Here is a 72089-nt window from a genome sequence, read left to right on the forward strand (position 1 = left end):
TCATCACCGAGAACAATTCCAGTATTGCATAGCATTCTCTAACCTAAGCAAAACTGCCAGAATGGAATGTCCATGGTTAGCTTTGACTAATCTGGATTCATTCCCCAAACCACCTGGGGAGGAAGACAATGAGACAAAACTCAGCTCAGGAAAGGTGCCCAGCATCTCTTAGGCTAATGATCAGTGTGTTTCCAGAGGGTGCTGTAAAAGGAGGGAGAGGGACTATACAGGCATTTCTAATTCTACATATTAGTATGTAATCACCAAGTTACAGAGGACTACACTTACATGTAATCATGCCTAAATAGATACACAATGAAATTCCAAGGGTATAATATGAATATTTTATTATACACTACCATTTTTAAATTTGTAAAGTGTAGTATTACCATTTACAACTCAAGTCATGTAAATACCATTTTTATTAACAGCATTTATATGATTGACACAGAGGTAGCTAAGAAAAACTCTCAGAAATATACTGTTTGATTCTCTTAACAAATGGGTAGTTTGGTAATAATGGCCATACTTATTCATAGTCCAGAATAGTGAAAAGTCTGTGATAATATATGTGTGGATGTGAGAGAGAAAAAGAGGAGGTGGGGAGAGAGAGGGAAGGAGGTAGAAAGGGAGATGGAGAGGGAAATAATATCACTTGAAGCATATACTGACTGAGAGAGAAAGAGGAAGAGAGAAAGAGAATATGAGAATGTAATAATGTTACTTGAAGCATATTCTGACCAAGCTATCAAGAGACTGCTCCTATTTAGAACTGGATAGTTCTGAGGTAATTAAAAGGCTCAATAAACCATCTTTGGCTTCTTTACTATAGAGGCAATTTGATAATGATGGCCAGAGCCATTTATTTATTTTAGGAAATACAAAGGGGGCAGTTTAAATTTTAAATCTACCACATACTTTATATACACACAGCTTCTCTGAGACAATCACACTCTGACACATGCTTTATCAGTTTCCATAGTATAAATATCTCAAGCTATCAACATGAGAGTAGGGATGGCATGTGGGGGCTCTGAAGGAGATATGCAGTAGCACACCACTCTACAGCGCTCTCAGCATGTAGACCATTGGTACCCAGCAGAGACAACAGCGAAATACAGCCAGGTGGTAGGAAGGACGAGCACTATTTATTTCCTTTGCTCTCAGTATAATTTAACTGCAATTTCATGTAATATTAAACAATGAATCCACAAAATTCCTGACATTTTCACAATCATCAGCATTTGTAAGTGGTATAAGCTGCCTTTATGACAACACCACTTGTGTACAGGTACATGCATACAAGTATATTTACATATGCATACATCTAGATCTACACTCACAAATATGTCCAGAAACATACATAATCCTATCAACCTATAAAGACGCTGGTGGTATTTAGTGTGGAAAGTATAACATAACAGTTATTAAACTAAGGGTTCAGATTCTTCCTCACATCCTTTCTGGGTTCCAACCCATAAATCAAGGGTCTCCTAGACTTCTGTTCCATTAACATACTCACACACGGTCTATAAACCCCAGATGTTCTTTACATGTATGGTAATGCTGGAGACACTTAAGTTTCATACTTCCCTATGAATACAAAGTAAAATTAATATAGCCATCATATTTAAAGTACAATTTTGAAACACATTTGGAAGACATTACACAATTTCTAAGGTTTTTTTTAACCATATTATTTATATGAATAATTTCCCTTCAATACAATCTTTCAAATGAAAGTTTTTATTTTCTTGAAAGCTTTCATGCATTCCAACAAAATGGAATTTTCTAGTACACTGTGGTATTCTTTGGCAGGCTCTAAGCTCATTTTTAAAACTGAACAACTGACTTGACAGGCATGCAAAAGCTAACCATTCAGGATGCTAAGAGAGCTTTCACCCTCGTGTGGATTCTCTGATGCTTAGTGAGGACTGACCTCTGGCTGAAGGTCTTCCCACACACATTACACTCGTAGGGTTTCTCCCCTGTGTGAGTTCTCTGGTGTTTGGTAAGAGCTGATTTCTCACAAAAGGTTTTCCCACACTCATTGCACTTATAAGGTTTCTCGCCTGTGTGAGTTCTCTGGTGTACGATCAGGTTTGACTTGACACAAAATGACTTCCCACATTCACTGCATACAAATGGTTTCTCTCCTGTGTGTGTTCTCTGATGGACTGTCAGGGCTGACCTGTGGCAGAAGGATTTCCTACAGGCGTTGCATTCATAGGGTTTCTCCCCAGTGTGTGTTCTTTGGTGTTCAGTAAGGTTTGACTTGACACAGAATGTTTTCCCGCACTGCTTACACTCATAGGGTTTCTCTCCCGTATGTGTCCGCTGATGGTTGGTAAGGTGTGGCTTCTGACAGAAGGCTTTCCCACATTCGGTACACTCATACGGTTTCTCTCCTGTGTGTGTTCTCTGATGTTGGGTAAGGTTCGATTTCTCCCAAAACATTTTACCACACTCACCACATTCAAACGTTTTTTCTCCCACGTGAGGTCTTCGAGACTGGGTGGGATGTGATTTTTTGCTAAAATTTTTCCTATTTTCATGGTATTCATAGGGTTTGCCCCCCATCTGTATTATCTGATGTTTACAGAGAGCTGGCTTTCCCCAGCTTCTGTCACTCACTCTATACTCTTGGGCAATCTTTCTTGTGTAAGCTTCCTGGTGAACGACAAAAGCTGATCGGTCACAGAAGAGTTTCTCATATTCATTACGCTCATAAGGACTGTTTCCTGAGAGAGCTCTCTGAGGTCCAAACTGTAAATCCACATAGAAGGACTTTCTACAAATACTGCATTCATGGGGCTCCATATGCAAATGAGTTTTCTGAGATACACTGAGCTTCAAACTGTCAACAAAAGTTCTTCCACATTCAGTGTATGTATAGAGAGTCTTGCCTCGCTGAGAGCTCTGACTTGTACAAAGGGCCACTTCCGCGTGGAAGCCTCGTCCTGCTTCATCGTACTCAAAAGGCTGATCAGATGGCCGACTGAGATCCCGACAAAGGCCGAGGACAGCCCCTTTCCCATCATAGTCACATGATTTTGTTCCTACAGGAATTCTCTCATGCCTACTGTCAGGGAGTGGTTTCTTATATATATTAAACTCATTAAGCTTTTTTCTGGAATAGCTCTTTTTGCTAATAATTATAGCTGAAATATTCTTTAAATTCATCTCACAGGAGTCACATACTTTGAGCAGAAGACTTCTTGAAGAAACAGAGTCAGTGTCTGGACTAGAAGATTTTCTTGTGTTACCACCACACTCTAGATTTGTGGTCTTGTTGGTGAGCACAAGTGGCCAAAAGGGTCCATCTTGATTTTCCCGGTCACTCTCTAACAGGCTGTCCACTTTCCACTTCCTTTCTATAAATGAGAAAAAGAATTGCCACACCTTATGAATCTTAATACTTGTTCTTTCTTTTTTGAAGAAAGGCTTTCATTAAGGGTGAGGAGGCACACAGCAGGCACACAGAAAATAAGGTCCTCCACAGAGCAGAAGAGGGACTTGGGAAGCTAAACTGCCTTAGCACATGTCTAATGGGTGTGAACTTTTTATAGTTCTTTTGTTTCAGATTCCATTTCCTGATACAAACTGAATCCAGTATGTTTCCTTTACCATCCTGGTTGGAAGAGAAACCCCAGACGTGGATTTACAGTGGAAGCAGCTGTGCACAGGGAACTGGTTATAATACTTAAAACATTAGAAACTTCAAAACTCAACACAAAAATACAAAATGAAATTCAATTCATAGGGAATTCATTTACTGATCCAGAAGTCACAATAGTCAAAATGATGAGCGAGCCCAGCAAACAATGAAAACCAGCAAAGTGGCAGTGGAGATCAGTAGGCAAGAGGTTTCAGAGGGTGAACTGCATTGGGTGGGAACAGGACAGGGGAAGAGCCTGACACCTTGCACCCAGCACTGGAAGAGGTCCCCACCACATGCCTGGCTTTTCTACACTGCGTATGATGAACTACTTAGAGTTCTGGAAACACCCACTTCTTCAGGTTCAAAAGGACAGTCTGGAAGCCTGGGATCTAGAGAATTTCTGCTTTTTCTTTTCTTTTTAAAGATGTATTTATTTGTATTTATTTTACGTGCATTGGTGTTCTGTCTGCATGTATGCCTGTGTGAGGGAGTCAGATTCCCTGGAACCGGAGTTACAGACAAGTTGTGAGCTGCCGGGAATTGAACCTGGGTGCTCTGGAAGCTCAGCCAGTGCTCTTAACTGCCGAGCCATCTTTCCAGCTCCTGAGGTTCTTTTCTTTGCCTTTATCTATAGGAGGAGCTTCCTGAAATGCTGTGGAAAAGCATACTAGAAAAGGTGAAATAAACTCCAAACTAGTAACCGGAGGTTAGCAGAGCTGTTATCCAAGGAACAAAAAAGCCCACAAAGGAGCAGAAGAATAGTTTTGAATACACAGAATATCAGAAATGTGACAAAGGAAGAAGTACATTGGGTTTACTCCCAGCTCACCTTCTATTCTGTTCCATATGTACCTTCCCTATCCTAGTTACTCCTGAGCCCTCAGTGTACATGTTTTCCTATACTGGGTATTTAAGTCCGTCTTTATTTCTAGGCTTTTTCTTTACACATAGGTTTTCTGCTTTAACATGTCGCTGTGTCTTTTATTCAAATGTAGGATCCCTGAACATCATATTCTGTATCTGTTACGGAGACTTTCAATATACTTTATCATAAAAACCCTGGCTATTCTTATCTATTGGTGCTCAGTGCAAGAATATGAATAGTCATATGCTTAATTTAAAAATTCTATAGCACTCTACTATCCCAGAGACCAACAATTAAGGTTATGATCCTAGCAGAAATAATTTAAAACAAAATAAGCAAACAAATACTTTAAATCAATTGAGTTACATTAAACATTTAAGTCAATATTCAGCATTCTCATTAAAAACATGTACATGGAGGGATTAAAAAAAGAAAGAAAGAAATCTTTCTCTAGTGATGTTTTCTGTTATCTATAGAGTAGTTTTCCTCAAGGAGCTTTCCAGCCTTTGATGACTTTGGTCACAGGACACTCCTGGCACACTGGGAGTGTCTTGCATTATTGAGTGCTGTAGACAGCGCACAGCAAGGATTAAAGTTGCAGGGCCATGAGGTTTTCCTTCAGGAAACATATAGATTAGATCAGGGGCTTTGGTATGAGGAACTTGTTTTACCCAAAAAACAATGTTAATGTAATAATCAATAAATGTGCTTCTGTGTGGCTGTTCGAGGTTCAGTTCATCAAGGCTGGACCTCCCTGTTGCCTCGGAGCCTGATTACATTCTGGAGTGACCCTCTTTCTGTGACTGACTCATGCAACTCAGAACACCAATAAGATAGAGCAAGCAAGCAATCTCAACACTTCACAGATCCAGTATTAATTATTTAAAAGAAAAGATGAAAAGACTCTGAAAGTTTAGACAAAGGAAAGACTAGAAACATAGTTCAAGCACTGAGATGCCTGCTGTTTTACATGATTTGACACAGCTGTAGTCATCTGAGGGGAGGGAAACTCAACTGGGAAATTCCTTCCATAAGATCCTACTGTAGGGCATTTTCTAATTAATGACATGGAAGGGCCCAGCACATCATGGGTAATGCCACCCTTGGACTGGTCATCCTGGGAACCATAAGAAAGCAGGCTCAACAAGCCAGGGGAGAGCAAGCCAGGAAGCAGCGCCCCTTCATGGCTTCTGCATCAGCTCCTGCCTTCAGGTTCCCATCTGGTTTGAGTTACTGCCTTGGCTTCCTTCAGAGTAAGCCAAATAAACCCTTTCCTCCCCGAGTTGCTTTTGATTGTGGTGTTTCATCCCAGTTAAAGAATCCCTAAGACAGAATTATGATGTTTAGTATAAATTCTAGAGAACAAAAAGAAATATAAACCAGGTAGAACAGAATCATGTAAAAGGCAGAAGACTTTACTGTATTTCTATGTACTAGTGAAAGAAAAAGTCGATGCTTCATGTGAAGAAGGGAGAAAAGGAAGGCAAACAGCACCCACGGGAATGAAGCGAGCACAGATATGTCTGCTTCTGAGTGAGGTCAGTGGGCAGTGCCCCTTACGACAGGTGCAGGGGGTTGAAAGGGAACCGGTGAGGTGAAGCCAGTGGGAGTGAACACTGTAGTGCAGGGGACCCACAGCTGCCCCGGCCACCCCAGACGCCACGGGGAGGAACTAATAAGATGAAAGGTTGGATTTACTTGGTTCCTTGGAGATGGATTTGGGGTTGTGTATAGTTCAGGTTATTCCTTCTACACCTCCTCTAATGGATGGATTTAGTAACTTTATGAAGATGTATCAGTCGGTGATTGCTCTGACATAAAACCACAGCCTAGAAAGGTGGCTGGAAAACTATGGCACAGGCCAATTCCTAACAATTGGAAGCATCTTTTTTATTTTTATTTTTATTTTTAAGGGAAACAGTAGACAAAGTAACAGAGATGTAGGAAGGACAAGGGGCTGTGAGGACCAAGAGGAAAAAGATGGAAGAGCAGCAGCAACTAAGGCTCTTCCATGTGACACTTCCTGTCTGGAGTTTTACAAAGAAATCTATCTCAGCTCTGGATTTCATCTATCCCCAGACCATGAGACCCTCTAAAATGATGCCTTCAAGTAGATACATTTAAGTTCCAGCCTCAGCAGGATTCCATTCCTGGATAACCCCAACCTTAAAGTGAATTCACAGGCTAGATTTAAACAGTTACCTCCAACGTCTCCTGTCTACAACAGAATCCATACTAATCCTTTCCAACGTTTGTTCTGTATTTTCTCTGTCTTAGTAAGTAGGTTCCTATCTTGTCTGGTTACCTGAGAAAAAGAATTCCAGTTATGTTTGCCTACTCCTTTACCCTTCATCCAACAGCAATCTCTGTGGCTCTATCTTCAAGATGTCTGTACAAACTCAGTGCTTCTCAGCATCTCTGAGGTCTTGGCACCAGCCTTTCTTCTGGAGTGTACAGTAGTCCCTTAGCTGGTACGCCCTCCTACCTCGTACCCACCCACTAAACACACCACAACCACAGCCTAGGACAGGTAAATCCTTTGAAGATGAAAATAAGTCTGACGGTTCAGTCTGGTCTACATTAACTCAAGACAGAGCTTCTTACATCCCTCGAGATGGAATTAGTCTATATTCCATGAAGCACAGGGATACTACTCATGCCACTGTCATGAGTCTTGCCCATCCTCCCTGCTTTCCAACTACACTGGTCTCTCTGCTATTGTTCAAGCAGAACAAACCTGTCCTGGAGGCCTGGCACCTCAAGTTCTCTGTCTAGAATACTTTCAGTCCATAGCTTATTCTTACTCCATTGAAGTATTACATACAGCACCGGCCGCATCTAAGTTCTCTCTGACCTCTTTGCTAACTAGTACACATCCTGCTTTAGTCTCCCTTCCTCTGTGTAAGCTGTCTTCATCATCTTACCACCACCTATCTCTGTGTGTGCGCACAGGTACGTATGCCCTCAAGCACAGAAGAAAATAAACAGCTGCACCTACATGCGGCTGCTGTTCACTGTAGTACATATTCTATACCTGTAGTAATTACTCTCTTAGTTACCCAGAACATGACTGTATCGCAGTAAATGTTCACCGTTACACATCTGGTAAGTGGGATAACAGAAGTACCTGGGGATATGTTAGCTAATGAAAGGTGCTCAAAGAAGACAGAGAGGAGGTGCATAATTCTTAAAGAGAAACTTGCCAAGAAAAAGTATCTAAAATGAAGCCAGCTGACTTTGAAATTATAGGTAAAAATAAATCGCCCCAAAATGTCAAAACAAAAGCAAAGGTGTCTCTGGATGAGAGACAGATGGAGGAGCCACTGAGACAAGCTGTGGGATGCTGTTCTTGGGTATTTCCAAAGGTCTGATGTAAAACAGGAATTTCTGAAAGACATTCCAAAGGTAACTGTTGTGGTTTGAATAGGAATGGGCCCCACAGGCTTATAGAGTTGAGTGCTGATCAAGAAGAGGCACTACTTGAGAGGGATGAAGAGGTGTGGCCTGGTTGGGTTTTAGAAGCTCAAGCCAGCCCCAGTAGCTCTGCTCTTCCTTCTGTCTGCTGATGCAAGTGTAGAACTCTCAGCTCCCTCTCCAGCACCATGTCTGCCTGTGGTCACTATGCTCTCAACCGTGATGATAATGGACTAAACAGCTGAACTGTAAGCCAGACCTAATTAAGTGTTCTCCTTTATAAGAGTGGCTGTGGTCATGGTGTCTCTCCAGAGTAATAAAACACTGACTAAGACAGTAACTTATCTTACCCCATGGCACAGATTACTTTCCCTTGCCAGGGAACTCACTACTGTACCTGGGTGACATTGGAATCCATTTTCTGGTATCCAGGGATCTTCTCCTTGCTCTATCTTGAAAATTACATCTGGCTTAGTAACACAATGCCCTGTTAAGACAAAATAGCACAGGACGGTGCTCAATAGCTTAGCTCTGTGAACTGAAAAAATGAATAGAAAGATACCAAAAAGAAAAAAGGTACAGGAAGGAAGAAGGAAGGAAGGGAGGGAAGGAGGGAGGGAGGGAGGGAGGGAAGGAAAGAAGGAAGGAAGGAAGGAAGGAAGGAGAGGAAGGAAGGTTGGTCTTCAACATTCTGCTGAGAGGTAAGAATACACCGTCAGATCAAAAAGTGATCAGTCCTCTCAGACCCTTGAATCTGAAGCCTCAAATTGGAAATAATAAGCATTGGCTCCCAGCCTTGGGAATGTATGTGACTGGCAGCTGACTGAGAAAATAAACCCCTTACCTACTGAGACAAAGTTGCTATAATTCTCCAGAATCACATCTCGGTAAAGCACCTTCTGGGCAGGGTCCAGCAAATACCACTCTTCCTTGGTAAAATCCACACATACATCCTTGAAAGATACTCGCTCCTGTAACAAAATATTCTTTTTCTGTATAAAGTTGTTAGATTGAGCAATATCAAGAAGACTTAGCAGAATGAGTTTCTTCGGAGTTACTGAAAAATAATGAAAGGGCAACCCCCCTTTTGCTACACTGTGTAGAATAAAATAAAATATCTTAGATTCTGCTAAGGGCCTGGAAGTCTTTTAGTTGCTGTGAATACTGCTGAGGCAGGCAAAAACACAGTTCCTATTCTCAAAAGTGCTTATGACCTGGTCAGGACAGTTATACGTGCATTTAGTAAGTGGATGTTTCAGGCCTGGCAGTAGACTTTACTTTTTATTAGGAAGTATACTTGAAATGGTTAATGGACAATACTGACAAACGAGAGACAGGCTCCCACTAGAAAAGCTCATGACTGACTGAAGTGCCTGCCCTGTGGTCTAACACATGCAGAACAGGATGAGCCCTTTCTGCTTGAGGAGATTATTTTCTGGAGACTTGTAAAATGTTTTTGGAAAGCACAGTGGTTTTATTAAACAGAGCAAATGGTTTCATGGTATGCAAACAAATAATGAACAAGAAATAAAATAAGCAATATAAGCAGACCCATGGATGACCCAGTTACTGAAATCATTAGCTATGAACTTCAAAATAAATTTTAGCCAATAATAGCCAAAATATAGTGAAGTTCAACAAAACAGGAAATTCAGAAAAACAAAAAAAAAAAACAAAAAGATGAGCGAATTCAACAGAGGGGTATGATGTGTGGTTACAGAAAAAGTGCTACTCTCCTCTAATGGTTTCTTACTTCTTTTTCTGGGTCTCTTTTCCCACTCACACAAGTGATTACACATTAGTACACAAAGCACTATTATTTGTGCCCCTATATTCTCTACAGCTGGTGCTTAAGAGATGATGATTTCCAAGATGACACGACACTCTACTTACATAGTGTATTCACCTCTGAATAGTGAGTACACTGCAAACAATCCCCATGGGAGGCCCAGGAATAGATCCCACAGGCCGCCACTTGGACGATGATGTCTTTTTGCTGTACAGAAGCATTTTAGTTTCATGAGGTCCCATTTGTCAATGGTTACTTGGCAGAACACTCTCACAAGCACCTGTTAGTTGAAGAGTATTACCCATTTCCTCTAATGGGTTCTGGGCATCAGGTCTTACATTGAGATCCTTCATCCATTTTGTATTTTGGACTTGTATTAGGAATGAGAAAGAAGGATGATGTTTCATTCTTTAACATGTAGCTATTCAGGTAGACCAGTTCCATTTGTGGAAGATACTGTCATCTCCAATGGTCACTTTAGCCTCTTTTTCAAAATCCACATGGCTGTAAAGTTTATGAAGTTTTCTGGGTCAATGTGTCTATTTTTAACACATCATTATATGGCTTTTATTACTACAACTCTATATTATAACTTAAAACCTGGGATAGTGATTCCCCCAGCTGTACTTTTTATTCTTTAGGGGAATGTGGGTTGTCCTGGGTCTTTTGTTCTTCCATATGAATTTTGAAATATTTTTTCAACCTCTGTGACTTGCATCAATTTACTTATTTATTTATTTATTTAGTTTTTTTTTTTAAGGGTTTCTCTATGGAACATCGCTGACTGTCCTGAAACTCACTTTGTAGACTAGGCTGGCCTCAACGCATACAGATCTGCCTACTTCTGCCCAGTGCTGAAATTAAATGCATGTGTCACCATGCCCAGCACACTGAAATGTTTAAGGCACTGCATTCAATCTGTAGATTGCTTTGATAGGATGGTCAGTTTCACAATATCAATCCTACCAGTACAGAAAAGTGGGAGGTTTTTTTCTGCCTTCCTGCGTCTCCATTAATTTCTTTCTTTCTTTCTTTCTTTTTTTTTTTTTTTAAGTTTTCACTGTACAGGTCTTTCAGTGACTTAGACTTATCCTTTAAAAAGTTTTTTGAAGCTACTGTGAATGGGATCACTTCTGTGCTTTCTTTCTTCATGGGATCATCAGCTGCACATAAGGTGGCGATTGCTTTTTTTTATGTTTGTGTCCTGCTACTTTGCTGATTTTGTCAGATTTAAGACATTTCTGGTGGACTCTTTACGTCTTTTATGTATAGAATTGTATTATCTGCAAATATTGGTAATTTTGAGTTTGTTCTTTCCTTTTGACTCTTCCTGCTTTCTTCCTGTTTGAGGTAAGACTTTAGGCACTATGGTGAACAGGAGTGGATAAAATGGATGTTGTCTTGAACCTGACATGAGCAGAAATGCTTCTAGCTTTTCACCATTTAGCATGATGGTGCCTGTGGCTCCCTGTATATTGTCTTTACATTAGAATATGTCCCTTGTATTCATAGATTTTCTTATCCAGGACTTTTATCATGAAAGGATGTTGGATTTTATCAAAGGCCTTTTCTGCACCTAATGAGATGAGCACATGGTTTCTATACTTGAAATTATTAATGTGGTAGATAATATTTATTGGTTTATGCATGTGGAATCATCCCTCTGTCATTGAGATGAAGCTGACTTGATCATGGTAGATGATCTTTTTGATATGTCTTGAACTTGGTTTGCAAGCTCCTTATTGAAAAAAATGTTTTGTGTCTATGTTCATCAGACTAGCCCTGTAATTCTCTTTGTTGGTGGGTCTTTGCCTGGTTTTGGTAACACGGCAATACTGAATCACAGAAAGAATTTTGGCAAGGCATGGTAGTGCACACCTTTAATCCCAGAACTTGAAGGCAGGGCAGGTGGGTCTCTATGAGTTTGCAGCCATCATGGTCTACAGAGTGAATTTCAGGATAGCAGGATGACAATGAAAACTTGTCTCAAAAAAATTCATCAATTTGTTTCAAAGAATGAACTCTTTATTCTCTGTACCTTTGTTTCTATTTTATCAATTCCAGCCCTGTTGTTTATTATCCCTTCTCTTCTACTGTTGTGGGATTCTATTTATTCATATTTTCCCAAGGTTTGTATGTGCATCATCAAGTTGTTTAGATCTCTCAGACATTGTGATGTAGGTCTGAGGAGCTCTAAACCTTCTTCTTGGGTTCCCTCCGCTGTGCTCCGCGAGCCTTACGATGTTGTCTTCATTTTCATTCAATTCGGGATTTTCTTTTTTTTTTTTTTTAATTTCTTCCTTGACTATATTATCATAAAATAGTACATTCAGTCTCTGTGAGTTTGTGTATTTTCCTTACTTTCTGTCCTAATTAGTTACTGTTGCTATGATAAAACATAATTGTAAAAAGCAAGTTGGCTTACACTTCCAAACCACAATCCACCGCTGAAGGAAGTGAAGACAGAAACTCTAGCATGGCTGAAACCTAGAGGCAGGAGCCAATGCGGAGGCCATGGAGGAGTGCTGCTTACTGGTTTTCCTCTCCATAGCATGCTCACCCTGCTTTCTTAGAGAACCCAGGACCACCAGGGATGGCACAATCCATGATGGGCTGGGCCCACCCCATCAATTATTAATTAAGAAAACTGCCTACAGCCACAGCTTGTGGAGGCATTTTCCCATCCGAGGGTCCCTCCTTCAGATGACTCTAGATTGTTTCAAGTCAACATAAACTGGACAGCACCTCTATTTCCGTTGATATCTAGCCCGTTTCACCGTACTCACACACAATGCAGGGGTTTTCCAATTTTCCTATAATTGTTAAATCTTGCTTTGTGTTTTAATATGTGGTTGACTTTGGGAAGAATTGTATGTTCTGCTGAGAAGAAAGTGTATTCAGTGTTTTGGTAGAACTGTTTTATAGATCCCTGATAGAAGCATTTGATAGACTATTTAACTCCAAGTTTGTTTAGTTTTTGTCCAGCTCATCCATCTACTGGTGAGAGCAGAGTTTTGAAGTCGCCCACTATTTCTGTATTAGGGGTAATCTGTGGTGCTAGACCTAATAATATTTCATTTATGAAGTTGGGTCCACTTGTGTTGGTGTGTGTGTTTAGAATTACAGTCTTATTAGCGGATTGTTCCTCTGATGGGTATGAAGCCTCATTAACCCTTCTAACTAGATTTGAAGTCTATTTTGTTAGATATTAGAACACCTGTGCTGCCTATTTCTTGGTTCTGCTTGCTAGGAACACCATCATCATCCTTTTACTCTAGGGTAAAATTTATTGTTGATGGTGAGGTGTGTTTCTTGTAGGTAGCAAAAATATCAGTACTGTTTTCTAAATCAAACTGCAAGTCTGTGTCTCTTGTTTGGAGAATGGAGACCCTAAGAGATATTCTTGAACAATGTGTATTCATGTCTGCCATTTTGTTGGAGGGTTTTTTAGACCTCTTTTCTTCTTTTTTGATTACCTGTTCTGAAACTGTTCCAGGTAGACTCTTGAGTGTATTTACCCTTGCCTTCAGACGGAAGTATTCTTCTAGTATCCTCTGTAGAGATGGCTTAGCAGACACAAAACCTTTTAATCTTTTACTCTGAGGAGTTATGTTTTCTTCCATTTTAATAGTTTCCTGGTCAACAGTTATTGGCCTTTCAGAACTTGAATACACCTTTCCAGGCCCTTCTCGTTTTAAATCTTTCTTCTGAATAATCAAGTGTTATATTGATGAACTTGCTTTCTAAGTGACTTTTCTCTCTTGTAACTTTTAATATTCTGCCATTGTTCTGTGGTTTTAATATGTTACAGGAAGTTTCTTTTCTGGTTAGGTCTATTGGAGTTCTATTTCTTGTGTCTAGATGACATTTTTTTTCTCTAGTTTTTGGAATTTTTCTATAATTTTATTGGAAATATTTTATGTCCTATCTGTGGTATTATCTTTTTATGCACATAATCTGAATGTTAGGTCTTTTACGGTTTAGGTACTTTCCAATACTCTCCAATTTTCTGTTCACATTTATTTTAAAATTTATCACTTTCCATGACTGAATGACCCACATTCTTTACCTGATGTCTACCCTTGATTCTATTTTCTACAGGATTCACTCTGCTGGTGAGCTTTCTGCTTGTGTTTTTATTTGGTTTACTGAGTTTGTCATTTCCAATATCATTTTAGATTGGGTTTTCTTCAGGTTTTCTATTTTCACGACTCAGACTCACTTCCTTATCAGCCATCTTTTTAGGTTTGTACTCCTCACATGTAACCATGACCTCACTGACTTGTTTGAATGTAACATTGTTTGAACAGATTTATCAATCTTTTGAATTGTTTGAAAAGACTCCTAAATCATTTTTATGGTATCCCCATGCTTTGCCTGGGCTTTGATAGTTTTTACATCAACTTGACACAAGTTGGAGTCACTTGAGAAGAAGAGACTTGCTGAGAAAATGTCACCATAAGATCAGGCCATAGGCAAGCTGATACTGCACATTGTGGATGATACCAGCCCTGGGCTGGTGGTGCTGAGTGCTATAAGAAAGCAGACTGAGCAAGCCATAAGGAGCAAACCAGGAAACACCACCACACCATGGCCTCTGCCTCAATTCCCACCTCCAGATTCCAAACTTGAGTTCCTGCCTTGGTTTCTTTTGATGATAATGGACTGTGGTGTAGAATTCTAAGAGAAATAAATCCTTTCCTGCTCAAGTTGCTTTTGGCCATGGTGTTTTCATCACAGCTACAAAAACCCTAACTAAGACAGTGCCCGCCTTTATGCTGTTTTGGTTTCTGTGCTGGCATATGTACATCTGGTTTGTTGGTTGGTTGAATTTTCTTTCATTTTCATTTTTTTTTTTAAACTTAAGTCACTTACATTCTTTCAGCAGTGGTGTTTCCAGTGTTCAGTAGCAACAAGTCCTAGCAGGGTTGAGATGCAATACCTTTGTAGGACTGGTATTTAGGGTGAAGTTCTAGCTCAAATCTTCCTCTGAGGGTTGGGTATTGCCTCCTGCATGGATCTGTGGCTTTGGCAGTGAGTTGTGGAACTCTCCATGTCTGTGGTTCTTACCCAGAATAAACTCTGGTCCCTCCCTGGGTCTGAAGCTTCTCTTGAAGCCACTTGGAGAAGTGTGGAACTTCGAACATGTCTGTTGGCAAAGTTAAATCCACTCTAGTTCCAAAGTTTCCCCTGAAGCCACTGAGAGATATGGAACTGGACAAGTGTCAAGTCAGTGCAGGTCTTGTCCCCACTCTGCATCTACAGCTTCAGTTGGAGCTGCTGGGAAGTGTAGAACTTCCTGGCCATTTGTGAGTGGGACCTGGAGTCAAATCTGATCTCCTGGGTCTGCACCTTCTCCTGGTCCTCTGGACCACCCCGAGCACTAACAATCCTAATGCTGGTTCAGGACTGGTCCACACTCTACATCTGCTGAGAGAAAATCTTTTCTTACACATCTGACAGAGAATTAGCATCTGGAACACACAAGAAACTGAAAAACTAAACATCGAGAAAAGAAATCACCCAATTAAAAGACGGGCATGGAACTGAACAGGGCCCACAAGAATATGAATAGAATCCTTAGCCACAGGGAGATAAAGATTCCACTGCGCCCCAATCAGAATGGTAATCAGGAATATGAAGATAAATGCTTAATTGGGTTTATGGAAAGGGGAACCCTTATACACTGTGGGCAGAGTATAAACTAAGCCAGCCACTTTAGATATGTCTGGTGATTCGGCCTGGGGAGCCTAAAAGTAGAACCCCACTGACCCAGCTATACCACTTGTGAACATACTCTAAAGGGATCCCAAGTCCTCCTGCAGAGATATTTACACATTATGGTTCACTGTTGTTCTATTCACAATAGGGAATATGTGGGACCCATTTAAATGACAACCAGCTGAGGAACAGACAATGAAAATCTGGTACTACACCCAATGGAGTTTTATTCAGCTGTAAATAAAAATAAAATCATGGCATTTGTAGAAAAATTGGTGAAACTGAAAAACATTACATTGTGTAAGGTAATGTAGGTCCACAATGTCAAACCCCAAATGCTCTCTCTCCTGTGTGGATCGTAGCTTCAGATTTGTGTGTGTATCCTTAAATTGATATGGTGATAGTCTTAGAAGTAAGGGAGGGGCCTTGGTAGAAGGGGAGGACATCAGGAGGGTAGGGATGGTAGAGCGCATATGAAATGGAAGAAAGAAATACTGGGTATGGGCGGTTTAAACAGGAACAGGGCCCTGGAGAGAAGCAGTGATGGAGAAGCACTGACCAAAACTAAAGATGCCTGGGAAAGCCGCACTGAAAACACTACTTTCCTTATAAGCGGATTTTATACCTCTGTCTTCTATTTTCATGCATTATTGGCGCAGGGTGGCACATGTTCTATGCCTCCCAAGTGGAGCTTGGAGGACAATTCTGTGGAATTTAATTCTCTTTCCACCTTTGCATGGGTCCTAGAGATTAAATCCAGGTCATTAGTTAGGCAGCAATCTCTGTTACACCCAAGAGTCACCGGCCAGCCCCATTATAAACCAATGTAAACAACATAATTTTTAAAAGTGTCAGAACCATGCATGGAAGGGCAATGCCCAAAAGCCATGGGTTCTAACATTGAAATCCCAATGTCAAGTGTGAGATGCAACTTCCTAAGAGCTGTTGCCCAGAATAGCTCCAGCAGTTCCCCAAGCTATCCAGATCAAGCCACTGCCCTTGGTTGTCCCACAGAACTAGATGGTAAGTCCTGATTGCTGAATACAGCATACACTTTGCTTCCAGAACACAGGATCCACACAGATTGACAAACTCCCTCCCTTCTGGCTAGCAGTTATAGTGCTAGAATTTGCTATGCAGGTAACTCTAGGGGAGAAAAGTCAGCAATGATCTTTCCCAGCTTTGACACTGCATACTACAATACTAACTTGCTAGGTAAGATCTGCCTTGCCGGGGGTCGGGGAATGAGCTGAGGTGGAACACAGAGTTGGACAAAGGCCAAAAGACTGATGATCCCTTGTAACTCTGACTGTATTGGGGGTTAGAAGCTGATGTCTTCTGGAAACATTAACACTTTCTTACTTATTCTGTGGCTGAAAACTGTTGGGTTTTGGCAATTAACACATGCTTTTTAACAACTGGGAATTAGGTAAAATATTTATTGCTAGAGTTCCTTTCTCTGGCAAGCCAGTCAGGAGCCCCTAGCTGGCCAGGGAGAAGGCCCAGAGCTCATTAACTCTTCGTGAACCAGGGAGGAAAGAAGTCACTCACACAGACAAGAAACACATAGGATGAAGTGGAAACTGGCTACACGCCCTTTTTTTATTGTGTAGTTCTCTATGTAAGAATTACCTCATAGATAAAAAAGTTACAAAGAAAGGAAAAGAATTAAAATCCTTTGTATAGGCAAATATGTGTGCATGTGCGTGCACGCGCACAGACACACACACACACACATTCATACACACACACATTCTCATCAGGGCTGAACATCTGTATCACCTACTTCACAAGTGTTCACACATACCTACCCATATACATATATACATTTGGTGGATGGGGCTGAGGCCCAAATGCCATACACATACGTTTGGATGAATGAATGGGGCAGAGCCAGCCAAGTCACAGCCTTATTTCTAGTCTCTGACCTTTTTATAGACAGAAGTTCTTAGAAAATTACCTCATATGTAATGTTTCATTCTGTATGCTCATTATAAGTTCAAAGAAACAGTTTTACACGTCCTTGCTTTATGATAGTGCACACCTATGGCTTCATCCTTGGATCTGACCTAGAATGAATGTTTTTCCTTGAACACAAATCTGTCCCAAGCCTATTTCTCTTTTTAGTGTAATTGTGAAAGCTCATTCTACTCCTTACTATACAGCCTTTATTTACTATTTTATAAAGAATGGGCACATTCTATTCTTGATTCTAACTTTATTATATCTTTCTGGCAAAAGCTGTCAGGGGCAGCCCTGCTTATACACTGAAGGCCTAGAATCAGCTATAGGCCTGACATAAATGCCGGCTAATACAAAGTCGTGGGTCTCTGTGGAAAAACACTGAAACAGATACTGTAAACAAGCAGCTTTGGTGAAAAGTTGCCAAGCCTAAGTCATCACAGACCTTGTACATAGGTAGTCTTGGTGGATAGTACCAACTTAGATAAGGACAAGTGAATCATAGGCAGAGTCATAGTGATCTGTCCCCTGAACCTTCACCCAGCTGACACGCTGTTCTGGAAGATATCTGTACTCCCCCCTGAACACCTATGATCCTGCGTCATCCCCTTCCCCACATCCTGCCTTTTTGTGTATATAACCCTGTGTGAAAAAGTAAAAATTACGGTTTGATCAGCCTATTGACAAGCCGTGGTTCTTTGCGTTTGCCTGTTCCCCCCCACCCCATTCTCTCTTAGGTGATCTCCCTGGACCCTGTTTAATGCCCTACATAAAAGTAAACAGGGACTTGGTAGAAGGAGGAAGTTCCAGTGAGATAAGGACAAGAGAACACAGGGGTACGAGTATGCATTAAGTTATTTGAGATAGTCCTCAGTTTTTTTAAAGATTTATTTATTTTATGTGAGTACACTGTAGCTGTCTTCAGACACACCAGAAGAGGGTGTCATATCTCATTACAGATGGCCATGAGTCACCATGTGATTGCTGGGAATTGAACTCAGGACCTCTGGAAGAGCAATCAGTGCTCTTAACTGCTGAGCCATCTCTCCAGCCCTATTCCTCAGTTTTTAATGCACTTCAATATCTAAGGAAAACAAAAACATCCCAAACTCACAATCAGTAGATGGAGCAAAATGAAATGATGAGGGCAGAAATGAAGAAACAATGGAAATTAAAGTAAGACCACAAACAAAGTCAATGAAATGAGATGAGCAAGCGTGATGGGTCCTTAGACAAACCAAGCAAAGAGGCTCACCCAAACGATTAAAGTCAGAGCGGAGAAGGACAACAGTCAGAAATGAAATGCAGAGGGTCGTTGCAGCATAATCTGAAAATCTATATTTCAATAAACTGGATCATGTACAAGAAATGAGAACATTTCCTGGGACTTTTAGTCTATGAAAATCAGCAAAAAGGACATGTCCAACTTAAATGTTCGCACAGTAATCAGTAAGATTGAAGCAGTAATAGTCTCCCACAAAGAAAATCCCAGACCCAAACTGATTTTTACTGCAGAATTCTACCAGATCATTAAAGGAAAACTAACACCAGTGTTCCTCAAACCATTCCATACATAGAAAGAGAAGAAGTTAATTCCGAACTCGTGAAGCTAATATTCTAATAACAAAAACAGGTAAAGACATGACAGAAATGAAACTGATAGGCTAATCTATACAGCAGAATGAGACTGTCCCACTAGGCCTAGCTTGAGCATAGGAGACCTCAAAGCATGGTTCCACAGTGACACACTTCCTCCAATAAGGCCACACCCCTAATAGTGCTACCTATTGGGCAAGCATTCAAACACGTGAGTTTTGGGGGCCATACTTATTCAAACCACCACAGGGACTCAAACCAGGAAGTGAGAGATCCACACAAGAGAACCTTGAAAACACAAGAGAAATGTAAGGCAGCAGAAGATGGGAAGACCTCTCATGCCTCTGGATAAACACCGTCACCATAGCAAAAGTGACTATACTACTAAAACTCATCTGGAGAGTAAGTGAAATGCCCATGAAAATTCAAATCATATACTTTGCAAAAACAGAAAAAAGAATCTAAATTCATATGGAAGCTCCAAAGAGCCACAACAGTCAAAGAAATTGTGAACAAAGGGACAATGCTGGAGCTATTACAGTTTCTGATTGCAAGTCCTCTCCAGAGCCATAGCAACAAAAACACCATAGTACTGACGTAATGGAACAGAACAGCAAACCAAGAATTAAAAAAAAAAAAAAAAAAAAAAAGCAGATAAACAGTTTCTGCTTTCATAGAATGAGGAGAAAAATAAAACCACATGGCTATCTATAGTCATGAGATTTTTGACAATGATGCCAAAAAACATATCCTTAGCAAAATCCGGCCTCTTTAACAAATACCACTTGGAAAACTGAATGTTCACAGGTAAAAGAACATCGTTTCCTACATTTTACTCTATGAAAATCAATTCAAAATAAACCAAAGACCTTAATACCTAAACTAAAACATAGCATTTCCAAAGTTAAAAGGCTCATCTATAGCAAAGAGAAAAAACAAGTAAAGAGATAGTATACAGAATAAGGAAAAATCTTTACTAGATATATATATGACAGAAGGATTTATATACAGAAAATAAAAGAACTCAAAAAAAAACCCAAACAATCCAATCAACAAACACATGAAAACAAATTAATTTTAAATATACAACTAAAAAGAGAGCTAATAATGTCCCAGCTATACCACTTCTGAGTATATACTGAAAGAGCTCTGTGTTGTTAGTTTTTTTTTCAAGTTGACACGAGCCAAGGTCATTTAGAAAAAGGGAACCTCAACTAAGAAAATGACCCCAGCAGACTGGCCTGATTAGTGACTGATGTAGGAGGGTGCAGTCTGCTGTGGGCTGTGCCACCCTTGGGCATGTGGATGTAAAAGAAAAGCACACTGCGCAAGCCATGGAGAGGAAGACAGTGAACAGTGCCCTCCACAGTCTCTGCTTTAGTTCCTGCATCCAGATTTCTGTGCTGCTCTGAGTTCCTGCCTTGAGTTCCTTCTATGAGGGACTACAACTGGAACATGCAAACAAACAAACCCTCTCCTCCCCAGACTGCTTTTGGTCATGGTCTTTATGATAACAATTAATTCATGCTCTAAGTCAAGAAACCACAGAAATATTCCCACATTTATGCTTACTGTAGCCCTATCCAAAATAGCCAAGTTGTAGTTTACAATCTAGGTGTCCATCAACAGACGAATACATGAAGAAAATGGCACATGCACAATGAGACTTTCTTCATCCTTAAAGAGTATGAGATTATGTTGTTTGCTGAAAAATGGATGAAGCATCCTATCACCATAATAATCCAGATTCTGAAGATAAATGCCACATTTTGTCTCATTAATGGATCTTAGATTTTCTTTAGATAATGTCTTTTGTTCCTTTGAGAATAACTTTAATTAGATGTACTCAACTCAGTGCACACAGTCCACTGGATACTGCCACTTCTACATATATGCCTTGAAAGCAGAAGAGAGCCTGGAGGTGGAAAGAGATTAGTAGAAGAGGTGGGAGAATGGAGAGGAAGCTATGGGGTGAACATTTTCAGAGTACAGCATCAATGTCAAAGGAATGACCCTTATAAAATTCAACACAGTATACAGTAAGTATACAGCAACAAACATGTTAAACAATAAAAGAGGATATTTAAAAGGGCTGGTGGTGTTGGATTGACATTGGTGACTCGCATGCATGAGCAAGGCCTTGGCTTCTGTCCCCAGAACCAAGAAGAAAAAGACCTAAGGAATCAAGTAACACTACGTGGTTGAGATGCTGAGAGTTGTTAATAGACTCCTGTGACTGAAGACAGAAGAACTGATGTGTGAGACTCTAGTGGGTTTGGTTTGAGACACATGACGGTGGAAGGGTGAGGTACCTATGCTCCTGCCCCTAGTGATTGTGCAGAAATCACTCAGGATGCCTGGCACCCTTAGCTGGGTGGCCAGAAAGGAGGAAAAAAAAAAAAAAATATATATATATATATATATATATATATATATATATATATATATATATATCCATATCCTAAGTGGGTTCTGCTCCAAATCAAACTTAACCAGACCTCAATAGTATGAAAATAAAGAGAAACCACATATAAGAGAGGTAACAAGGGATCTGATTAATAGAGTTGTGTAACATTTAATATATGTAAGAAACAGAAAAGTGTGCAACTGAATGCTTAAAAGCAGATTCCAAATAACCCAATTAAAAACTGGGGCACAGACCTAAACAGAGAATTCCCAATAGAGGTGTGGTAGTTTGAATAAGAACAACCCCCATACACTCATATATTTGAATGTTTGGTCATGAGGGAGTGGCACTACTTGAAAGGGATTAGGAGGTGTGGTCTTGCTGGAGTGGGTGTGGCCTTGTTGGAGGAAGTGTGTAAAGGGTGGGTTTTGAGGTTTCAAAAGCCCAGAGCAGTGGCAGTGTCTTGCTGTCCCTGCTGTCTGCTGACCCAGATGTACAACTCCCTGCTACTCTTCCAGCTCCATGACTGCCTCTGTGCTGCCCTGCTCCCTGCCAGGAAGATAGTGGCAACTGTAAGCAAATCTCAGTTAAGCGCTTTCCTTTATAAGAGTTGCTTTGGCCCCCATGTCTCTTCACTGATTAAGACAAGAGGAAACTCAAGTGGCTAAGAAAGACTTAAAGAAACTTTAATCTGGGCTGCAAAGTTTTACAGAAGCCTATATAATGACATGGAAGAAGGAAGCCCTTGCTCTTTGCCTGCTTGCCCTTGCCTTATAAGCAAGTCCATTCCTTCACTAGCACTAGAGCCTACTTCTTTGAAATTCCAGTGTGTAATAAAGACCAACTGAGATATCCAGCCTTGTAGACTGAGCAAGTACTGGATTCTTAGATTTTCATTTACAGCCATTGTTGGTTTAGCTGGACTGCAGCTTGTAAGTCATTCTAATAAATCCCCTTTTTTATATATATAGAAAAATGTATTCTGCAAGTTGTTACTCTAGAGAACCCTGACTAACATACTACTTACTCTTGGGCATATATCCAAAGAACTTCATCCCACAACAGGGACACTTGCTCAACCATATTCACTGCTGCTTTATTCATAACAGCCAGAAACAACCTAGATGTCCCTCTGGAACATCTGGAAACAACCTAGATGTCCCTCAAAAAAAGGTTGGATAAAGGAAATGTGGTACATTTACACAAGGGGGTATCACTCAGCTGTTAATAAAAATGACATCATGAAATTATGTCATAGAAAATAGAAAAAAGATCATCCTAAGTGAAGTAACCCAGAAAGATAAATATGGTATGTATTTGCTTACATGTGGATATTAGCCATTAAGTAAATGATATCCAAGCTATAATCCATAGACCCTGAGAGGTTAGGTATAGAAGAAGGAACTTGGAAGAGTGGAGGGGAGACAAATGGATCTTTATGGGAGGGAGAAATAGAATAAATGTTATGGATGGATGGGCAGGCAGGAATGAGAGGATCAGGTAGGGAGGGAGAAGGGAGACGAGTTGAGGGAGAGAGGTCAAGGAAAGACTGCTAGAACTGAGGGGCATTTGAGAGGTGGAATGGAAACCTAATGCAGTGGAAACTTCCTAAAATATGTAAAGAGGATCCCAGTGAAGTCTCCACATAATGGGGGAGACGGAGAACCAGCTGGTCATCTCTTGTCATCAAACGGCACTTCCACTACTGGGACTGGGTTGTCCACTTCAGTTGTTGGCCAAAAGGGTCCCATAGAAATCACCAAAGAATCTAGGCTGTTACCAAGACAATAGGTTGCTCTCTGAAAATGGACAGGAAGGCCTCATTACTAAGGACAACATATATACACACAACTCAGTGAACACAGAGAGGCTGGGCTGGTGCCTACATAGAACCTTCTCCATCCCTACTTCCACTCTAGGGTCTTTAGTATAGGAAAATACTCTGCGGGCTACACAAAGAGAAATGTAAACACCAAGCCAGCCACAAACCCTCTGACCTACAATCTGTCCTGCCTTCAAAATATGTAATGGTGGCAACAAAGCTCGTGGGAGTAACCAACCAATGTCTGACCTGACTTAAGGCCCACTCCATGAGATGAAACCCATACCCAACAATGTTTGGGTGACCAAGAACCAGAGACTAGGTAGCCCAGAGACCTAGGGGAAAACCAAATATTACTGTTATAAAAAATAAAGTAGTGATAAAATGAATCCTAATGACATTCTGCTATACTCATAGATCAGTGCCTTGCTCAGCCATCATCCAAGAAGCAGCAGATGGGAACAAATACATAAAACCACAGCCAGACATTATGCAAAGAGAGTCCTTGGAACACACAGGATATCTCCAATAATTTCTCCCCTCAGAGCTCAGAGAACCCCCAAGAAAGGGGAGGCAGGAAGAGTGTGAGAGCCAGAGCAGAGGGAAGACACCAGGAGACCAAGGTCCTCTAAATCAACTGAGCAAAGAAAGCTCACAAGAACTCAGAGACTGAAGCAGCAGTCACACGGCCTCACTGGGCTGCACCAGGCCCTGTGTGTCTATTACAGCTTTCAGTTTAGTGTGTTTATAGGATTCCCACGTGTGTCAATGAGTGGGTCTTTGATTCTTGTGCCTTCTCTTGGGCTCTTGTCCTTTTGTTGGCTTGCCTTGTCCAGTTTCTATGTAACAGCTATTGTTTTATCTTAAGGCGTTTTATTTTGTTCTATTTTGTTGTTATCTTTTAGAAGCCTGTTCTTTTCTGATGAGAGACAGACAGACAGTGGATCCAGATGGGAGGGCAGATGGGAAAAGACTGGAGGAGGAGAGGGAGGGGAAATGGTGACCAGGATTATATTGTAGGATCTGAAGGAACTAATGAGACTGGAATCTTACAAGGAAAGAGTACTGAAAGAAAAGAATGGCTGTAAATATCCCCAAAACGAGAGAAGCTACACCTCAAAATCAAAATCCCCTAGAGAAAGACCTAAGCCAAAACCAACTACATTGTATCAAATAGCAACCACTGTATGGTTTTAATTTAAAATTTAAGGGATGAAGGCAAACTATCACAGCTGAAGTATAAGACTGGTAGAAAGCACAAATACACAGGAAAGAACAAATGTTCCACTAAACAAAAAGCTCTGTGACTCTAACATCCTAATGCCAAAGATGCACTGTCGGTCTGGAAGACAGGAAGGGACAAGATGGTAACTGTGCACACGGTCAAAGAGGGGACTGCAAGGATGCTAAGGATGCTGCTGCTAAATTAAAGGGGAAAGTTTCTGCCTACAATGAAAACTCCAAGTCAATTAAATATTTAAACATAAGATGAGTAAAAGTATGAAAACGTATAAAAACACAGGCACAAAAAAAAAAACAAAAAAAAAAAACCCACACTGAAATAGCAGAACAAAATGACTTACAACTCACATAATCAAGCCCGTGCCTGTCTAAACCAATGGTTCTCAACCTGTAGGTCACAGCCCCTCAGGGAGGTTGCATATCAGATATTTACATTAGGATTCCTCACAGTAGCACAATTACAGCTATGAAGTAGAAGTGAAATGTTGGGGGTCATCACAACACGAGGAACTATATTAAAGAGTTATACATTAGGAAGGTTGAGAACCACTGTTCTACACAGTACATAGAGGAAGACCAGGAACCTAAGAGGAAAATGGTCAAAGGGTAGTAACAGACAGCTCACAGAAAAGTAAACAGACACCTGTGCTGGCTCACTTTATGTCACCTTGGCACAGGCTGGAATCATCTGAGAGGATGGAACAACCCCAATGGAGAAAATGCCTCCACATGATGGTGCTGTAAGGAAGTCTGTAAGGCAGCCCATGGTGGGTGGGGCCACCCTGAGCTGGCGGACCTGAGTAAGTCATGGGGAGCAAGCAAGGAACACACTCCATGGCCTCTGCATCAGCTCCTGCCTCCAGGTTCCTGCCCTGCTTGGGTTCCTGTCCTGACTTCCTCCAGAGATGGACTATGATGGGGAAGTATAAGCCAAATAAACCTTCTCTTCCTCAACTTGCTTTGGTCATGGTGTTTTATCACAGCAATGGTAACCCTAAGATAACACCATTAGACACATGAAAAGATAAGGAACTTCACTCAGAATACAGAAAACTGTATTGAAATACTACCTTTTACTCACAGTTCTTCCAAATCCAAAAAATTCACCACAAAGTCTACCAGAAAAACAAGCATTCTCATGCACGGCCAGTGAGATTATAAATGGTCACTCCAAGACAGGCAGGCCCACAGAGCTGATCAAGTTCTGGGAATTCATGAACATAATTATATGAATAATATGATATATACTAAGGCGCATGCGCACATGCACACACACACACAAACACACACACACAAACACACACACACACATGCAGCTGTGAAAGAACAGCAGCAGTTTTGTTTTATTGGTTTTTCTGAGATAGGGTATCTCTGTGTAGCCCTGACTATCCTGGAACTTCCTCTGTAGTCCAGACTGGCCTTGAACTCAGAAGAATCCACCTGTCTCTGTCTTCTGAGGCTTGTGCTACTACCACCCAGCTAGAACAACAGGAGTTTAATAAACTTGGATGTCAGACAGTTGGATATCCAACTGTCATGGGATTGTGACAACAAGAGGAAAGGAGAGAAAGAGAGAGAAAGAGAGAGACAAAGACACAGAGAGACACAGACAGAGACAGAGAGACACAGACAGAGACAGAGAGACACAGACAGAGAGACAGAGAGAGAACAGCAGAAGTAATCTATACGCCAGGCAGTGGTGGCGCACGCCAGCACTTGGGAGGCAGAGGCAGGCGGATTTCTGAGTTTGAGGCCAGCCTGGTCTACAGAGTGAATTCCAGGACAGCCAGAGCTACACAGAGAAACCCTGTCTCAAAAAAACAAACAAACAAAAAAAAAAAACAAAAAACAAAAAACAAAACAAAAAAAAAAAAAGAAGAAGAAGAAGTAATCTATACATTGTCAGAGAAACCTCTGGCACATGCTGTGAACTGAAATAAGAAGTATAGAAAATACAGTGTATAGGCTTGCCCTCCAAAGGTGGTCCCAGAATGGCAGAACAGGATTCTGCTGTGAACTTATTAGAAAATCAGAATTCAGAGGGCCACAGCTCAGTAGTGAAGTATCTGACTGCAGAAATTCAGAAACCAGCTGGGCTTGTGGTCCATGACATCCCAGCATCCCAGAGACAAGTCATGAGTTAATGGCCAGCCTGTGCTACACAGCACGGCTTTGCCTTAAAAACTCAAGAGCTGGGATGTACCTCAGTACCAGAACACTTGTTGGATGTATTCAAGGTCTCAGGTTTAATCTCTAAGGGAAAGAAGAAAAAGAGGAAGTGGGGGAGAAGGGAGGAAGAGAAGAAGGAAGAGTAGAGAAAAGGAAGGAGGAAAATAGGTAGATTCCGAGCTCTGTCTACGTCTACTACATAGGAACCCATGTTAAAGTGATGTTGCAGATTCACAGGGGCATCTGAGCTTGAGAAGCCCTGAGATCAGATTTGTAAATATAAAGGGAAGGGATATATAAGAAAAGTCACGCATATTTTAATTGAATAAATAATTATTTATTCTTATCTAAGTAGCTATTACAAAACTGAGTAACTATGGTAGAATGACCATACATTTATATCTGCAATTGTTCCAAATCGTGCCAATATAATTAATGTCACCACACCTACAGGGCACAGAAAGGGTGACAGAGGAAGAAGTACATACCTTTGTATCTTTTGCATTAGCTTTTTTCCCTGGCTCAGATTTTTATAATTTTATTAGAACATACTATTCTAAATAGTATATTAGTATATTAGTAATTTGAAACCATTAAGAAAAAAAGAAGACACATGATACCTGCCAGTAAAACAAAGAACGGAGGGTTAAGGGTGAAAGAAATGTCTGGGGCAAAAAGAAAAGATGTCTTCACACAGAGAGGTGAGAAATCAATCGTGCGTGTGTGTGTGTGTGTGTGTGTGTGTGTGTGTGTGTCCGTGCATAGGCTTGTGCATGTGTGTATACATGTGTGCAGACTTGTGCATGTGTGTGTGCACATGTGTATGCATACTGTTTGTTTTGTTTTGTTATCTTTGGTCTTATTTTCAATTTTTGGATTTTGTTGATGTTTCTTTTGATTTTTTTGGCAGAGGAAAAGGAACATGAAGTTGAGTGAAAAGAATCTGGAAGGAGTTGAGGGAAGAAAGAATATGATAAAAATATTGTATGAAAAACAATTTATTTAAAAATTAAAACAAATCTTTAAAACAGCCCACTGTCAAAACTATCAAATGCTGCTAACAGCCAAGAAAGGTAATGTCAAGAACATTCCCTGTCAGGCCTGGAAGGTGACTTGGTGACCTTTTCTAGAACTGATTTGGGTGAATGGCAGTGAGGGAATATGGCCTTATTTTTCAGGTTGAATATAAATAAGAAATGCATAAACATAAGCTGCCCACATGCAAATTTACGTAATGCAAATGAGCTGGCTAAACATTTATGAAAGCTACTTTGAGAACACATAGGGCTGGCATCTCCTTTCTAGTCTGTTCCTGGACAAGAAGGGAGAGCCAGAGCGGTCTACTCCAGCCTTGGTGTTGGGACTGATCCCTGACATGCCCTAGTATCTGTTTTTAACAAGAAATGATGTAGACAACAGATCACATTCACCTTAGTGTGACTACCAGAAAACACAGAGAAATTTTTGTCGGCTAAGACTCCTGTGACTTTAAAAAGCTTCCACCTAATTCAGTCAACTGGCCTAATTCAAATTTTTACTGTGGCTGTAAACTTTTGCCTGATTTTTCATTGAAAAACAAAACAATAAAATGGGAATAAATAAGGCAAAAACTCACCTGGGATTTGTTCATTTTCTGCTCTGAGTGGTGGAGGGAAAGCTGAGGGAGAAGGAAGAATGACGTCAGGAAAGACCTGGCCTGCCCTGCATGCAGCTCCAAGCAAGGTGTTACTTCAAGTGTGGCTCTAAGGTAAGTTGAGTTTAGATACTTTGCACTGAATGAATGCAAACACTTGTTTCTCATTAGCACCACACTTACAGGAGAATTAAAAAGATGAGACAATCTTTTTAATTCAACAAATGATAACCTAAAGGAGGAAAGGCTATGGACTTGTCCAGCCTGATAATCAAGGAGGATGAGGGGGTGTGAGGTGGGGGGTGGGAATTAGGCAGTATTGTTAATCTAACACCATTAATCCCCTAAAGTCAGATACGTCAAGAAAACTTGAGAAAACGAAGGGGGGTTTTAAGGCAAGATAAATTTTTCAAAATGTACTTGCTTACATTCCAAGTTGCTTGCTTACAATTCTCAAAATGATCGTTTTCACCTCAGAAAGACAAAATGTACAACCATCCGCAGGCCTCGGTTGTGTCACTATAAACCTGCAAGATGTTAAGATTCTCAGGACCCATCTACAATACTGTCGGATGGGCACATATGACCAGAAAAGCATGGCCCTCAGCATCTCCCTATGTGCCACCTTTAGATGAGTCAGAGTCTAAGGGACCGCCTCTCCACAGTCAACAAGGTAGGAGGGACGCTTACAATGTGTAGGTGGGGGCGGGTGATAGCAATTCCGGACCTGTGGCTGGTGAGCCTTTCACCCCCAATCGTTTTCCAAGAAATGGCATTCCATGAGAAGCCTGGTTGCCTCTTAACTCCAGCTCACCTCTCTCCTTAAACTTGTCCCAGACTTTCGGCGAGCACACAGTCTTCCATGGTTTCAGGATACTGTGTCATTACACAAAACCCATGGGCGAGTACCAAATTCAGAACTGGGATGCCGGGTGTGTGAGGGGCAGGAGGCTTGGTGGTAGCTAACCACTTTCCTCTTCCACTCCAAACACTGAACCCTAGGGACCAATCCACAGGGCTCCAACGAGGGTAGGCTCCCTGCGACCACCGCAGGGTACTCCCTGCACAAGAAGTAGTAGCAGCTTAAAAAAAAAAAAAAGGAAAGAAAATTGCAGCAAGTATTCGTAATAGTCACACTGTGCACAAAAGAAAACTGAGCCTCGCGTGGGTTATTCTGTCCCTGTAATTCATTCACTCGGGACCTGGCTTGCCCACTCGCCTCCTATATCCCAGCACCTAGCTCCAGCAGCCAGAGAACGCATGCGTCATCGCGTCACACTCGCACCACGCGTGCGTCAAATCCTCACGGTCCCGCCCTCCTACAACCCCCGCATCTTCCCCGCCTAGTGCGCAAAATGAGCACGCGCAGGACGAGCTAGCACCCCTAGATTAGCTCTGCAGAGGTGCGGGACTATCCGGACCACGCAAACCCGAGCCCCGGTGTCCTAACGCACCCCAGCACTTCCCCAGACAGGCCCCCCCGCTGATCCCTGGTTGCTGCCAACAGATACCTGAATGGCCCCGAGCTCCCAGAACCCTCCGCCCTTAATGCCATCTAGGGCTCACCCGCCACTCCCGCAATGCGCGGAGCCGAAGGCCAGGAAATGTTTCCCAGGAGGGACGCGAGGCCAGGGATGGACCAGGAGCAGGACTGCAGCTTGCGCATGCGCAAAGGAAGGGGCGGTGCGCCCAACGGTGCTCGGAGTGGGGTCTTCACGTCCAGTGTTGGAAAGAATGTTGCCTGGAAAACAGAGTCGGCTCCTGTCTCACTCTATATTGTAAAATGATGCAGCTGAAAGCGTCTAGAAACCAGGGTTGCGTTATGTAAGAAGTAAAGGCGTTTGCAGTGTAAAGACGACCTTGTCAGACTCATTTCTCAGGATGGGGCTTTCTGGTACATCATGAAAGTTTCTGTATCTTTATTCTATCTGGAGCCAGCCTTCTGCCAGTATCCTGGAGGCTGGAGATCAAATCAGTATATTCTTTACACTCAAAAAGAAGGAAAGATGGGCTTAAATTTATGTTGGAATGTCAACTGGTGTTGGAATAGTTCAGGACTTGGTCACATTGTTGAGATTTCATGGGCGTAGCTTCCCTGTGATAGACAGAATCTCAAATCAGACTTCCTGGTCCTCTGGCCCTTAAAATCTCCTCCAGGTCTTCTGCAATGTTGCCTGAGCCTTAGGCGAAGGAGTTGTGTGATATCAGTTGGGCTGAGAACTCTACTCTCAGTTGCTCTCTGTATTTTGATAAGTGGTGCCAGGCGGTGGTGACGCACGCACGCCTTTAATCCCAGCACTTGGGAGGCAGAGGCAGGCGGATTTCTGAGTTCGAGGCCAGCCTGGTCTACAGAGTGAGTTCCAGGACAGCCAGGGCTACACAGAGAAACACTGTCTCGAAAAACCAAAAAAAAAAAAAAAAAAAAAAAAAGACAAGTGGTGGCCTTCAGTAATGGTCTCCAGCTGCTGTAAAAAGAAGAGTCTTTGTTAAGGGAGGAGATCTACGCTTACCTGTGGGTATAAGAAGTATTGGGAATGCAGTTAGGAATGATATAATTTAGGAAACTGGCAGTAGTAGAGTTTTCTAGAAGATTCATGACAACTACTGAGAGACAGAGAGAATTAATCTTCCCCAGGGATGAGCCCCGTGAGTTGTCCAATACCAAGTGGTCAGACTCCAAAGGGAATACCTGAAGGCAACCCTGGAGGGATGTGGCTGGTTGTATGTATCTGTTTACCTATATGTACAGGTTAAAAACAGTGGTTAAAGAAGAAAAGACTGTGGAGAAGGGGGTGTTAGATACAGGGAAGAGGCAGGGAAGGGAGGACAGGGAAGGGGGGATTGTGTAATATTTTAACTAAATAAATCAGTTTATGAATGTGAAACAAATTTAGATAAAATCCTGGAAACTGATCTAAACTGAAAGATCATCATCATGCATATCATTATCACGATCATCATCATGAATATTCTCTGGATAAAAGAGAAAGAAGCCACAAACCTAGTGCTGAATAGCATTAAAAGGTTAGCAGTTTCTGCTGAGTCAGGCTTACAATCCCCAGGAAGATGTAGGTCTTCTGCTACATAGTCGGTTCAATGACCACCTGTGCTGCATGAACCTCAATTCTTAGGGGAGAAAAAACAGATTAACATGGCATTCACCCATATTTAACTCATGTTAGCAGATGATGTCTCTGAGGAACATTTAATATGAAAAGAAATAAACTATAGGATTTATTCAAATCTCCCCTCTTTCCAGTGACTTTTCTATTTTTGCTCCAAGAACAAATCCAAAATACCAGAAGTCCCTGAAGGCATCAAGCCTTCTTTCCCAGTTCATAATGGTTTCTCTATCCAGTCTTCCACTGCTTTGAGATATTTGAGATGAAGCATTTCCTTGCTCTTGTTGGTTTATCCAATGTTGCCTACACTCGTATGGACTTGTGTATCTAGTTTGTTCTCGATGACTGTCATTCCATCCATTTTCCTCCCTACCCTCCCTCCCTTTAGGCTGACTTGTTCTCTGTACTATAGTTTTACCTTCCCAAGAATTCCAAATAAATGCAAGTAGGCTTTAACAGGGCTTCTGAATTTGGCTTCTTTTATATACCAAAATCATTTCCGATCCATCCATGTTACTATTCGATGTTTTAGGTCAGAGCCTTTCCTCCTACACTTTCTATTTCATGATATTATCTAACGATAGTATTTTATTCTGACCCTCAGTATTCAAACATTGGATATTGGGAGCTGTGAGATCTTTTAATATATCCTTATTACTTTTGAAAAGCATCTCCCGACTTTCTGATATCACAAAACAGTACAGATTCAACCTGAATTTTCACTACAGAGCCCTAGGACCAGTCATTTCTCAAGAAGCTATTATTAGAGACTTTGATGTCTTAGCTCTCAAACTGTACTCCGTGCTGTTGGGCATAAGGATATTTAAATTTCTCAGCAGATAGAGGTACAAAATGTGTATTTACCTGCCCAAGTTAGAAATCTCTATGTGGTTACATAGAATATTGGGAAATCATAAGATATTTGGCAACAGTAAAATGTTTCTGCACGTGCATGACTAACAATGGCTCTTCCAAGGCTTTTCTGGATACACTTGCCAATGATATGTCAATAAAACCTCACACATGCCCTTGATGGTCGGCTGCAGGTGCATCCACCATGGTCAGAACAGTATTGATACATGGGAAGCAAGAAAGCAGTCCAGGTCAACATAACTAAGTAGCTGGTGCTGATTTAAACTGCCTTGCTGGGCTGAGGTTAATCTTGACTAGCCACACATATTTATATAATTTCACTTTTGTGGTTTATCCAGAGAGGACCCCCCTCTTTCCCCCCCCCCCCCAAGATGTTCTCTGAACCATTGTGGAAATTCCCAGATAAGGACCCATTCTCCTTCTAGTCTCTCAGTTGTAAACTTCTACTCACATTGGCCCCCTGGCAGCAGCAGGATACTCTCAGAGAGATGATTGGAGTCTGTTCTCTGGTAGCTTCTGTTAGATTAGCATGGTTGCTGATCAGATCTTACCAATGTCTTTTTTGTTTGTTTGTTTGTTTGTTTGCTATGGCAAGTGCGTCATAAAGCACCATGAAGGTAGAACCATTCTTACAAGTGGGATTTACAGAAGATCTACATTTCCTGATCCAAGAAGTTTTAAGGGAATTGGAGCTTTTGGTGATTGAAAGACTTGCAAAGCATCATTTGGAGATGAAGCTGTTAAATACTAAAAGAAATAAACTTGACACATAGGTTAAAAATGTATGAACCAAGTGGGAAAAAAAAAACAGAAAGATACATATTAATGCTCCCTGAGAGGAAAGTAACCTGGACAGTATGACCAGCTTCAAACCTCATGACCTAAATCCTCCTTTTGTTCATTCTCAAAAATCACTGACCTGTTTGATGTTCTAAAGATTTTGTTGGTCTTGTGAAGATTTGTTGATAGAAGGTATGCTGGTTTGAATAGGTCTGGCCCCCATAGACTCATCTGTTTGAATGCTTGGCCCATGGGGAGTAGCACTATTAGGAAGTGTGACCTTGTTGGAGTAAGTGTGACCTTGTTGAAGAAAGTATGTCACAGTGAGGGCGAGACTCTCCTATGCTCAAGCTCCACCCAATGTGGAACACAGTCTCCTTATGGCTGTCTTTAGATCAAGATGTACAATTCTTAGCTCCTTTTCCAGCACCTTGTCTACTTGGACACTGCCGTGCTTCCCTCAATAATGATAATGGGCTAAACCTCTGAAGCTGTAAGCCAGCCCAAATTAAAAGTTTCCTTTACAAGAGTTGCCTTGGTCATGGTGTCTCTTCTCAGCAATAAAATTCTAACTGAGACAAAAGGCAATATGTTTTTCCTTTAGAATACCTACTACGTGTGCAGTAATCAGTAAATCTAGAGTCCTACAGTTCTAGACTATAACTATTTCCTGACAATTTTATGTTCCCTGTATTATCAAAAGTCTGTAAGTTGGTGTAGTTAGTTGTGAGTTCTATGGATACTCTCTGGGCAGTAAAAATAAAATTCATAAGACACTCCCCTAATTCTTATACCTGTAATGAGATTTAGATCTGGAACCTAAAGCTTTATTTGGACCAGAGAGATATATTAAGGTAATTAAGGTAGGGGTATGCACTTCTCATTAAATGTGACTTTTGGAAGGGTGGATGTAGGTAAGGTATGTAATTCTGATAAGTTGATTGGGAGGCGGAGCTAGGCTTGCTAGGATTATATAAGCAATGTACGTGTAGTCACTAGGACCCAAGTGGTCAGTAAAGAACAGAACTTTGGAGTGGCTCCTATAGTGCACACACAAAATGGAGGTCACAGATGTGCTTGTCAGTGAGATAAGGCACCCTGCACAAGAGGAGAATATAGGGAAGGGCAGGGATGAGAGATGGGGTTCTGGAGCTGAGGAAGAAGGATCAGAGAGCGGATGAGGGAGAGAAAGAAGGCAGTGGTAAGAGTTTTGAAGGTCAGGGGTTTGAGAGGAAAATGGGAATAGGAGATATGTTTCAGAAGGGTGTTCTGGAGCCACAGATGAGTGGTTAGGTGGACTAAAAGAAAAGGGGAGTGCAATGAAGAGAGAAGGGGAAGCCTCAGATGAAGTTTGATAAGGAAGGAGACTCACTTTACAGATCGATTTCTGAGAGAGTTCAGGAGACTAGGTACAGAAGTTTGAGCCTGTAGCACCTGGTATACAGAAATGAAGGAAGGGGATGAACCGGAGTGGAGATCAAAGAAGTCTTGGAGTAGAGAAGCTTCAGCCTCCTGTCATCTCACTGGAGGAAGTTGTTCAGGTCCCACAAGATGATAGGGTTGAATGTGCCAAATTCGGGCAATCTGTTTGGTTGTTGATGGCATACTGGGGAATGATATGAAAAGAAGGTCAGATGAGGCAGGAGACTTTAAGGTCCACTGAGGCCTGATAGTTTTTTTTTTTAAGACTGTGTTTCATTATGTAGATCTGGCTGGTCTGGAATTTGCTATGTAGACACGACACCCTGCTTGTTTTGATTTTTTTTTTAAATTAGATTAACTTTATATGTATGTATTTCCCCTACTTGTAAGTATGTGCACCATGTATGTGCCTGGTGTCTGTGGAGTTTAGAAGAGGCCATTAGATCTCCTCAACCTGGAGTTACAGACAACTGTGATCCACCCTATTTATTCTAGAAGAGCAGCAAGTGTTCTTAAACACTAAGCTATCGCTCCAGCCCCTCATTTGAAACTTTTTAAGAGGCAAGCTGTCTTCATTTTTTTTTTCCTTTGTAAAAGGAAGAGTTTAATTGGGTGTGCAGTTTCAGAGTGTTAGTGCCCTTAATGGAAGAACAAAGGCATGGTGTCAGGGACAGCTGATCCACGAGTACAAGACAGAGACACGATGGGAATGACACCCCAAAGCCAACCCCTGGTAACATATCTCCTTCAGCAAGATCTAGCCAACTATTGAATCTTTTAGATAAAATCTACTCTCCAAGGTTTTATTTTTATTGTTTGAAAAATTGATAGATGTGTGAGGAGCCGCACTTGCCATTACAAGATGGCGCCGGCTTCTGCTTCCTGGTTCTTCACGGAAGCTTTACTTGAGAATGCGCCTGCGCATGGCGCGAAAACCGAGTATGACAATTGGATGAAAGATTTGAGCCAATGAGGGATCTGCACATCTCCCAAAGCTCTATTTAAGCAGCGGGCTTTCTGAGCTCGGCGTCCTTCCCCTTTTCTCCATCTTGAAGAGCTATTCAATAAATGCTGTCAGAAGAATCCTGAGTGTGGCGTTCTCCTTATCGGCGAGGCTGCGCGCTACAAGTGGAACCGAAACCCGAGATGAAGCCGAACATCTCGAGGTTTTGACCAGTCACGAAGGACCCTGTTGGCTCGCAGAGGATTCAGAACTGACGGCTCGGAGAGTCTAGATGCTTTTCTGCAAGGGACTCCAGTAAGCGGGATACAGTGGAAGACACCCTGAGCTGGAGAACCAGTCCGACTGACAGAGCCTCAGCCTTTGAACTCCAGTAAGCGGGATATAGCGGAAGACACCCTGCGCTGGAGAACCAGTCGACTGACAGAGCTGGCTGAATTTGGAAGTGAAACAAAGGTGATTGCATAGTAACAAAAACAGGGCAAGAAATAAGTAAATAGAAACAGATGAAAAAGGATTTAAAGATGCAAGGAGTAAATTGCAGGCTGCTCTGAGTCAAGAGAGCCAAACAGATAAATAAATAAAGGTTATAGTAACGAAAATGGGGCAAGAAATAAGTGAGTAAAAACAGATGAAAAAGGCTTTAAAGACGCGAGGAATAAATAGAAGGCTGCTCTAGACAGAGAGCTAAGCAGAATGATAATATTAATTGATTTAACTTTCAAAATGGGTGTGATTTTGAGTTATATAGTTATAATTTTCTGGATAAAAACTCAATGTAAAGGTTTTTCTGGTTACTGGCTTAAGGAAAGGCTAATTTGGAAAAAAAGGTTTTTCTATGAGTTTTCTGATGAGGTCATTAAGGTAATAGTTATGTCTTCCAGAATTATATGGATCAGACATGACAGAGGTAGGCCTCCAGAAGACTAGATTTCAGAGAATCAAAATAATTATCTTGATACTAAAATTTGTTTTGAGATTTGTATATTGCAGAATACACAGCTTTGGAGAATGAATCTTATCACCTGCATGTTCACTGATGCCCTGGACTTCCAGCTGGATGCAGTTAAGACAGACTTCAGATGCTTTCAGTTTACCCTTCCCCTCATCCCTCTTCTAATATCTCAACACCCATGTTCAGCTTGACTCGCTTGGATTTCTCCCTGACCCAGGGATTCTCCTCGTGGATCTCTTCGGTTTTTTTCTTACTTTAAGGAATGGGTGTGGGTAGGGTTATTTGGCTGCATGATCTTTGGGGGAGTGCTGCTTACCCTCTGGTTGCTCTGCAAATTCAAACAACAACATCAAAAGGATAAGGTGGTGATCACGCAAGCATTGCTTGCCGTGGAGCAGGGAACATCCCCTCAAGCCTGGTTGAATCTGCTTAAACAATGAGACACCATCACTTAATAGGATATCCTGAGGGCTCGTGTTCCCATTGCACCAGGTATCCTAGTGGTGGTCCTCCACACTTCCCGGGGCTCAGGTTCCCATTGCACTGGATAAAAGGTGTGGAGGGTCTCATACTGTTTAACTGCCTTGAACGCCTATCGGTAGAACGGTGGGCTAGATCGGCAACCTAACAGCCCTCGATTGTTGTTGCAGTTTAATAAGGAAGGGGGAGATGTGAGGAGCCGTATTCGCCATTACAAGATGGCGCCGCCTTCTGCTTCCTGGTTCTTCACGGAAGCTTTACTTGAGAATGCGCCTGTGCATGGCGCGAAAACCGAGTATGACAATTGGATGAAAGATTTGAGCCAATGAGGGATCTGCACATCTCCCAAAGCTCTATTTAAGCAGCGGGCTTTCTGAGCTCGGCATCCTTCCCCTTTTCTCCATCTTGAAGAGCTATTCAATAAATGCTGTCAGAAGAATCCTGAGTGTGGCGTTCTCCTTATCGGCGAGGTAGCGCGTCGCATAGATGTATACACATATCTTTATCATATACGCCCCTACTTCCTCCCTCCATTCTCCCTGCCTCCTTCCAATACATCTCCCTCCCAACCTTGTAACTACTTTAGAGAATAGCCCATTGACTCTCATTAGTGCTGCCCATGTGCAGATGGGTGTGAGAACATCTACTGGGACTCAGGCAATCTTCCAGTGGCCATGCCCTCCCCCCAAAAAAATGACTCTCCCTCTCTAATATTTACTTAGAAACTCTGGACATTTTTTTCTTTTGGGTTTATTTCTGCTACACAACTTTAAGTTCTAGACATAAGCAGGGGTGAAAATCTATTGATTTTTATCCCTGTGGTTACACTTGGGTAGGCTCTTTTTTTTTTTTTTTTTTTTTTGCTTTTTGAGACATGGTTTCTCTGTGTAGCCCTGGCTGTCCTGGAACTCACTCTGTAGACCAGGCTGGCCTCGAACTCAGAAATCTGCCTGCCTCTGCCTCCCAAGTGCTGGGAATAAAGGCATGCGCCACCACTGCCCAGAGGTAGGGACTTCTTATGAACCAGAATCAACCATTGGCATAAATGCTAGCACACTCCTGACAGCCACGGACACTCCAGACCATCCCTGCAAAGTAAGGGACTAGCCAGCTAGTCTTAAACAACAAAAATTTGACTTACTATTTTCTTCATGTCTCAGTACCACACACTCAAAATTTAATCATTTAAATTAACATATTACTTCTTTGCACACTACCTGGCATGAGACTTGGCACTGGCCAGAGTCTGTCCAGCCAGCAGTGGGTTTGTCCATCTAGCGGTGGGTTGGATGGGTTAAGAAATCTGTGCTCACTAAGGACCTGTGGACTCACTGTGGACAGCTCATGTTTCTTCATGGCCTGGTCCCAAACAAACCCAGTGTTCTGCATGATGGTTAGCTTTATCAAGGATAGTGGAAGTTGCTGAAAGGGTAGCCCTAGCATGTAGACCTCATTCTCCTAAGCCAGAGCAGTCACAGGCCAGATCCGACTGAAGGATAGGACTCCCCCCTTATAAACAGAGGGGAACAGGGAAGGAACCCACAGTAAATCTTTGACCATCACACTAACCAGTGGAGGGGTGTATTTATAAATCGCTGACAAAGCAAAAATGATGCAAAATAGGTGGGAATAGGGGACTATTTTAAAACAACAGTGTTGTGAGAATGGCTGAGTTTTAGTGTAAAACACTAAACTCATAACATAACACTAGACCAAGGTGTTAGCCAGTCAGTTATCTTCCAAAGATCAGTCAAAATGAAAGCTACGTCAGGCTTTCAGAAACATGGAGATACCACAGGCCAATGTGGCCCCATCGAAGAGATACCTAATCAGTCACTGTCAACATCTCATAGGTAACTTTGATCAGGTTTCGTGGTTACTGATTAATGGCTTGAGATAATGGCTATGCAATGGTGTCAGGTTTGAATCTGGAGAAAAAGAGTATCGAGTTCTCACCAGTTACCTGGGAAGAGTTGAAGTTTTCCAATTTGAAGAATGGCTTCTGCCTGCTGGGCACTATGTTCGTCCTGTTATAACGCCAGTTTAAAACATCATAATTCAAGGCTTATCCATGTGAAATACAGGAACACTTTTATAGGTTACCAGTTGATGTAACTGGAGCTAGGCATTATATTTTGTTGTTCCATTACATTAGTTGAATGTTATATAGATGGGGAGGGGGGTAAGATGGCTCAGCAGATAAAAGTACTTGCAGCACAAGCCGGATGACCTGACTTCCGATCTCTGTTCCCAAAACCACAGTGGAAGGATAGAGCACACATCTGGAAGTGGTCCTGCCCACATGTGAGCTGGAACAGGCCTGTGTCCCTGCTCTCTCTCTCGCTCTCTTCTCTTACACACACACACACACACTAATAATAATACAAGTGGCATGTTATTATGAGATAATAAGAAAATTATAAATTGTGTAAGAAAAATTAGTCACTGACTCGGAAGAAAATAAATGAATATCATGGGGAAAGATTAATTAAAATTTAATTCCATTTATTTGAAACAACAATTATTTCATATATGTATTACATTTCATGTGTTTTAATGTAACAATTCAGTAAGTAAAAAAAAAAACAAAAACCAAAACAACAAAAAAACAAACAAACCACATTTCTTTGGGAAAAAATACTTCAAAGCCTAGGCTATTTCTATATATAAATACAATGCACAAAATAAATACACTGCACAGAAATCACCCGCCCACATACTGAGGCATCACATTTGGTAAACAGAACATAAAGAAATGGGCTCAGGCCGGGTTGCAGCGTGCACAGCCCTGAGTAACAGAAACCTATGTGGTAAAGTGCGGAGTCAGCAATGTGTCAGGCTCTACTGCCACGTGGTCTGCCTTGCTAGCACAGTTCGAAGGCAGCATAGGCAGAAAGCAAGCAAACAGGTTTGTATTAGTGTTCTCAAAGTGCTTTAGTTATAAACATGGAACTTTTGTTTCCCACAACCTTCATGTGTCACAAAATACTTAATTTTTGCAATCATTGAGTAATATAAAACTAATCTCAGCTTACAGGCTATGAAAAATGGACTGTGGATCTGGCCGATGGGCTGTGGCTCACCAATCCCTGACCTTGCCTACTCAGGGTCTGCTCCTGAGCCTCAGTGGGAGATACACAGCCAAATCAAATCAAGGCACTAACAGGAATGAGGTGGGAGATAAGTTCTGGGTTGCCAACCTTTTCACTGTGTGATTCGGGAAAATCCAAATTAATGAGAATACTATCTAATGTTGAGTTCTTATGTTTTACAGACACTGTTCTGAGTGCTTCAAAATAGCACCATATTTCAACCTCAAGGCAATTCTAGGATGTCACTATCATTACTCTTACAGAGGAAGAAGGTGAGGCACAGTGAAGTTACACCACATGTCCATGCTGGAATCTGGGTCAAAGAAGGTAGTAGGAGCCTAGAATCTCACTTATAGCCACGGCCATGTTGCCTCTGTTACCCAGAATAGGAAGGAAAAGCCATGAGGTATTTTCCATACACAATACAAACACAGATGCCACTGCTACACATCTACAGTAAGATAAGTAAATACTGGTGCTTTCGAAACAGCTCAGAATGCTCAAATGCATGTCCAACCCAAAGTTCAGCCCATCACAATATAGCTGAAAAAGAGTGTTACAGAAACAGTGTTTCTTTTGAAGGGTCCATTTAGTAACAATGTCTGAACCCATTTGTAAGTGGCCAGAGACTGACAAAAAGACACAATATGCATTTAAAGTATACACCAACATATGTTACAGGAACAATGCCACTGGTGGGAATCACTGTTGATACAATGTGACACATGTCCTTACACAGCTACTAAGCTCAGGAACAGCCACAGATGGGTTCTAGGAGCAAGTCACACATTTAGAATTTTTTTTTATAGATAACCACACACACATACCTACATCTTACATATCAAGACTTATTTGTTTAATGACATTTCCTGGTTTTTGCTCTTTTTTAAAAAAAAAAAAATATTTATTTTATGTATGAGTACACTGTTGCTCTCTTCAGACACACCAGAAGAGGGCATTAGATCTCATTACAGATGGTTATGAGCCACCATGTGGTTACTGGGAATTGAACTCAGAACCTCTGAAAAAGCAATCAGTGCTCATAACCTCTGAGGCACCTCTCCAGACCCTGTGTTTTAAAATACCTTTGATATATACGATATTAGTTGGTTTCCGTTTACAGTATATTTTTTTTAGAAAGTAAAAATAAACTTGGAACTGGCAGCAGGACTTGGAGTGTAACCACTGTCTTCAGGGTAAACTCTTTTAAAATTTTGTTGAAGGTATTTCAAATATTTAAAATACCTATATAAATATAACTAAAGAATTCATGCAATTAACATTCCAGGATGGGCGTGTTCTCGATAAGGCATTTTATCTGTTGCAATCTATGCACGATTTCCCCTTCATCTTTTTAAGATGAGTGCAACTGTGTGAGGAGACTTCTGAGTGCCTGATACCCAGGGGAGTTACTCACTGTGGACTCTGCATGCATAGTGCCGGATGCTATGATAGAAACTTTTGGAAATTCATTTACTGGATTTCTGCCCTGTGTTATTTCTATATGATGTCAGTGTGACTTCTAAGAGAAAAGTTTCTTTCACATTTTGTCGTTTGCACAGCTTCTGAAAATTGAGCCTATTTTAAAGGTCTACCTAATAACATTTGCTGATTATTCTATGAGGGAAAAAAAAAAAAACATGGCTGACATTTTTTTCCTCCATAGTTAGAAGGTTCTCCTTCTGTGTGGATTACAGCCAAAGGGTGAATTCCTGCAGGGGTTCTGAACTCACACTATTTGTTAGCTTTTCCCTTCTTAGAGTGTGTCTTCTGATGTGATGTGAGATGTGACTTCTGGATAAAGCCTTCCCCACACTCCTGGCACTTGTAGGGCTTCTCCCCTGTGTGCTTTCTCTGATGGATGACAAAATGTGACTTCTGAGAGAAGGACTTCCCACAGATCTCACACTCGTATGGCTTCTCCCCTGTGTGAGTCCTTTCGTGTAATCTGAGGACTGAGTTCACAGAGAAAGATTTGCCACACTCGGCACATTCGTACGGTTTCTCCCCTGTGTGCTTTCTCTCGTGTTTGGTGAGATCTGATTTATAGTAAAAGTGTTTCCCACACTTACTGCATTCAAAAGGTTTCTCCCCGGTGTGAGTTCGCTGGTGCACAGTGAGGGCTGACTTCTGGTAGAAGCAGTTCCCACACTCCTTACATTTATAGGGTTTCTCCCCGGTGTGAGTTCTCTGATGGGTTTTGAGGTGTGAATTCCTAGAGAAGAGTTTCCCACACTCCTTACACTTATAGGGTTTCTCCCCTGTGTGTGTTCTCTGATGGACTGTGAGGTGTGATTTTTGAGAAAAGAAATTCCCACATTCCTTACACTGAAAAGGTTTCTCCCCCGTGTGTGTCTTTTGATGCACCAGGAGGTATGCCTTCACATAGAAGAACTTCCCACATTCCTTACACTCAAAAGGTTTCTCCCCTGTGTGTGTTTTCTGGTGTTCTGTGAGGTGTGGCTTCTGGTAGAACGATTTCTCACACTGGCTACATTCGTATGGTTTCTCCCCAGCATGGATTCTCAGATGTCTAGTGAGAGATGACAGGTGATAGAAAATTTTGTTACATTCTTTACATGGGTAGGTTTTGTCTCTGGTATGAACTTTCTGATGAATTGTGAGGTCTTCATCTGTATAGAAAGCTTGTCCACATTTCTCACATTTATAGGACTTCTTGGTGTGTGTTTCCTGGTGTGCCAAGAGGGAAGACTTCTGGCAGAAGGACTTTCCACATTGACTACAGTCGAAGCTTTCATGCCGGGTGGGAGTTTTCTGACGCTTTATGAGTTCTCCTTTCCTAGAGAGAAAGTTCCCAAAGCATTATTAATAGGACTTTCAAGGTTCTTCAGACAAAGAGTTTTCTCTGAATACCTTTGATGATGATGTCCATAATCCTGTGTCAAGTTCCTAGGGCTTCTCCCCTGTGACACAGATCTACACTGTGACCAAGCCCTGTACAGAATGAGGCTTCTCCTGAATTCTAGTCACAGGGTTTTTAAATGGCCAGACTGCACTTTCTATCATGCAGCTTCCCCTAGTACATAGTTCAGAAGGATGAAAATGCAGCTACAAAGTTTGCCTCTCTGATCCTACACCACGGCCTGCAGGAAGGCATTCCTGTTTGGATCACATTCTTTGGGGTTCACTCCTGTGCTAGTGTTACCACATTTCATAGTAATTACTGATTATTCTCCCACTTCCAGCATTGCAAACAGGACTATTCTTCCTCACAAAGTCTCTATCCTACATATTAATTCTTAAACTTGCCTTGCATTTCCAGCCTGTTGCTCCTGATGTTTGGTTCTGGGATCGTGCGCGGTCTGCCGCTTACCTACAAACAAATCAAGATTTTAACACAGCATCATGGATAAAGGTGGATTCTCAGGCTTCAGGAAAGGGTGTCAAGACAGAAGCACTCTCAAATGAAATTGTCCTCTATACCATGGTCTACTACAATCTAGAGAGTCTCAAAGAGGGGTCAGCTAGATCTGGTGACCTGAGGACAATGTCTTGATTATGTTAGTGGATGTGGAAGAAGTAATCTAAAAGTAACAGGCACTGATCACTGGGTTCTGGTCTTAAATTGCATAAGAATAGAGAAATCTAGATAAGCCATAGGCATGCAGGCACTCACTCCCCACCCTTCCGAGACACACACACATTTACACACACACACACATGCACACACACACATAACACACATACACACATACACACACACACACACACACACACACACACACACACACACAGTACCTATATGGAGGCTCACAACTGTATGTAACTCTCATTCCAGGGATCTGAGACCCTCATACAGACATACACGCAGGCAAAATGACAATGCACATGAAATAAAAATACATTATTAAAAAAATAAAAATGTCTAATAAAAGAGAGATTTACATGGAGAGAAGGAAAGTTGGTGTGATTTAGGATTTAAATATATGCAGACAGTATCTTCAACTATTTCTAGAACTTAAGAGAATTTAGGAAGATTCCCTAACTATTTCAAAAGGCATTTTTGACAGATATTTCAAAGGGCTGGGTGCAACATGTTTTTTTTCTAACTCACCACCACGGCTCTGACGTAAGAACTCTTCCAATGGCCATGGCTCTTTTCCTTTCTTCAACTTGGAGATCACGCTTGGCTTAACCACACGATAACCTGTTAATGGTAAAGACAAGGGAAATGACATAAATTGGTTGGAAGAGAGGGACAATTTCAGGAAAACAGAGAAGCTCCCACTTCTGTTTCACAAATTTATTGTTTAAGTGAAGCGGTTAGGAACACACGCATGCTTTTTCTGGTATTCCCAAACAGATGAACTCTGAATCATGAAACAAAGTATCACTTAACTTTATAGAGACCTGATGTGTTCCAGTGAATAGGAGAAGAAATGGCAACTCCTGAAAGTTACATATAAGAAAGATCTTACCCACAGAGAACAGGTTACTGTAGGTCTCCAGCATTACATTTTTGTAAAGGGACTTCTGAGCAGGGGTCAGGAGCTTCCATTCTGCCTTGGAGAATTCCACAGTAACATCCCTTAATGTCACGGGTCCCTGAAAAAACAAATCCGAACTCAGTTTGAGGTGACTTCAGGAAGTCGCAATGGTTGGGAGGTAGATCAACTGCAGACCACTTGCTTAGCATTTGCAAGGTCCCGAGTTCCACCACAGGACAAAAGGGACAAAAAAGAAAAAGCTAGCACATTAAATCAGCTCTGAGTCCCCTCCTTATATTCATTCTGGACAGTGCCAATAAAGCCATTACACATTTGGTCAAGGAACTTAGCTTTTGAGAAGGAGGTAAAGATGTAAACCCTAATGTCAATATGTGTAGCAGGTGCTATGGCCAGAGTATGTTCAAGACACCAGGTATTCTGACAGTGGTAAACTATTTGTATTGTGGAATAGCTGTTAGATTTTATTACATTAGAGTAGATGGTCAAATCATCTGATATAAACTAGAAATAAAGTTCATAATCGACAGTGATATGAAGCTGTGAGGGACAGGGAAAGCTTCAGGGAAATGTAAATGATATGGAATAAAAATGGTGCATAAAACTGAGTTATTAATTTATGAAGTCAGGTAACGCAATGCAAATAATTTCTGATGTTTGTCCTTTGCTTCAATAAAAGGCGTTTTTCACATACATGTAACAGACCTCATGTCATTTACATATGGTATATGAACTTTTCGGAGGGAGACATGAACAAATGTCTACTCAGAGAAATGTCTACAGAGAGGGAACCAATTCTAGAAAGGCTCAACTTGGTGAATCAAAGAGTTGAAACCACTTTTCACATTTAAATAGGAAAAACTTATGAGTACCTATTCTTCAGTTTTACACCACGTGGACTGCCTTAGACATTTTGATGATGCACCCCCACTGCAGATGCAAATGCAGACAACAGGAGCCTCTTATGAGACAGAAGTGTGGGAGACTTACAGGAGCAGATTAGTTATCCAGAGAAAAAACTCAAAACACATAGAGCACGTGGCACATCTCTGAGATGGAAGCAAAGCACACACCATCGCGGATTCAGAGAAACAAAGGATAACACAGCATTTATGTTCATGTGTGTGTGATGCATGAATGTGTGGGTGTTTGTGTGTAGAGGTACATGTGCACACATATGTGTATGTAATGTATGTATACATGTGATGTATTCATGTGTGTGTTCTTTGTGTAGAGATACATGAACACAAGTATAGGAGTGTGATGTATGCATGTGTGCTTGGGTGTAGAGATACAGGAGCACAAGTGTGTACATGTGATGTATGTATGTATGTATGTTTGTGTGTAGAGGTACATGTGCCCATGTGTGTGAAAATGTGTAAGCCAGAGGCTGAAATTGTGTCTTTTTCTCTAATATTCTCCATGTGACAATTGAATGAGAATGTCTTCCATAGACTCTGGCATTTGAACCTGGTCCCAGTTGGTGGTGGTGTTTTGAGAGGATTGGGAGGTGTGGCCTTGCTGGAGGAGGTATGTTACCAGTAATAGGCTTTTCAAAGCTAGGCTCCATTCACAGTTTTCTGGCTGCTTCCTGCTTGTGATTCAAAATGTGATTGTTAAACTATTCCAGCTGCCACGCCTCTCCCTTGGTGCCATAATTCTCTGCCATGGTGAACTCGCCTGGAAACACAAGCTCAGATAAACTCTTTTATTTATAAGTTGTCTTTGTCATGGTGTTGATCATGGCAATTAAAAAAATAACTAATCCACTCCATCTTATTTCTTGAGACAAGGTGTCTAACTAAGCCCTAGGCTTACAGATTCAGCTAGGATGACTGGCCGGGAAGACCCAATGTTCCTGAGTTTTTGTTTGGAGAGTATTCACATCAATTGAACAAGTAAGCACTCATGCTCTCTGGCTTATCCTTACATTAGTATTACATGACTGTTAGCCATCTCTTTTGAGAGAGATTATGTGCAGGTCTATGGTTGCATGTTCTTGCAGGTTCATGTGCATGTGTATCCATCTCATCTCGTTTTTTGTTTTGTTTTGGGTTTGGGGGATTTGTTTGCTTTGGTTTTGGCTTGTTTTGTTTTGTTTTTGAGACAGGGTCTGTCACTTGGGCCTGAAGTCCACTGAACTTGGCTCCCAGATGGTGGCTCTGTTTGGGGAGGTTTAGCTGGTGTAGTATTCCTGAAAGCAGCACACCTTTGAGATTATATAGTTTCGTTTACTTCACTCTCTGCTTCATATTTGTGTTTGATGATGCAAACTCCCAGCTTCCTGCTTCTGCTCTGTGAACGCTGCTTGCTGACATGCCCCCCCACCATGAATGACCTTTATTCCTTTGGAACCGTAAGCCAAACTCTTTCTTCCACAGTTTCTTTTAGTCTTGGTATTTTATCACAATAACAGAAAAGTTACTAATGTACCCAACTTATTAAACTATCCTGGGGATCAAATTCAAATCCTTGTATTTGCCTGGCAAGTGCTTTACCAACTAAACTATCTCCCTGTGTTCTACTAATTTATTTTATTCAAGATTAAGTAACAATAAAAATAGATTTTATTACGATGCAGAATGAGAATATTGCTCAAGTGTAGGTTTAAAATTATGGTTTTTTGTTAGCAAAGCAAGTTATATGCTCCTAAAAAATCCCTGGGAAGGTGGTCTTGGGTGGATTAGAAAGCAAACTGAGCAAACAAGGAAGAGCAGGCCAGTAAGCTGAGTTCTTCCGTGGCTTCTGCTTCAGTTCCTGCCTTCAGGTTCTTGTGTGAGCTCTTGTGCTGGCTTCCCTCAGTGCTGGACTATGGCATGGAAGTGTAAGCCAAATAAACCCTTTCTTCCTTCAGTTTGTTTTAACCAGTGCTTTTACCACAGCAATGGAAAACAAACCAAGACATTAGCTCACAATGTTTATTCATTTGTATGTGAGATGTGTGTGGATGTAAGGCCAGAAGCTAGAAGAGACTAGGGGAGGGAGATATTAGGACACACACAACCTGAACTCAGAGAGGAAGCTATGGGGGCTTGGGGGGGGGGGGAGGGGAGGTCATGGGGAAGGGAGAGAACAGGGAGTGGGGGAAATCAACCTAACAATTTTTGTATGAAAATGACAAGGTGAAACCAGATACTGTATATACTTTTTTAAAATTTAAAAACAAGCAGCACAGAATTCACTAGAGAAGATCAACATATGATTTGAGCAGACAGAATACAGAATCTGTAAACCTGACAATGTCCCAGCAGAGGAACACTGGCTCAGCTTTCTAGTGTCATTGTGACTCATTACCTGTTACAACAAACTCAAAAAGAAAAGGGACACCATCAACTCAAAAGGTCTGCTCATAATGAAAAATGCAAACTGTCCAAACTAGGGCAAGGCAGCGCCATGGTTTGGTTTATAAGTGCCTGTCAAAAGTCCATGGGTTCAAGTCTTGTCAGAAGCTGACAGAATCCTTAGAGGACCTAGTTAGACATATTCATGTCACTGAGTGTGTGCCACTCAAGAACACCGTGGAACCCTGGTACCCTTTTAGTCACAGTATGAGGAATTCCCCACCATGACTCCCACCATGATGAGATAGTTTGTTGCAGACATAAGTGCAACTGAGCCAGCCAATCATAGACTAGACCCTCAGAAACCATGAGACCCAAACAGCCCATTTCTCCTTACGAGCTGACAGGGTATACGTGACAGCAGATGGACACGGAGGGGACTTCCTTAATGTGATTTAAGACATTTCTCTATAATCTGCACCCTCTGTAACACTTAGTGAATGACTAAGTTCTTTCCCCTTGGGTAAAAGGGGAAAACAAAGATGTCTCCTCTCAACATTTCTATTCAGACATCATCCTGGATAGACATCATAACCAGTGCTATAAATAACAAACTAGAAAGACTATAGAAGGAGAAATAAAACCATTTCTCTTTGTAGATAGTATTCATTCATGTGGACCATTTCAAAGAATCTTTAAAACACTTTCCATGACTGATATTTGAGTTAACTAAAGTCAGTGTTAATTAAATATGCATTTCTATATAATATATATTACTATTAAATATTAAGTATTATTTCAACCAAGTATGTCCATGGCCTACATAGAAAAAACTTCTATATAATAATGAAGAAAGAACTCAAAGACCCAAGCTTGGAGACTACTGTGTTAATCTTAGACCAATCAGTGTATTTTACATAATTCTAATCTTAGAATGCAAACTGCATCCAGTCCAATTTTAAAAGTCCCCATAGTCTTTAACAGTTTGGGCAATATTCAAAAGTTCAAAGTCTCCTCTGAGACTCAAGCTAATCTTTACTTCGAGTCCTTATAACATTGAAAACAAGTATACAGCCGGGCAGTGGTGGCACACACCTCCCAGCACTCAGAGGCAGAGGCAGGTGGATCTCTGGAGGCCAGCCTGGTCTACAGAGAGTTCCAGGACAGTCAGACAAATAAACCTTGTCTCAAAAAATAGTACACACTTCCAACCTACAATGGTATGGGGGTAAACATTTCTATTCCAAAATATAGGGAGGAGGCTGTGGGGTGTGAGCATGGAAACAGATGGAAGCAAGCCAGACGGCTAGCAGGAAAAAGACCAGGTCCTTCAGCTCCATGTCTAGGATGTGGGATCCCTGCAGCACATATAAAGCCTTGAGTTGACTCCGTTGTGTGCTTATAGTTTTTCTCAGCAGTCATCCCACAGTCCTGGCATCTCCTGGCATCCAACATCCTGGATCTCCATGACAACTTAGGGTTCACCTGCACAGTTCCATGGGTTTAGAGAAGGAGCCTCTCATCCCAGTACTACAGGAGATACCTGGTATCACTGGTGATCTTTACGTTACTCATTCAGTACGGCTTGCCAATTTTTTCCCATTGGAGCATTTTTTCTTTATGATACACTATTACTTGAAAACAAACCAAAGTCTAGTTTAGTCTTCTCAAGAAGGGAGGGAATACGTTTCACTTCCTAGAGGGGACAGTATCTATACATATCTGGATTGTTTCATGAAGAAGAATCAGCTCTTCTCATTTGCTTATTCAATAATTTATATTGAAGTGGCCTCATATACTTAGTTTATGCTTCGAATTAGAAGCAAGCATTATGGGTATTTTTGTGTTTAAACTGTTCCAGCTTTTTAAATGAGGAATTGTTTCAGGTTTGCCCTCCTCTGACCCCCGTATCCTTTTAACCCGTTCCAGTTGCTTGGTTACATCATTTCCATACTTCCTGACAATATGGAATTATCCCAGCTTAATGTATTCCTTGCCTCAGTATTAGACTCAACTAAGTCTCCACAAAGAGGCAGGCAGGTCCTGGTCTACACTACATAATGAGTCTGTTTTGAAAATACAATACAAAACAAACCAAAAATAAAACAAACCAAAAAAAAAAAAAACCCTTTTACACAACACAAAATAAAAACCACTCTGTATGCACTCCTATAACTATTAACTCAGAAAAACAAGAAAATGACAGTGAGCGTGAAGATGTGGAGAACTGGATACATTCATTGCTAACTGGACTATAAAATGGTATGGCCACTGTGGGAAACTGTTGGGCAGAATTCCTCAGAAGATTAATTTAACAATAAACTCAATTACCAACTGGAACTTTGGTGGTATCCTTACTTTGGCGTGTCTTCAGTTCCCTACCTGGGATGAACAGACATTTATCCATGTACTCTCATGTCATGTCACACAACAAAACCATATGATTTTATGTGTAAAATCCCTAAGACGCCACCAAAACAGTTCCACGGCTGACCAAGGCATTCAACAAAGTATCAGGATACAAAATTAAGATGTAAAAATCAGCAACTTTCTTATGCACAAATGATGAACACATTGAGAAAGAGATGGGGCCCATCTTCCATTCCTGATAGCCCCACAAAAATATCTCAGATTAAATCTCAGTAAGGTAGTAAAGACTTGTGTAACAAAAACACAAGCACTTTGAAGAAGGAACCTGAAGAAGACACCAGGAGAAGGAAAGACCTCCTATGCTCAGGGTTAGCAGGATTACCACTGTGAAAATGCCCATTCTCACAAAAGTAATTAACAGATTCAATGCAGTTGCCACCAAAATTTCAACACAATTATTCACCAAAACGAATGGGTGATCTCATGTTTCATTTGGAAACACAAAAGTCCCAGGATGCCAAAAACAATCCTGAATAGTAAAAGAATAGTAAAAGTAAGGAATCACCATTCCTGATTTTTAAGCTTCATTACAGAGCTATAGTGATAAAAAAAAAAAAAAAAAAAAAAACCAGCATGGTACCACCATAAAAAGACATGTTGATCAATGGAAAAGAACAGAGGACCCAGATATAAGTCCACACACCTAGGGCCACCTTTTTATATACTAGAGAAAAGACAGCATCTTCAACAGGTGCTAATCAAACTGGATGGCTACACATAGAAGAATAAAAATAGATCTTATCTCTCACCGTGCACAAAACTCAACTTCAATGGACCAAGAACCTAATGTAAGACCCAAATCTCACTAAAGAGAACATATGGAATATGCTTCAACGTATGGGCATAAGAAAATACTTTCTCACCGGGACTCTGATAGCACGGCATTAAGACTAGCAAATGACAAATGGAGCCACAAGAAACTAAAAAGCTTTTGTAGAGTGGAACACCATACAATCCAAATAAAGAGACAGCCCACAGAATGAGAAGAGGTTTTTACTAGCTATGCAGCTGACAGAGGGTTAGTGAATAGAATATACAAACAACAGCAGCAAACCACCCTAAATACTAAATAGAAAACTAGCCAATTTTTTTTTAACATGGGGCACAGAACAAAGAATTCTCAAAAGACGAAATACAAATGGCTGAGAAATAGTTCTTTTAAATACTTATTTAAGCATATGAGTGCTCTATTTGCATGTGTGCTTGCATGACAGAAGAGGACATCAGATGGTTGACATCATGTGGTGCTGGAAACTGACCTCAGGACCTCTCGAAGAATAGCCAGTTCTTACCACTGAGCCACCTCTCCAGCCCAGAAATAAAATGTTCATCATCCTTAGTCAACAGGGAAATGCAAATTTAAGACTTTGAGATTTCATAATGCCCCAGTCAGAATAGCTGAGATTAAAGAAACCAATGACAATAAATATTGGTATGGGTACGTGGAAAGGGGAACACTTATTCACTGGGGGTGGGAGTGAGACGTTGCAGATACTGTGGGAACCAGTGTGGTGGTGTGTGATGATTTGTATATGCTCAGCCTGGGAGTGGCACTATTAAAAGGTGTGGCCTTGTTGGAGTAGGTGTGTCAAGAGTGTGGGCTTTAAGACCCTCATCCTAACTCCCTGGAAGTCAGTATTTTGCTAGCAGCCTTCAGATGATGTAGAACTCTCAGATCAGCCTGCACCATGACTGACTGGACACTGTCATGCTCCCACCATGACGGTACTGGACTAAATCTCTGAACCTGTAAGCCAGCCCCAACTGAATGTTGTTTTTATAAGAGTTGCCTTGGTCATGGTGTCTGTTCACAGCAGTAAAACCCTAACTAAGACATGGTGCATCAGAAAGCTAGCAATATATCTCTCATGTGTTCCAGCTATGCCATTCTGGGGCCTATACCCAAGGCTTCTATATCTTTCTTCATAGATACTGCTTATCTGTGCTCACTGCTGTTGCATTCACAATAGCCAGCAAAGAGAAACAGCCTCAATGTCCATCAAACGCCGAGTGGAAAATGAAAATGTGGTATATATACACAAGAGGAATTATTCAACTGTTTAAAAAAAAGAAAGAAATTTTATGGTAAATAAATAGAGCTGAGAATAATCATTCAGAGTGAGGTGACTCACACTAAGGACAGACAAATGTCACATCTTTTCTCTCATATGTACATGTTGCCTATGACTCTTTAGATATATGTCTAAATTCCTACAGGAAGCAAGAAACTTGTAAGAGGCTATGGAAGCATTTCAAGAGAAGGGAATAGAATACAAGTGGTAAGAAGGATGAAAGAATAATAATGGAACAGGAAGAAGTGTGTGGGGAAGAGGAAGGCAGGGCAGAGGATGGTGTATGGAGAGGGGTAACCTACACTACATGTCTTTGAGAAACAATGTAAAACTACTACAGAAGCTTCTTAAAATATATACATATAAGTCATGTATAAAATGAGTTTAAATGGAGTCATTCTGTAACAGGGTTCCAATGCCTCTCCTAGATACACTGAGCTATCAAATAAAACTCCCAGTGCTAGGCTTTTTGAGCTGTTGATAAGCAGAGTCTTATAGACAACTCAGATATTACAGGCTATTGCCACAATTCTTAGCCACCCATAGAATTCGATGGTAGGTAAGACCCTATTGCCAAAGATTGCAGATATACTTGAGACATAAGACATGGAGAAAGCAAGCTTGTACCAACCTGGAAACTGCATCCTTACTGGCTAGCTTTCATAGAGGATCTATGTACAATGAAAAACCACCAGCCATCTTACTCAGTGTCAATAATGACTATCCTGGTAAGATATGCCAACTGATACAAGAAAGCAATGTATTAAAGTCTTAAATAATCTTTAAAAATAGCTTTGAAATATTAATACACAACCAACTAAAGGCTTGGAAACGCTCTCTGACATTCTCAGACTTCTATCTCAAAGCATCTTTACCTCCATTCATCTGTGTAAGGTTATCTAAAGATTCAGGTTTGCTCTTCTTAACCAAATTATACAAGAACAATCAGTACCAAAAGGCAACAATGTTCATGACGCCTACATCTTAAGGGCCCATGCTTCTTGATTAATTGGGTATTTAAGGTATCCTATTGTATAGCTAGCAAAGATTAAAAAATATGAAATAAACATATTTTTACCAATCAAAAGTAGATAATGGTACAATTCCCACAGGAATCTCATTTCCCTTTTTGATTATAAAATAAAAATGAAGACTTAACATATCAGGAAGATACTTGCACATTAACGTTTATTAAAGCACTATTCATAATAGTTAAGTTATAAAAACCAACCTAGGTGTTCAACAATGGAAAAGTGGGTAAAGAAAAGGTGGCATAGCCTCACATAGAGATAGTCCTAGAGAAGTCAGGGCGCTTTGCAGGCAAATAGATGCAAATAAACTGAGTCAAGCCATCCTCAGAATAACACATAGTATGTTTTTACGCATTTGAGGCTCCTAGATTTTACAGATATATAAAATCAGACATGTGTCTATGACACGAGAATAAAAGTGAATTTGCACCAGGGACAAAGGTGATCACTGTAAGGGAGGGAAAGGGATGATGGAGCTGTGACTTGAAGCATATGTCACTCACATTATATAATTTATGATACCTCAAAGTTCAACAATGCTCTCAGTGTCTCCCAATACGACTTAAGAATGCTTATCCTTTTTATTGGCTTTAAAAATTTTTTTTAAAAGTCACACTGTATTTTGATCATATTATTTCTGGTCTTGTAACTTCTCCTAGATCCTGCCCATTTCCCTACACATTCACTTCAGGTTAATATATTCTCTCTCTCTCTCTCTCTCTCTCTCTCTCTCTCTCTCTCTCTCTCTCTCTCTCTCTGTGTGTGTGTGTGTCCTCTTCCTCCTACTCCTCCTCCTCCTCTTCTTCTTCCTCTTCTTCTTCCTCCTCCTCCCCCACAAATAAAAATGAAAATCAAATCAAAACAAAACTAAATGACAAAAAATACTAAAACAAACCAAAACCTTTTCATTCAAAAACCTTGGCTTGAGGTCAGTTTTGTGTTGGCGAACTACGGCTGAGCATGGAGCCTGCCTGAGACTCTGGGTGACACATCCAGTGACACTCTACTGGAGAAAACTGATTGTTCCTCCCCAGGCAGGTATTGATTGCAGATAGCTTCTTGGTCTGGGGTGGGACACTGAGTCCATTTTCTCATCTCTGTGCTGGGATTTGTTTTTTCTGGTTTGAACTTTGGCAGTGTAGTCACAGTCTTTGTGAGTTCATACACAAACTCTGTGTCCCAGAGAGGAAGCTACAGGATGGCATGGCCTGGTTTCTGGGAGAAAGGGACAGCATGGCCATATTGTGTTTGCCATCATTTAAGTTTAGGTATAGTATTACTATGTTATGTCACTAGGAAATGTTATGAGAGGACCTGCATCCCTGTCTACTGAGGGGACATTAGTAATAAGGGTTGGGGAAAATACTAACAGTTTTCTTCCTGGATGTGACAGACTTACTGCACAAAATTTAAAAAAAAAAAAAAAGTTTCTGGGCATGTGGTGGTTCATGCCTTTAATCTCAGCTCTTTGGAGGCAGAGGCAGGAGGATCTCTGTGAGTTCCAGGCCAGCTGGGGCTTCACAGTGAGACTTTGTGAATTCTGAATAACCATTGTTTCTCTGCCAGTTCAGTTCTTTCAAATATAAAAAAATATCCCATGAAAAACTGTCAAGATATTTGCATAAATATGGCACAAGTGCTTGCCTTAGGCTACCAATCATCACCATTCAGGAGTAGCTGAGAAGGGCCTTACGGGAGCATCCCATTTTCTCACACAAAACGTTCAAAAGATGTGCACGTAAGGGTCAAGGGTTAACTAAACTAAAATTTTTACTGTAGCATTAAGGATGAATGTGAATGTAAAGTATGATAAGGAATCAGGAAAGGTGAGCCATTGGTACTATTATTATTATTACAAGTATATTCTCATTATCTTTTAATCACACCAAAGTAATAGTTTTTACTGTTCCATTGAGGATATTCTTAAGGAAATGAGAAGGCTTTTACTTAGCTCTTTGTGAAAATCCAATGGCAGTCATACGTCACTGTCATAATTTTTGCAAGCTCTTCACTTTCATGCTATCTTGAAAGTTAAATATGAATCAAAGTCACCTTGTCTTTAAAGCAGTGATTCTCAACCTGTGGGTCATGACCCCTTTGAAGCCGTAGAACAACCCTTTCACAAGGGTTGCTTAACACCATCGGATAACACAAATATTTACATTACGGCTCATAACTATCAAAATTATAGTTATAAAGTAGACAAAAATAATTTTATGGTTGGGGTCACCACAGCATAAGGAACTGTATTAAAGGGTTGCAGCATTAGGAAAGCTGGGAACCACCGCTTTAAGAAAAATTGTTCTTAGTTCAGAGCAGAAGGCTGACTTATTTACTGTGATGCAAATATTTTATGAATAGTGTCTCCGAGATGAAATTTCAGCAAGGAAATAGGAAAGAACTTTAGTTCCTCCTCAATACAGCTAATATGTAAATACTCTACAATACATACCAAAAAATGCACAACATTTCGTATGTAAACATAACTCCCAACTTCTGCTGTCAACTTGTGCGATCTCCCCCCTCATCCTCACTGTTTTAAGTGATGCGGGACAGTCATCGGTCTGTATCATTGCTTCCGCTCCATTAGCACAAATGCAACTTGCTTATTGATAGCATGGCCTCTGGTGGTGCAGAATCCCCTGAAAGGCTCTGGAGGGCACCCGGGTCTCTTCAGACCATACTTTGAGAGCTAACGTTTTATTCAACCCTCAAGGAACTTTGAAACCAGCCATACTTTCCCAGTTTAATACATTTTCTTTCTTTTTAAAGATTGATTCATTTTATTATTTTGTGTGTATGCATGTTTTGCCTGCATTGTATGTATGTGTTCCATGTAAATGCCGGGTACCTGCAGGGGTCAGAAGAGGGTATTGGACTCTCCTAGGACTGGAGTAACAGATGTGTTTGAGACACCATGTGGATGCTGGGAAATCATACATGGGTCCTCTGCAAGAGCAACAACTGCTCTCAACTACTGAGTCAACTCTCCAAACCCATAGATCGTCTTTCAAAAACCCTCACTGAACAGATGTGTGCACCCACAGAGTTAAACAAATTAAGGTACTCACCTTGAACTTGGTCATTTTCAGCTGTGTTTTTAGAGCAGGACTCTACCCTTTAAAGGTGGGAGAGTGAAGTCCTAGGAAACCATAGGCCACAGCTCCAGGTCTTCTGTAAGAAATGTTCATACAGCATTTTAGCACTATGTGCTGAGAAGCTGTCCTTTGGACCCTGGCCTCTCAGTTGAGAGTTCTCACATAATCTTGATGAGCCTAAGACATTTTTTTTTTCTCTTACTAAATCTAAACATTTCGAGGAAAACCATGCGTCTGCTTACTGACTAACAAAGAACGCAACAGGTAAACACCAAATAATAGATTCGTTTTAAAGGGAGTGTAACATATACAAACAGGGAACCTTAGGTGTTTATGTTGGAGGCAACATTTTTTTCTGATAATATTACAATTCCCCAAAGTTAGAAAGTCATCTCAAAGCTTTCAAACACGAGGCATTTCTTCTCCCTAAATTACAAGTTCTCAAAGCAAAAAGCAAACGAAGCACTTCTTCAGGAACCTTACATGTGATCCCTTTTCTCTTATGTATGGTACTTTTTGCCTTTAGTTTTGTTCCTGTGTCTGCTATGTGCATCGGGACTTCGTTTCAGTGCTATGATTCTTAAAATAAAAGGAATTAGATCACGGTGAATAACCCTCTATGCAGCCTCCAGTCAAGTCTTGACAGACACACAACAGGTTTAGATCCCTGTAATTGACTGGCCTCTCAAAACCGGCTGAAACGGGGTGGGGGTGGGGTGAAATTTAATTACATCTTAATGAACTTTTGCATGGCTGCCAAATCTAGCTTTGAAACAAACGAAGCTTTGAAACAAATTAACCTTCAAAAATAGCAATTTGAAGCCACATGGAGTGAGACACACTTTTAGCCCCAGCATTGTAAACGCTGAGGCAGGAGGATAGCAAGATTGAGGCTGGTTTAAGCTACAGATCGAGAGCTAGACCAGCTTGTACTAACTACATAATGAGACCTTATTTCAAATAAACAAACAAATAAATAGAGTCATTAATTAATTAGACAACATTTTTAGTACCATATACATGTATACAGTTAAAAAACCAAACAAACAAATGCTCAATTCCAGCCAGCCGGGTGCTTACCAAAGGCCTAATGTGTAAGGCCAGACACAAATGAACCAACCAATCATCAGCCTTAGGACATCTTCTTCATAACAGAGAACATCAATGAGTAACAATTCTGATCTAGACGTGGTGGCACACACCTGTAAACCCAGCGTTCTGGAGGCTGAGGCAGGAGGTTTAACAGTTCCAAACTAGTCTGGAGCTCCAAGGCCAGATCGCCCCCACCCCACGAGTCGGTCTCATTTCCATTCTCTTAGAGGGTATATACAATTGCCAGCTTCTCGGTAAAATTTAATACTGAAAGGCATTTTTAAAAAGTAATACTGTACTTCCAAATAACTATTCAACAGTCTAACAAAGGCTGGCCATGAGGGATATGAGGAGACTCTTACTTAATCTTTCACACTAATGGATCCAGAGGAGGCTCGAGAATTTTTAGAAGTAGAAGACTCCAGGTATGAGTAAGCCGCTGCGCAGAAAGCAGAGCAAACAGGACTGCAAGGAAGAGACAGCAACCACAGAGTTAAACAATAGAGGATTAAGGCCACCTGCAGGTACTGAGTAAACCAAATAGTCTCTGTGAACCTCAACCAGGGGCCCAGATGAAAGGACCTGGCTCTGCTAGAAAAGAAGCAGCTCTCCCTGCTAGTTACCGAGCACTCAGCTCGACTGCCCAGCTCTGTGCGCCCCGGAGCGACTCTCACCTTGGTGACAGAGGTTTTAGGGAGTCCCGCGGCCTCCACTGCAGATGCCCGGGGATGGCTGAGAAGCAGGAGCACGCCAACGTGGCGGGCGGACAAGGCGAGTGGGTGCCACGTCACCTGGGCGGTGGCTCAGACCCGCCTCCCTCCGGCTGATCTCCCCTCCTCTTTCCTCTTCTCCCTTCCCTCCTCTTAACCCTCTTTTCTCCTCTCCTCTCTCCCCACTCCTCTCTCCTCTCTCCTCCCCCTCTACAGCCTGCCCAGCGCGCTCCTCCCGCAGCAGCCCCACAGGTCCCGCGCTCGCTCGCCCGCCACAATCGGAGACACCCCCCCACCCCCAGGCCGGGGGATGGCGCGGGGCTCGATTCCCCCCGCCCCTAGACGAAAGACAAAAGTTCCTCAGCTGACAGATGAGGGCTCTGCCCATGCGCCTAACGGCCCTCCTTTCTGGACTACGCTTTCCAGAAGCCTCTGCGACGACTCCATTTGTGATCTCGTTATGAAGTTTGGCGCTGAGTACCTCACTGATGAGTGCTGCGCCCCGCTTTCCGGCAGGCCTGGTCTTTAAGAGGATAATTGAACTAGGAATGGACACCCTGGAGAGGAAGACAGAAGGCTTTCTGAGGGCGCACAGTGTGTAGCGAGGGGTAGCTTAAGTACTTGAAACAAAGTGCAATTCTACATCCAAACAGCTTACAACTTTGTCTTAGGATTGCTACCTTTCAGAACCATGTAACCCGTAACACGAAACGTGAGAAACTAAAAAAAAAAAAAAAAAAAAATGTGTAGTATATATAAACCGAAAGATCAGACACCAAGTGCCCTACATATTAGTCCCCCCAAAACTTTAAATATAGTTTTATCCTACTGATACAGAATGCCATTCTTTCTTATCTTCTCACTAAGAATGATATCTTGAATATGTAAAACAACTTGTATATATCCCTGGCCATAACTTCAGATTGCATTGTACTAACCTTAGAACTATGGAAATATTAAAGTCTTCATAAGAAAGTTACAATTAATATACATAAATGTATACATATAACATATATGGTGCCAGAGCTCTTAAGATTAAGGAGTGAGCCGGGGCAGCCCTAAGAAGCCAGGCTCACCGATGGGTCCTCAAAGGCCAACTTAAGACACAATGGGAACAGTCTGTAAGATTCAGGATAAAGATATTGTTGGCGCCGGGCAGTGGTGGCGCACGCCTTTAATCCCAGCACTTGGGAGGCAGAGGCAGGCGGATTTCTGAGTTCGAGGCCAGCCTGGTCTACCGAGTGAGTTCCAGGACAGCCAAGGCTATACAGAGAAACCCTGTCTCAAAAAACCAAAAAAAAAAAAAAAACCAGATATTGTTGGCACAGAAACATAGCTCTTGCCTCTAAAGGGATAACAAAAAGGTTATTTTGTGACCGAATATAGTGATCCTGGTCCTATAAATGGATTTAGGTCACCCCAAATTTCCTTTTCCAATGTGGAAGCCTTCACGGAGCTGTTTTATTCTATTTATATTGGTGTTTTGCCTGCATGTCTGTGCATCACGTGTGAGCCATGTATGATGAAGCCAGAAGGGGGCATCTGATTCCCTGGAACTGGAGTTATGATCAGTCATGAGCCTTAATGTGGCACTGGAAGCTGAACCCTGGTCCTCTGGAAGAGGATCCAATGCTCTTCACCTCTGTCCCATCTTCCTAGTCCCTTCACAAAGCCTTCATAGTAATGAAGACATTAGATAGGTTAAAACAAAATGGGAAAGTCTTGGCTAAAAGCCTCAGATGCTCTCTGATGATACTCATAGCCTTGGCTTGGTGAGGACTAGCTATCTTGGTGAGGACTAGCTATCTGACTCCAAGTAATTTACCTGCTAGTCACAAAGACGTCAGCTCACACCTAAAAGAGAGTGGTAAATGGCTGTTAAGAGCGCTAACGTTGCTGCGTGTAGAGTCTGGGAAGAGGATGGTATCACATGCCTTGAATTCCAACACTTGGGAGGCAGGCAGATCTCTGGATTTGAGACCAGCCTGGTCTACATAGCAAGTTTCAGGCCATCCAGGGCTGCATAGTGAGATCCTGTCTGTCAGGGGCACATGTGTGTGCACACACTCACTGAAGATGGTCCAGGATAACTTGACTCTGGACTTGTAATATTCCAAATTCTCTATAACCACTGAGGTTCTAATTAGCTCACTAGCCTTGCAGAAGACTCAATGAAAGGTATGGGGACTTTCATCCATAGTTTTACCAGTCTGGAATTGATATAATTTTTTAAAAATAAATAATAGACACTGTACAAAGAAATTCAGTGGGCAACTTCTCAGGGGTCAGAGAGTGAATGGCATCCCTAAGGAAATGGGGTCGCTGGTCATTTTAAAGTAAGTTGCCTGCTTTGCCTCCAAGGCTGGTGTGGGGGATGGCTTTGAATGAGGTCAGAGGCAGCTCAGGAACAGGGTAGTAAATTTCAGAATGCAACCTGTCCTCCCTGAGACTGGCCATTTGGGGTGAGATGTCTGAGCCCTTACGAGTTAGACCCTAACTGTTCTGTGCCGGCTTCCCAGGTTACTGTCAGGAGCCCAGCAGTCAAGGCGGTGGCTGCTGGGTAGTGAGATTGGTTTCTTATTTTCAGCCCTTTTATTTTTTTGTATTTTTGTCTTTACAAGTCACAGTGACAACGCAGAGAAAGGAACTTCATCCTGTGTGCCCACATTGGGAGGATGGACAGTCCAGTGTCCAGATTTCCTGAAGTCCATCTTCAGGGCATTCAAATGCAGTTAGGTTTAGATAGAATACAAGAGGCGTGTAAGCTAAGCAGTCTTGTTCTAAGTGTGTGCCCCCAGCTTCGACCCAGCATCACTTCTGCTCTGGGCCAGGGAGCTGAATCTGTTACATAAATTGGGAGTACTATGTAATATCTTTCTCCTGGTTGGCACTAAGATCCAACATTTTCCTTCTCCCAGGAAGGAATTCCAACTCGTGGGTGTGTGTATTCTATGGGTAGTCTGATAGCCTAAGGGGGGGGTGCAGGGAACAAGTGTCTCTTTTTAGAACGGCTCTGTTTCTGCCAGGACAGTTACACATATACCCAATGTAGAATAAAAAAGCTAAAAGCAAAACCAAAAAATCCCCACATTTTAACAAACACAGACTTCTTGAGCCTAGCCCAAAGATTTGTTGAAGTCACACATTTAGAAACTACCCGTGTTGGGCTGGAGAGATGGCTCAGTGGTTAAGGAGGCATGTTCTTGCTAAGGACCCAAGTTTAATTCCTGGCACCACATGACATGGCGTTTAACAAATGTGTGATTCCAGCTCTAGGATATTTGCTTCCTCCTCTGGCCCCTGAGAACACTGAGTGCTTATGGCACACAGACACACATACAGGTGAAACACTCATACACATACAATTAAAAATAAAATATATATTTTTAAATAAACTAACCCATAAAGATCCATGGCACACAGACACACATACAGGTGAAACACTCATACACATACAATTAAAAATAAAATATATATTTTTAAATAAACTAACCCATAAAGATCCATGGCACTTAAATGGCTAATCTCAGGAAAGACAACTCGTGATGTAAAACCCACTGCCTAAGAGAGTAGTAAGTAAGCTTGTCCTCCCAGATACAGACTGTAGGTGCCTGAGGCCACAGACCAAACTGGTTCTCCTGAAAGGGAGGTTGGAAATGAAAAAAGGGGTGGAGGGTGAGAAAAGATGAAGCCAAGACAAAGTATTCTGATCAAGGCTCGAAGTTTAATGTTCAGCCCTTAATTTAAAGAGAAAGCCCCGGGCGGGGCGGTGGTGGCGCACGCCTTTAATCCCAGCACTTGAGAGGCAGAGGCAAGCGGATTTCTGACTTTGAGGCCAGCCTGGTCTACAGAGTGAGTTCCAGGACAGCCAAGGCTATACAGAGAAACCCTGTCTCGAAAAACAAAACAAAACAAACAAACAAACAAACAAACAAAAAAAAAAAAAAAAAAAAAAAAAAAAGGAGAAAGCCCCACCAAAACCCTTTCTTGCTTCAGCCGGAGATGGTTGAGGGGACCCCATCCTTGGTCACTGCTGGAGATGGGTGGGGGGAACCCATCCTTAGTCACAGCCGGAGATGTCTCAAGGCAAGCTCAGCGGGCAGTTATTCTTCTAAGTTCCTGTAGCAGGCTGTACGTGCAGCCAAGGTGGGTAACTCCACCTAGGTCCTATTATTTTTGGTCTGTTGTGGTAAACAAGGTCTTTCAGGCTTGCTCAAGGCTTGGGGGGAGGGCACAGACACACACAGGGGAGAAACCATAAGAATGTAGTAATGTTGGAAACACTTCTGCCACAAGTCACGGCTCCAGAGCACAGAAACAGAGAGAACTCACGTAGGGGAGAAACCCTGTGAATGTACTCAGTGTAAAAGAGCACTCTGCATAAGTCAGCTCCAGTGGTACAGCAGAGAATCCACACAGAAGAGCACTGCAGATGTAATGAGCATGGAAAATGTTTTCCTGTGCAGCCAGGGCTTGTTTTACAACAGAGCAAACACACACAAACATATGAATGTGGGAAACCCTGTAGTCACAAACAGTCTCGCCGCACCCAGCACAGCACAGGACTCACGCAGGACAAATCCTCTTGGTGTACTGTCAGTGAAAAAATTTTTTTACAGTAAATCAGACCTTGCTAAACAATTCCCACACAGGAGAGAAACCAAAACGAATGTGAAATGTGTGGGGAAAACCTTTTGTCAAAAAAGGTTTGCCAGAAGTCACAATTAAAAAGTCATACGAACAGGATGAATATATGAATGTATATCTCACTCTGTACTACACTTCAGAGTTCACACACTGGAAAAACACCCATTTCTACATCTTTAAGCCTAGAAATCATTTGATTTTGATGACTTTCAAGACAGATAGTTAAATAATACAATAGCCCTAAAAATCTATGTAGGCATACATTTATTACAACCTACTTTTAATAAGGGTTCACTATCTCTCTAGCCCACCACTCAGCAGAGGTAGTGGAAAAGTTATTAGGATAAGGGGGTCGTGGACCTGTTCAGCAGTAGTTCTCTGGGGACAAGCTCAATCTTCTTTTTTAGCAGTTCAGTCCCGTAGCAAACCCCAAAATTCAATTCAGCAGCCACAGACCAGTGTTCTAGGCATGCAGCTGTAGTTCAATTCTGAAGAAACCACCAGGCTTGCCAAACGGCCTAAAGCAAGATTGTGGAGGTGGCAAGTTCCTGCAGGAGCCTCATAAGTTCTTGGGTGAGTTTCTCTCAATGGCAGCATTACTACACGTTGAGATCAACAATGCAAACCAATGCATGAGTGTAAGGCAAACCAATGCATGAGTGTCTTTTAGCAAAAAAAAAAAAAAAAAAAAAAAAAGAAAGTGAGGCAGAGCAAACCAAACCAATGCTCAGTGCTCATCTCCTACTGTCTGTGGGGTCATATTTATACTCCTTCATCATGGGTCCTTTCTTGTGTTTGCTGTATCAAAACATCCTTTCACTGGTGTCTGCTTCAGGAAAACAGTCTGTTTGCTTTAGTAAGGCATCCTTTTACCTGTGTGCCCCAGCAAAATATCATTTGACATAACTAACTTTCCAAAGAAACTAGAAGTTTCCACTTCACATCTATTGGAAGAGTCCTTAATATATATATAGTCCTTTCTTATGTCCAAGTGCTAAAACATAGAAAATGTTTTTTGATTTGGGGGTATATAGCTCATTCTGTTTATAGAATACTTGCCTAGCATGTGTAAGACCATTAATTCCCCAGCACCAAGGGCTGGGGTATATACGTGGTCCCTGTGTACAGTGGAACTTAGAGTAATTGATAACCTAGCTTAAATAGACTCATTCTATTAAGATGGATTCTATCAAAACTCATGCAAGGATAAACTCTGAATGTGTATAATGTGTATATGGGCATATTTTAAGAATTTAATTAGTATTTAATAATCTTCCAAACATAAAATTCTTGAACTAGATGAGACCACTGGTGAACTCTACTGGACATCTTGGGTAGAAATCACAGCAGTTCTAATTTTTTCAGAATGTAACAACAACAAAAGGCATGCTCCCCGCCTTACTGTTCCACGCACTACTGTGCAGTCTTCTTTCTTGTTGGTTCTTTTTGAGGCAGTGGAAGGGGAAGAGTGTTGGCAGAGGGTAAGACTGTCTTATGAGATATTTAGGGTTGCTGTATAATAATAAAAAGTTTCATTATCTAAGTCTAAGTTACCTTGTAGCTGGCCTGCCTTCTGTGTTCCTCTGAGGCCGGAAATTGCAGTCTCCGGCATTTAGCACCTCATCCTAAAACAGCAAGGGATTAAGTAAATAGCCTTTGTACTATCTCAGCAGGAACTGAGTGGCTCTAACTTTCAGCCTGCTAGTAGGAAGTTGCAGGAAGAAAAGGGGAAACTTTGAAAAGTGATTATAGCGTTTACTACTAAGTTGTAAAAAATTTCCTATGAAAGCTATCTAAGGGGAAAAGCGGAAAGATCCTAAGCAAGGCAAGGGAAAAATTTCTTCATCTCATCTCTTTGTCCTTAGTACTTATACATCTTTCAGAATGCATGACTACATGTTAAAAAGTTCATCACAGGTTCACACATAAAATTCAAATCATAAATTGAAATAGAAGTTTACAACAGAGAATGTTTACATGCATATCCACTAGGAGTAATTATCTGGCTAAACATCCATCACCTGTCACAGCTACATAGGTTCATAGAAAGTTGAAAACCATAACTAAGTTATTAGTGAACTTTTGTATAGATAAACCCAGTCAATATTTTATTCTCTTCTAGCACCTATAATAAATCATTAGTTTTTAAAATGACCTTCGGTTAATTGTTTTACAACCTCTTGGAATGTGCTGAGTAGCAGAAAGTCTGGTTACTATTTAAGAGACAATTAACTGATGACACATGGGAGACTGACAGAGTTCTCATTGCAGCTTTGATGATCAGAAACGGATTTAATAGCAGTCCCACTAAAAAAGAGCTTAATAATCACTGATATAATTTTAGGAATTTTTATAGGATCAACATTAAGACTTAAGAAGTCATCAGTTTGTCTATATAGCATCACTACAAGACAGTACATCTTCGTAGATCTGCAGAGAGCTGCTCAAAAAGGATGGGTGATTGTTATATATGTTTAATAATAACAGGAAAGCATATTGATAGCAGGAATCTTTCATAAAATGAATTCTCTCGGGCCTTGCCTATAGAGAGAATCTGTCGTGGACTGATCTGAAGCAGATCATCTCAGGAAGATCACCTGCTAGTTATTAGCTTGTCCCATCATGCCTCCTGACACTACTGGTAATCGGTCATGAAAATGATGAAGAAGAAATCCTCAACAAATCATCAAATCAACTGTGCATAAAAATAATTCATTCAGTGTCATCATGGGGGATTACGTAGCCATCTTTACACGAGGCTGGGTCAACATTGAATAATCTGTGAAACCTATCACATCAATAGGCTGGTAGCAAACTGTGATCATATTGATATTGATCATATCAATAGATGCTAACCAGCTTTTGATGATATTCAATACCCACTCATGAGAAAACCTCTCCACCAACAGAATATCTATGGGAAAGGAACTTCAGTATAGGAAAGAATCATTACACTACAGCTAGCATCATGTTTTAAAACAGATTTTTTCTCTCTCTCTGTGTCTCTCTGTGTCTCTGTCTCTGTCTCTGTCTCTGTCTCTGTCTCTCTCTCTCTCTCTCTCTCTCTCTCTCTCTCTCTCTCTCTCTCTGTGTGTGTGTGTAACACTACAGAGGTGCAAAGGGCGGAAGTGGGAGGAGGACCCTGGAGCTCCAGTTATAGACAACTGTGAGTTGCCCAGTGTGGGTGCTAAGAACCAAACTTTCTCCTTTGAAAGGGCAACACGCGCTGCTAACCACTGAGTCATCTCTCCAGCCCCCAAACATCACACTCAATGGCTCAAATAGAGATGTGTTCGTGCTGAAATCAGGGGAAATGCAAGGATGCCCCTTTCACCACTGCTTCTAGCAGCTTCCCCAGAGCCCCAGTGAGTGCAGTAAAATGTGTAATTTTTAACAGATCCAACGGTTTTGAAAATTTGGAGGACTCTTCCCAGACAGCCCAGCTCCTCATCCCACAATAGGAAAACTCAGTTGAGAGGCAAAGTACTGAGGCCAGAAGGTAACTATTCTAAAAATTGGCGAAAGATGGGGTCTGCCACCATAAAGGCCATCTTGTCCAGGAGCTGATGCAGTGGTACTCCTGACGTTTCTAGCCTTTTAGTTTTCTCAAGTTCTGAAAGGAAAGAGCACTTCTCAAGCCGAGCATGCCACCAGTTTGTTATACATTGTTCAGTGGACAGGCCAGAGTGGGTGATGGCTGCCCTAGGCCCTCCTGCTGCCTCTTAGGTAAATGTGAACCATCACACTGCAGAAACCCCTTCTCCTGCTGAGTGTGGAATTCTGGTACCCTGCCCCCTGCCTGAGTTTCCCAGTGTTAGGTTACAGTCTAGTGGGATTTGTGTCAGCCCTTCAGACCTGGTTACTTACTATAAGGAGAAGAGTGGGGAACCTGTCCTGATGGAACATGAGTACATTTGTCTTTTAAAAATTAAAAGATCTGTTAATTAAAAATATTTAAAAGGCAAACTAAATGAATACTCTCTAAATAAAACTTCCCAATAGGATAAGCTGGAATTTTAGCCCCCAGTTCCACACCCTATGCCAAGCAGTAAATGGCCAGATTCAGGTCCATGTGGCTATTAAAGTCCCCCATAGTGAAGACAATTTATCTTACACTAGATTAGATTCCAATCAACCTGAGAAGGTGTTAAGTTCAAAGGAGTTCCTGGGCCCACTTAGCATGGTCTGCTTCCAGAGGAGGTTCCCTGACCAAATTGGATCCAAGTCATCTACACCCTGTGAGTTTTCAAACACGCCCTTTCTGATATAGTTGAAGCTAACCACTGTCTCTAAGTACTATTCTATTTAGTAGTATAGAAGAACTAGGTCAAGGAGACGGCTCAGTTATGAAGTGACTGCCACATAAGCACGTGTAGCTAAGTTTGGGCAACAACACCATGTACAACACCCAGGCACAGTACAGAACTCTAACCTCAGCACTTCTGCTTGATGTCCCTGTTGCTGTGATAAAACACCAGAGCCAAACCATGAGGAGGAAGGGTTTATTTCATCTTACAGTTTATAGTCCTTCATAAAGGGAGGTCAGGGCAGGAACTCAAGGCAGAGCTGAAGCATGCCATGGAAGAATACTGCTTACTGAGAAATATTTTTAAAGTGTTCAAATCCTTAGCCACCAGGGAAATGCAAATTTAAAATTCTTGGAATTTCATCTTATAGTTAGAATGGCTAAGACAGAAAAAAATAAGATGCTAAATGCTGGCGTGTATTTAGGGAAAAGGGGTACTTATTCTCACTCTTGTTGGGAGCACAAACTGCTGATAGCCATGATGGAAACATCAGTAAATGTGGAGGTTCCTCAGAAAGCCGCAAACAGATCCACACAACCCAGCCACACCTCGACATATACTCAAAGGCCTCTGTATCTTACTGCAGAGATGGTGTTCATCCTTGTCCGTTGCTACATCCTGAACAGTAGCCAGGAGACAGCAACAGCCTGGATGTCCATCAGTGGATTAAAAAAAAATGTGGTACGTTTACACAATAGAATGGTATTGTTAAAAATGGAATTATGAAATCTGCAAGTTAAAGGATGACATAAGGAATGATGTTTTGAGTGAGGCAAACCAGACACAGACAAAAGTTGTGTTCGATCTCATTCGGGGATATTAGCTTTTTTTTTTTTTTTTTTTTTTTTTTTTTTGGTTTTTCGAGACAGGGTTTCTCTGTATAGCCTTGGCTGTCCTGGAACTCGCTCGGTAGATCAGGCTGGCCTCGAACTCAGAAATCCGCCTTCCTCTGCCTCTCAAGTGCTGGGATTAAAGGCGTGTGCCACCACTGCCTGGCTTTAGCTTTTTATTTTTAAAGTCATCACCCACCAGGGGTTTAATTCTTTTAGGTCAGTTCAGAAAGGGGCCATGCTTTGTCCCCATCCAAAGGAAAAGATCTGCAGGGCACCCTGGGGATGCCCAAGCCCAGAAAATACAAGGGTTTAGTTCCTGAGCAAGTAAGAGAAGTGGCTCCTGAGCTCAGGCCACCTTCTCCTCTTTTTCACTCTCCTCCTCCTCCTCCTCCTCACTCTCATGATACTGTCTGTGATTGGTGTTGACAAAGAGATCAGACTCATCTTCAGAACCTGACCCTTCTCCTGACAGCTGTGGCTCAGCAGGGAGTTCTGGCTGACTCTCTCTGTTCATATTGTTTTGTCTCTCAGCTACCTCAGAGAAGGCTTCAGGCCAGTGACCCTCCTGTAGAGAGCAGAAGGATGTTCTTGCAGAGCACAAAAGAGATCTCAGCTTTCACTTTTTCTCCTTTTTCAATAGGGTCAACAATGAGGAAGTCCCCTCTCTTGATCCAGATGTTCTTGCTGTATTTGGAGGGCATGCTCACCAGGAAGTGCTGCCCTTGTGCTGTCTCTACCTCATGCAGATTGTTCTCAGGAGTCCTGAGGACTTTCACTATCTGCTGTTGGTCAGAAGGCACCATGTGCCATCCCAACACCTGCACCACATGATTCCTCTTGCTGGCCTGAGGCATCCTGGTTTCATGTTAGGGTGCACAGACTGTCAGCTCTTCTTCCAGAATTATTTGGATGCCAGGCTTAGAAGCCAGGACTGCTTTCAAGAGAAGCAGCCTTATACGAAAAAGTGCCACCTTGCCCCACTCGGTGCTACACAAGCAGGCTCTGTTTTTCCAGGTTGAAGGTGTGAAAGCAGCTCTTTATTGACTCACCTCAAGAGTGAGTCAATAAAAAGCAAAGAAATGTGACCTGCAGGTGGTTACAATGATAGCACCGGTTTGGACGCTCAGCCTCAAACCTCTGGTGTTCCTATCTTCCGTCTACGGGCTTGAGGTGATAGACCTGACTCTCTGATATTAGCTTTTAATCTTTTGATATGTGTGTTCCATTAGGAATACCCATAGCTTAAGGATTTAGTAAGGGGCCATTTATGGAAAGCGGTCTTCAAGGAGTAAGAGGTAGAAAGGGGAATAATGGAATAGGAAGTGGTAAATTCAGGTGGAAGCAGGAGAGCAGGGTAGAGGCTGGACTATGTGGAGGGATAACTAACACTTAGGCCTTTTGAAAGAGCCACATGGAAGCCCACTACTACTATAGGAGCTACCCAAAAAGATGCTAGAAAATAATATGACCAAGACCAGGAGGTCTCATTTTGAGCTGTTGGCCAATATAGACCATATTACCATATGTGCCATATAGACCCTCAGTCACTACAGGCTACTGTCAGCGCTCTTGTCTGTCCTCCAGAACTTGACAGTTAGACCCTGCTGCTGAAGACATCACTTATTTGAAGTACTGGAATTGAGGAAATCAAGTTGACACTCATCTGTCAATTTCATGCCTGATAACCATCTTTCAATGTGCCAGAAGCTGCTATGCATGCTACCAGAGGAGAAAAACTAACTACAACTGGCCTGGTAAGACATGCCCATTGTGCAATACTGGCACAGATGTTCTCTGAGTCATGAATCACTTTCTGCTTAGATCTAAGGCCCACTTCACGAGATGGAACCCATACCTGAAACGGTTAAAGGGGCCAAGAACCTGCTCTATGGTATGACATAGGTAATAGGGCCGAGGGAAGAACCCAACCCTCACCAGAGAAGCTTCTCTTTGCAGTAGACAGCCATGAACACAGAAACCCTCAACTGGTCAATATTAGGTCCTGGATTGTGCAGCGCTAAGCCCAGGTGGGGAAGTGATCTTCATGGAAGAGGGGCAGAAAGACTGTAAGGGCCGGAGGTGGTGGACAACACCAAAGAAGTGTTTTCTCTACACAACAGAACAACTGTGCCAGCAGGCTACACCCTACACAACAGGGCAACTGTGCCAGCAGGCTACACCCTACACAACAGGGCAACTGTGCCAGCATGCTACACCCTACACAACAGGGCAAGTGTGCCAGCATGCTACAAGACCTTTGCAAGCTCTAGCCAGACAAACATCCCAGAACAGAGAAGGTGGACACAAAGTCTCACTTTGAATTTTCTCTCTATAAAAAGGACATTTTGAGATAACTGTTAAAAGCAGTTTATAGATTAGATATTGCTCTTCCTAACTCAAATTATTCTGCTACAGGTACATGACGACTTCTTGTTTTTAGGAGATAGATATTTAGGAGTAAATGTGTCATGTCTGCAACTCACAAGGGACAATGCTCTTTTATATCCAGTTATTTGCATTTATTTTGAAGGAGGAAGAGAAGAGGAAGGATAAAAACAAATGTTTACATTTAGGGAACTAATGGCGATAACTAATATTTCTTTGTACTATTCATAAAATGTTTCTATAGTGGTCCAATTATCAAAATAGGTCATTTATAAGCTCCTGAACACATAGACATATTAATCATTAATAATGTGTACACACACACACACACACACACACACACACACACACGTACACACATATATCAAAGAGGCCATGAATTTGAGAGGGAGTTGGAAGGGTCATAGGATGAGCTGAAGGGGAGAGAGAAAAGGGTGGAAATGGTGTAAATATAGGATTCATGTGTGAAATTCTCAAAAATTTAATTTATTTAAATATAAAAATAATTTGTTATCAACAACTTGTATGTCATTAAATAAAATGAAGAACCATTAATCTATATGAATACTAGTAAATGAATATATTGTCAGTTTGATAAGAAACATATTTATAGTCACAAATTGTCTCTCCACAAAACAATTATCACAAAACAAAAGTAAGTATGCAGAGGAAAAAAGAAGGCTCTAGTGATCAATATCAACATCATAATAACAGAGAAAAATCTATATTATAGATCACATAATAAGATTAAATGAGAAAATGACTTCTGTAATACTTATGCCAAGGATGCGTGATTTAATCATGATGAACCAGAAAATCCAATCAAGGACATACTATATGAATTGTTCCTTGAAGATTTAATGTCCTGACAGTCAAGGAAAGACCAAATGCTGTTCCAGACTGAAGGAGTCTAAGAACTGTAAGTGCAACCCATTAGTCTGAACAGGATCAGTCTTTAAAGGACACTGTAGATAAGAAGCCAAACTGGAAAGGAATCTGAGTATTAAACTTTAGGATCTATTAGTGTCAGCCTTCTTAATACAAAGGCAACACTACAGTTAAGAGTGTTGCTAATTCCAAAAGGAACTAAAATAGCCAAGGATGACGATGGATGGTGGCAAGGCTCTCTCAAATGGCTCAGAAGAGAGTGGTAGAATTATTTGAACTCTCTAATTTTATGACTTAAAAAAACTATCAAGGATGAACAAGCAAATGAATGAACACAAGAAGTGAAAAGCCTTAGGTAACCATGCTTTTCCACAGGGCCAAGCACTGCTTAAAATGAAATTCAAGTTTGATGGTGATACTATGACTGTGATGAATTAAAACATTATCAATGGCTAAGGCAGCAGCATACTGACGTCTGGCTAAATCTTTTGGCACATGCATAGTAATAAAAATAGAAAAATATAAATACAAAGATGGTATTTCATCCCACCAACGTATTTATAATAGCTTGGTTGTTTAAACAACCTGCTTTAGGGTGTTTTCATATGTAAAAGTTTGTAATACTGTTCTAATAATACTTGCAAAATCTGCTTAGGACCACCAAAAAACCCCAGGTAAATATATTAATTTCTAATACATATGACGAAAGTTTTTCTCACTTGTGTTTTCAAGTCATACAGCTAATACAATTAAAATATATAGTCTAATAAATACAATGTTTTATTTTTATAAATGTTTATATCTTTGTTTTCTTTTTTAAAGATTTATTTATGTATATGAGCTCTATCTGCACGTAACCCTACAAGCCAGAAGAGGACACAGG

General features: G+C 41.4%; 3 protein-coding genes and 1 pseudogene across 8 annotated transcripts in view; all 4 read right to left on the bottom strand.

Moving 5' to 3' along the window:
* Positions 1–1126: 1126 nt before the first annotated feature.
* Positions 1127–30061, bottom strand: Znf248 (zinc finger protein 248). Of its 4 annotated transcripts, none has more exons than XM_076940383.1 (6): positions 29848–30022; positions 29096–29342; positions 28264–28305; positions 8785–8911; positions 8338–8427; positions 1127–3374 (listed from the first exon to the last, which is right to left on the bottom strand). In XM_076940383.1, exons 3-6 carry the CDS (start codon positions 28276–28278, stop codon positions 1879–1881), a joined length of 1728 nt encoding a protein of 575 aa, XP_076796498.1. In that variant the 5' UTR covers positions 28279–28305; positions 29096–29342; positions 29848–30022; the 3' UTR covers positions 1127–1878. The 4 variants fall into 4 exon arrangements, with proteins under 4 accessions (XP_076796498.1, XP_076796497.1, XP_076796500.1 ...); XM_076940382.1 differs by having other exon boundaries at positions 29096–29363; XM_076940385.1 differs by lacking the exon at positions 28264–28305 and having other exon boundaries at positions 29096–29363; positions 29848–30061.
* Positions 30062–39362: 9301 nt separating this feature from the next.
* Znf25 (zinc finger protein 25) lies at positions 39363–58385 on the bottom strand. 2 transcript variants are annotated; one of them, XM_034512284.2, is made up of 6 exons: positions 58111–58385; positions 56318–56420; positions 44406–44532; positions 44042–44134; positions 43237–43300; positions 39363–42766 (listed from the first exon to the last, which is right to left on the bottom strand). In XM_034512284.2, the coding sequence occupies exons 2-6, from the start codon at positions 56330–56332 to the stop codon at positions 41701–41703; spliced, it is 1365 nt and encodes a 454-aa protein (XP_034368175.1). In that variant the 5' UTR covers positions 56333–56420; positions 58111–58385; the 3' UTR covers positions 39363–41700. The 2 variants fall into 2 exon arrangements, with proteins under 2 accessions (XP_034368175.1, XP_076796501.1); XM_076940386.1 differs by lacking the exon at positions 58111–58385 and adding an exon at positions 57799–57987.
* A 9894-nt stretch (positions 58386–68279) lies between these two features.
* On the bottom strand, positions 68280–68787 carry LOC117715805 (putative RNA-binding protein EIF1AD pseudogene; annotated as a pseudogene).
* A 1996-nt stretch (positions 68788–70783) lies between these two features.
* Ankrd30a (ankyrin repeat domain 30A) overlaps positions 70784–72089 on the bottom strand; it is a 69871-nt gene continuing 68565 nt past the window's right edge. For both annotated transcript variants that reach the window (XM_076940387.1, XM_034512242.2), the window contains one exon: positions 70784–72089. This exon is cut by the window's right edge and continues 549 nt beyond it. The gene's annotated coding sequence lies outside the window, so the exon portion shown is untranslated.

The sequence above is a fragment of the Arvicanthis niloticus genome, chromosome 9 (assembly GCF_011762505.2).
Source record: "Arvicanthis niloticus isolate mArvNil1 chromosome 9, mArvNil1.pat.X, whole genome shotgun sequence".
NCBI classification, from domain to species: Eukaryota; Metazoa; Chordata; class Mammalia; order Rodentia; family Muridae; genus Arvicanthis; species Arvicanthis niloticus.

Coding starts and splice junctions, on each gene's coding strand:
- Znf248 (XM_076940383.1), bottom strand. Junction 8,428..8,784: donor TAGCAACTTTGTCTCAGTAG/GTAAGGGGTTTA, acceptor TTGTCTTAACAG/GGCATTGTGTTACTAAGCCA. Junction 3,375..8,337: donor TGGATTCCAATGTCACCCAG/GTACAGTAGTGA, acceptor TCTCATTTATAG/AAAGGAAGTGGAAAGTGGAC.
- Znf25 (XM_034512284.2), bottom strand. Junction 43,301..44,041: donor CTTACGTCAGAGCCGTGGTG/GTGAGTTAGAAA, acceptor ATTTGTTTGTAG/GTAAGCGGCAGACCGCGCAC. Junction 42,767..43,236: donor CAACAGGCTGGAAATGCAAG/GCAAGTTTAAGA, acceptor CTTTCTCTCTAG/GAAAGGAGAACTCATAAAGC.